Source organism: Tenrec ecaudatus, chromosome 5 (assembly GCF_050624435.1).
Source record: "Tenrec ecaudatus isolate mTenEca1 chromosome 5, mTenEca1.hap1, whole genome shotgun sequence".
Lineage (NCBI taxonomy): Eukaryota > Metazoa > Chordata > Mammalia > Afrosoricida > Tenrecidae > Tenrec > Tenrec ecaudatus.
The window spans coordinates 64,208,606-64,280,694 of NC_134534.1; positions in this window are offsets into that span (position 1 = coordinate 64,208,606).

A 72,089-nucleotide genomic window follows, 5' to 3' on the forward strand; every position below is an offset into this window, starting at 1 on the left:
CAGAATTAGACGTAATAGACAAACAGTATGTAGACTATATTTTAACTCTGAATATGAAAGAATGAATGTCATAAAAAAAGTAAACTGTATATGACTACAGTTGTCAAGTGCCTATGATTACTATGGAAATAAATCACTTATGAGATTGGAGATTTATTTAAATAACTGCATCTATAAGTTTCTATGATACCTACATAGTCTAGAAAAATACAGAAATAATAAATTTCTACTTGAGTAATGAGATAATTAAGATTTATTGTGCCAACCTGGCCGATAAACACATGTGGGGTTAATTGAAGGGTGGAGGGATAAATGGCTCAGTGACCCTCGCCTTTAGAATTCTCTGGTCTCTTGCTCTCTGATGGTTGGACCAGGGTGCAGCTGCCTTAGCCAGTTCCCTGCTTCAGCTGGCAAGGCTCACTTCCTGCAAGACATCCCTGAGGAGAAGCCTCATGGACTTACTCTGATGCAGCCCTGGGTGCTGGAGCAGCCGTGTGGAGACCCCTGCCAGTGCTGAGATGCTTACTCACTCACTGATTTGACTTTCCTCCTGGCGTCAGCATCATTGTGTATGTTTTGTGAGATGGAGGAGGACTTTGTGGATCGATGTTGGACATATGAGTTAATGTTGGACTTATGGGCTTGACAGCACTGGTTTGGGATGCTTTCTTAGTGTATACTTACCCGTTATATAAAACTCTCTCTTAAAAAAAAAATAAAAACCTCTGTCTTATACATATCAGTTTCTGGGGATTTGTTTCCCTAGTTTTCCCAGACTAACACAAGAAGCAATGCATAATTAGTAAATTGGAGTGAGGCATTAATTATTTTAGAGTCTGACATCTTGTTTTTGCCTTTTATAAGTTGTATCAGTATCAGTTAACCACACCTCAGGTTCCTCAGGTAAAAATGACAATTATGATAATATCCATCAAACTTCATCTTTATGAAAGGATTAAGCAAGACAATATATGTGAACTGTCATTAGTTTTTAAATATATATAACCCACTGTAAAAATAATTCCTCACAACTGAGGAACGTATGATAAATGGAGACTAGATGAAGTTTTGAGCATTTCGTTTTACTTGGCTTTACCATCAGCACCCACAGAAGCAGCAGGCATGGGATCAAGATCTCACGTGAAGTATGTGCACTGGACAAAACTGTTTCAAAGAAGCAAAGCTGTCCCTTAGAGGACTGAGCGATTTGTCTAAGCCATGACATTTTCATTCACCTCGTGTGCATGCGAAAGCCAGGAAATGAATGAGAATTCATGTATTTGAACTACGGTGTTGGTGAAGAATATAGAATACTCCATGGGCTACCAGAAGAATGAACAAATCTGTCTCTAAAGAAATACCATCAGAAAGATCCTTAGCAGTGGAGGTGATGAGACTTCACGTCACATGCTTTTGACATGTTATCAGGAGGAACCAGTCCCTGGAGAACAAACGATATCGTGTTTGGTTAAGATAGAGGGCTCACAAAAAAAGGACTCTAACCTGCTCTGCATTGTAGAGTAGCTAAAGCAAATGGGAGAAATGATAAAGTCAAACAGCTGAACAGAAAATTTTAAAGGGCAAATTGAGAAGACAAGTAAAATACTGTAATGAAATGTGAAAATACCTAGCATCAAAAAGCCAAAATGGAAGAACACACTCAGTATATCTTAAACCAGGGCGCTCACACTTTTCCAGCCTGCGAGCTACTTATAAAATGACCAAGTCAAAATGATCGACCCACTACAAAAATTCAAAACATGTATTTATTTATTTGTTACATTTATTCTTTATATGTACAATGTATGTTTATGTACCTTGCATAACCATATTGCACAACACAACACCATTAGCTCTGTACATTTTTTGTCATTACCTGAGTTTACTTTGATGATTTGCACTGAATGGACTGAGCCAGGGATGCATAGTCCGGACAGTAGCTGCTGACAGGCAGCCTCAAGCCCACTTCCAAATGATCATCAGGCCTGGTGGAACGGTACTTGGATTTCATGATCTTTATGTGGGAAAAGCTTGACTCAAATAAGTAAAGCTGAGTAATGCAGTCAAGAAGATAGTGTATTTTCTCATGTGTGGGTAATAATTCCCCTCTGCGAGTAAGTTCCAGAACTGTTCCTGCGCGCTGGACTTCAGCTGAATGTCCGCTGGTAGTGTCAGAATCTCCCATTCCGTATGAAAGTGACACGTTTTTGTCTTCTTACTTGGTCCAGCTCCCTACTCACTTTAATACCCGTTTATACGTTTAAGAAGAAAAAAAAACAAGGTCTAAAAATTGGCAATAAGCTTGTCAGTTTTGCTGCACTTAGCGCAGTTGTTTGCGCATGCGTTTGACACCTAAGATTGCATCTGATTGGCTGTGCTGTATATCAATTAAGTGACGGGATTGATGATAGGCTTACGTCTATTTCTTTTAATGCCATGCGATCTATCTACACTACATTTGCGATCCACTAGTAGATTGCGATCGACGTATTGAGCACCTTTGTCTTTTTTTTAAATTAATAAATATTTTTACTGGGGCTCATACAACTCTTATCACAATCCATACATACATCAATTGAGCAAAGCACCCTTATACATTTGTTGCCCTCGTCATTCTTTTTTTTTCTATTTTTGCATTTTATTAGGGACTCACACAACTCTTATCACAAGCCATACATATACATACATCAATTGTATAAAGCACATCCATACATTCCCCGCCCCAATCATTCTCAAAGCATTCGCTCTCCACTTAAGCCCCTTGCATCAGGTCCTCTTTTTTTTTCCCCCCTCCCTCTGAGCACCTTTGTCTTAAACTGAAAGAACTCAAGAAAAAATTCATGCGTCCAGTTGAAACAGTAATGGGAATGTTGATTCCAGGAGGGAAGGTGCAACGGATAGCAATGATGGCAGAATAACCCCCCTCGAGGGGGAAGGATAGTAGGCGAAGGGATAGAATGGTCAATGTAAGCTATGCATAAATAATAATAATACATAATATATTAAGGGTTCACCGGAGTGGCAGAGTGAGGGAGAGAAGGGGGATAAAAAGAAGAGCTGATATCAAAGGGCTCAAGAAGAAAGAGAACGTTTAGAAATTGTTGATGCCAACAATGGTACGTGTATGCATGATATAATGGATGTAGAGATTGTTATATGTAAGAGCCCCCAATATGATGATTTATTAAATTAAAATATAGTCTCTCAAAACTTGTTTTTAATTTTATAGTGCCACATAATTAAAGAAAGCTTATAATGAAATTGCAACACCATACTGCTTCACCATTATTTTAAGAGAAATATTAAGTTAAAAAAATCCAAGCATTATTGGCTCTTCTGATTAAGGTTTATTTTCAGTTAGAGATATACTATATATTTAAGGGAAGGTTTAAATCATCTGAAAGTTTTAATTTTTTAAAGTATATGAAGTCATTGGAAATTAGACACTTTGAGAAGTACAAAAATAGAATTCAAAGTTAATCGCCTGTTTTCTTCAAATATCAGGTGTTATCCTTAGATTAATAGTTTATTAGTTTTATGGAACATACAAAACTGTTCAAAGAAATCTTGTGCTCTTCTCCTTTGGGAAAAACATTTCTTTTTCTTTACTTTGCAGTATTTTTTTTCCAAATACTTTTATTGGGGGCTCTTACATCTCTTATCACAATCCATACATTCCTCCAGTGTGTCAAGCACATTTTCACATATATTGTCATCATCATTTTCAAAACATTCCCTTCCCACTTGAACCCCTGATATCAGCTCCCCATTTCTTCCCCTCCAAGCCCCCACCCTTCTTGAGTAATCTTAGTAACTATCTTAGGTCCCTGAGGTTCCCACATCCTTGACTGTTTATCCTTGAGTGCTTATTTCAAGATCAGTGGTTCAGACCCACTCAGTGGCACCATGGAAGAAATGTCTGATCATCCACTTCAATGATGGAGCAGTTCTACTTTGTAACACATGGTCATCAAGAGTCAGGAACAAATAGAGAGCAATGGGTTTAATCTTTTTAGTTTGGGCATTGACCTAGTCCCTAAATGTACATAAAAGGTCTCTATGCTCTTTCATGCCAATGAGAGAAGGCACACAATTAGTAACAAAATATCTAAACAAAATAAAAAGAAAGCAATACGTAGGGTAAATGTTCAATAAATGTTTGAAAATAGAATTTTAAATCAAAATCCAGTTGTCCTATTTTGAGAGCAGAGGCTATAGGATCCTCAATGTAAGCCTCCGCTGGCACACTCACCTGCTGCTTATTGACTTGCAGTATGTAACTTCTCCCTGGAATAACTGAAACTGAGTGGCCAGGAGAGAGAAGGCATGTGTGGCTTTAACAGAGAAATGATGACAAAAGCATGATATATATGTTTCATCCCAGTGACTGCTACTGGAAGATAGGGCGTGATATGTTCTTACTCAGCTGAATCATCTTTTGTCAAGCCAGTAAATAAAGCAGTGGTGCAGCCAGAGTTCCTCTGAGCAGACATCATTTGAGTTCCTTTATTTAATAAACTGAAAACAGCTCCTAAAATTAAAAACCTAGTTCTCTGTTTATTTCTTCTGTTCAGGAAGCAGTCAAAAAACTCCACAAAACATGAGCTCTCTGCCACAGTTCCAAGGTCAGCTGCCCCTGTGGCCAACTTTTGCTCATTGTGAAAGGATTCCATTGAACTTCACCAACCAAAACACACAGGAGACTGATACCCAGGAACCCCACTTTACTTTCTGTAGGCTTCTTTCTGTTTCCATATTTTAAAACAAAAATTATTTCTTGTCCCTGATTTTCCAACTTAATCAGGCCCTCAATTTTACTAACAACACTGTATTTATGTAATATTTCATTCCCAAAAAAGCCCTGATTTCATACAAATTTATGCCTATTGTCTTTCCCTCTTCCCACTTTCTTCTCCCCTGACCTTGACACGCAAAATCAAATCATTCCTGAAATATGACTTCCCTAGGGTGAAATATGCTCAAAGCTGAAACAGCATACCATATTCAGTGGTATGCCTTACTTTGTGTAGATTGCTAAAAGATCAGAGGACTGGAGGAAAACTAGGTTATTTTTGTTCAACATTCATAAATTAACCAATATCATTTACAACATAAATAAAATAAAGGAAAAGAATCACATAATCATCTCAATGGATATAGAAAAGGTATTTGATAAATCCAATACACTTTCCTAATAAAAACTCTTAGCGGAGTAGGGACAAAAGGGAAATACTTCAACCCAATTTAATGTCTTAAATGCAAAACCAACATCAAGCACTTAGCAGAGTGGCAAGGTACAAGATCGACACACAAAAAGCAGTTGTCTTCGAGAACTCTAAATAATAAATCAAAAAACAATACTCTTTACAATAACCCCAAGTGGATAAAATGACTAAGAATTAACCTAACCAGAGACATGAAAGATTTATACAGGGAAAATTATACAATACTAATGCAAGGAACCAAAGAGACCTACATAGCTGGGAAAACATTCCATGTTCATGGATTGGAGCACTTAACATTGTGAAATTACTACCCAAGTCACTGTATAGACATGGGCAGATCCAATCCAAATCCCAATAACATTCTTTAGTGATATGGAAAATCTAACGTCCAATTTGAGCCATTGGGATGCAATTGCTAAAAGTTCAACTGCTAACTGGAAAGTTGGCAGTTCCAACCCCCAGGGACACTGCTGGAGAAAGATGTCAGTTGAATTCCATAAAGATTTATAGCCTTGGAAACCCTGTGGAGCAGTCCTACTCTGTCCTATACAGTTGCTATGGGTCAAGTCAGTGGTAGATGGTTTGTCTGTTTGTGTTCAGTATACAACCTTATATTGGAAAAGATTCCAAATAGCCAAAAAATAGAGAAGAACAAAGTAGGAGACCTCAATCTTCCAAATCTCAAAACTTAGTATGCAGCCACAATAATCAAATGGTCTGGTGCTGGTCCAAGGACAGATACATATTCCAATGGAATATAATTGAATCCATCCATCTAATCATCCTCAAATGGTTGAAATCCACCCAATAGGAAAGAAACATTGTTGTGTTCAGTGCCAGAGAGTCAGTTCTGACTCACAGCAACCTCGAGCACAATGGAGTACAGCACTGCCCAGTCCTGAGACATCGTCACAATTGTGGCTCTGTTTGAGCCCATCGTGGCAGCCGCTGTGTCAGTCTATCTTGCTGAGGGACTTCCTCTTTTCCCTGCCCCTCAAATTTACCAAAATAAATTTATTTGTTCTTTTGGCAGCTCGTGGTATTTTTTAATACATAATTTTATCGGGAGTGCATATATCAAGCACATTTGTACATATCTTGCCGTCAACAGTTTCAAAATATTTTCTTTCTGTTCTAGCCCTTGCTAGCAATACTTTTTCCCCCTACTCTTCTACCCTCCCACTCTCGTGTACCCCTGATAAATTATAAATTATTATTATTTTCATATCTTACACTGCCTGTTGTCTCCCTTCATCCATGCTACTGTTTGTTGTTCGTCCCCCTGAAGAGGGGTGGGAGGAATTATACATCAGTTGGTTCCTCATTTCTCCCCCTTCTCCCCCAATCTTCCCCCTACCTTCATAGTATTACTACTCCCATGTCTGTTTCTGTGGGGTTTATGTGTCTTGAATTCTGTGTATAGAGAGCTCTAATCTGTACCAACTTACATGCTCTGGTCTAGACAGATTTCTAAGGTAGAACTGGGGTAATGATGGGGTGGAGGTAGGGGAGAGGAAGCATTAAAGAACTAGATGAATGTTGTATGTTTTATCAGTGCTATGCTGCACCCTGTCTGTCTCATTATTTCCTTGTGATCCTCTGTGAGAGAATGTCCAATTGTCTACAGATGGGTTTTGGGTCTTCCCTCCGACTCCCATAATTTGCATCAATATATTTGTTTGTTTAGGGTCTTCGGATGCCTGATACCTGATCCCATCGATACCTCTTGATCACACTGGCAGGTGTACTTCTTCTATGTGGGCTTTGTTGCTTCCCTGCTAGATGGCCACTTGTTTAACTTCAAGCCTTTAAGGCCCCAAATGCTATATCTTTTAATAACCGGGCACCATTAGCTTTCTTCGCCACATTTGCTTATGCACCCATTTTGACTCCAGCGATTGTATCAGGAAGGTGAGCATCACAGAATGCCAGGTTGTGAGAACAAAGTGTTCTTGTGTTGAGGGAGTACTGGAGTAGAGATCCAATCCCATCTGCTACCTTAACACTCCTTTAGTCTTCCTTATTCAATGCCCAATTTTCACATATATGTGAGGCAATTTCAAATACTATAGCTTGAGTGAGGTGCACCTTAGTCCTCAAAGTAGCATCCTTGCTTTGCCACACTCTGAAGTGGTCTTGTGCAGCAGATTTACCCAATGCAATGTGTCATTTGATCTCTTGGCTGCTGCTTCCATGAGCATGGATTGATCTTGTCCAAGCAATACAAAATCTTTGAAAACTTCAAACTTTTTCCATGTTGTTGCCAACTGTCCCAATTGTGAGGTTGTTACTTTTTTAAAATCAAGAAAAGTTTTCATATAAAAAACAATGGACTTTGATGATTCATGGGTGAGGGAGTCAGTGAGGGAGGAGAAACAGTGTGTTAGAGGGTAGACAAGTGTAAACTTGGGCGGGCAAAGGGAATGATAAATTCCTACAAGAGGAAGATGGACCCCAAAAGATAAAGGCACAGGTTTGCTTAGTTGTTGAATGCAAAGAATGATCACCATATCGATATATTCCCACCTAATTCACAATTTTTAAAAAATTAAATAAAATTATGTTTAATTACACAAGTAGACATGTGAGTATATATAAGCAAATGTATAAACATGTATAGTTTTATCTGTTTCCTGTGAATATATGTTAACAAGTGGTTAAGTGCATGTAGTTGTATCATGTTATGTATTATCCAGTGGTTCCCACCCACAGTAACCTTATGCACAAGAGAAGGAAACACTATGACATCCTCACAATTCTTCCCATGCTTCAGCCCATTGGTGTAGCCACGGTGTCAATTAGCTTGTTGAGGATTTTTCCTAGCCCTCTACCAAAGATGATGTCTTTCTCCAGGGATTGGTCTCTCCTGACAATATATCGCAAATATATAAGATGAAGTCTCACCATCCTTGACTCTAAGGATCCCTCTCATGATACTTCTTTCTTCTAAGACAGATCTGTTTGTTTTTTGGCGGTCCATATACTTTAAATATTCTTCTCTAGCACTGTAATTCAAATACGTCCACTCTTTGGTCTTCCTCACTCAATGTCCATTTTCACAGGCATATGAGGCTATTGAAAACCCCATGGTTGGATCACATGCACCTTATTCCTCAAAGTAACCTCCTTGCTTTTCAACACTCTAAGAGGTCTTACGCAGCAGATTTTCCCAATTCAGCACATTGATTGATCTCTTGACTGCTGCTTCCATGAACCAATTATGAATTCAAGCAGGATGAAATCCTTGACAACTTAAGTATTTTCTCTATTTATCATGACATTACCTATTGGTACAGCCGTGAGGGACTAGACCCCATACCAGCACACCAAGCCCTAAGGATGACGTCCCTGCACAGAACTGCCAAGACACAGAGAAACTGTAGGGCCAACAACAGCTTGAGACAGGATGTCCACTTACTGGAGCATACTGCAACAGAGGACAATACAGGGGACACACAACGGGTTGTGATCCCGATTTGACCCTGCCCCACAGTGGAGAGAACCAAGAAGGGAACATAACAGATCAGCAAGAGGAGCAAAGCAAAGTCACAAAGCCCCTGATGAGTCCCCCTAAAATAGACGTCTGGCTTGGAGGGACAGTTCCTAGAACATCCCCCCCCGCCCCCAGGACCAGTAGAGAGATAGTCATAAAGGTCAGTGGACAGACCTGGAATTATGTATGCTTTTTCAGGTATTTTTCTAGGTTTGTTGTTGTTGTTGTTGTTGTGTCTCCGCTACTGTTGTTTTGCCTACCTATTTAAGATAGGCATGGGAAGCAAGCCGTAGGAGAAAGCAACCAGACCTACAGTTCCAGAGGAACTTGGGGGAGGAGGTGAGAGAAGGGACTATGATCAAACAACGCCATAGACAGAGGAACAAGTAGGGAAGTAAAATCAACAATGAGGAGGACATAGAGATCCTGGGGGTGTTGGCGCAATAGCAATCTAGCTGAGAGGAATTACTAAGAGGCAGAAGAAGGACAAGCATGATGGTGGGGCAGCTGGAAGGTAAAAGAAAACAGAAGAAATATTTAGGAAGCAAAGCTATGGATAGAGGTATAAACGTAAGTGTGTAACTATGTATGTATATTAATTCATAAAAATAGTACATAAAACATGTACATATATTTATATGGCAATGCACTCAAGAAGTTGATGGGCTTTGGGCCTCTGCTCAAGCCCTCCCTCAATGCAAGAACACTTTGTTCTATCAACTTGGCATTCTGCAATGCTCACCCTCCCAACACGGTCACTGAAACAAAATGGGTGCATAAGCAAATGTGGTGAAGAAAGCTGATGGTGCCCAGTATTCAAAAGATATAGTTTCTGGGCTCTTACAGCTTGAAGTTAAACAAGCAGCCATCTAGCAAAGAATCAAGCAGCCCATATGGAAGAAGCACAGGCATCAGAAGACAGCCACCTCCTCCCAAAAAAAAACCATATTGTTGAGAACGAAGTGGGTTGGAGCAGACCCCAAACCCATCTGTAGACAATAGGACATCCCCTGACAGAAGGATCACAAGGAAGGGATGAGTCCACCAGGATGCAGAATAGCACCAATGAAACACACAATATTCCCCTAGTTCTTTAAGGGTTCCTCACCACCACCGCCACCACTATCATGGCCCCAGTGGTGCCTTTCAGTTCTGGCTAGACTGGAGCACATACACTAGTACAGATAAGAGTTCACAACACACGTAATCTAGGTCAGATAAACCTCTGATGGACAGAAATGGAAGTAGCGATTATGGGAAGAGTAGAGGGAAGGTAGGGAAGGAGGGGAGGAAGGGGGAAACTAATGAAAATGATTGATACATAACAACCACCACCTTTCCAGGAGGATGAACAACAGAAACATGGGTGAAAGGAGACAGTAGTTGATGTAAGATATGAAAATAATAATTTCTAATTTAGCAAGGGGTCACAGGGTGGAGGGTGGAGGAAGGGGGAAACGGAGCTGATACCAAGGGGTCAAATAGAAAGCAAATGTATAGAAAATGATGATGGCAACATATATACAAATCTGCTCAATACAATTGATGTATGGAGTGTTATAAGAGCTGTAAGAACCCCCCAATACAATGATCTTTAATATACATAATAAAATTAAAATTTTAAAAAACATTTGGAAGCCTCAAGATTTCTCACACTGAATTTTTTTAATACTCTTACTTTAAGATGATAAAATAAATATGTCCCATGGAACAAAATTCAAAATCATATAAAAGCTACTGGCCCAATAGAAACTAGTAGAACACCCAAGGCCACAACCTTTTAACCTGAAATTGAACTCATTAGCGTGGCCCCATTTTCTGTGCTCTGTAAGGTGAACAATGACCCAGAGAGGCACACCCATTTAGAGCTCTCAGCCATTTGAGATCAGAGCCCCAGTTACCCAGCGCTGCGGTTCAGAAGGCAGAAAAGGTTAGGAAATAAAGAGGAAAGAGGAAAGAGCAAGATGAGTGATCGCACATTGCGGACGCTGCAAGCAATGACATGAAATGAAATACATGTGAGTTGTTGAATAGAAAACTGATTTGCTCCTTAAACTTGACTCAATTCACAATTTAAAAATATAGTTAAGAACACAGGAAAATATGTGTATTATTTCTCATAAGAATATTAACCATACTCTACTTCTTTCATAATTATCAAACATAAGTATTGATAAGTATTATTGATTGGTTAATACATATTAATACAATACATGATGTTCTAGATAACACTAAAGTGTATGTTTTACCTGTTCCCTGGAAATTTGAAGATAAATTTCATTAGCATTGTGTTTTAAAATAGGTAAGTGCAAAAATAAGTACACAACACATGCAGATCCTAGGAAGTCCTGGGTAGTCTTGACCCTGAGATATTTATTTACTCTTAGTTATGGAAACTATGCACTTTCCAGAAGACATGTGAGACTGGGCACCATTCCCATTTACATCCCTCCCACGCACCCAGCCCTGGCCGCCCCTAGAATTCCTTTGCATCTCGTGTGATGAAGGAAAGGTACTTTAATATAAGGTGAGCTCTTTACCGAGGACGGGTTTACAGCTTGGAGGGAAGTAAGAAAATCCTTTCACTTGACTCTTTCCCTCCACAAAATGAGCAACCCTTTCCTGCTTCCTATACCTTGATCTGCTGGCTTTGGGGGTAACTACCATTTACTGGCCATTGCCTGTTGCAGTAAGTCCCTGTCTTGACTTTCCCTTTACTTGAGTGAAGCCACTTTGGATCCATGTGTGAGTTGTGCTGTTTGACTGAAAACTTACCTAAAGAAATGGCAGGGTTGTCTTAAAGACGTGGGTGTTTTACAATGGGAACGCGATAGGCGACAGAGGCAAACTCTGGAGACCACATGGTAACAGATGGGTCGATCATAGGACTAGCAAAGGAGGTACAACTAGGTTTTCAAGTGGGAGAGTCATATACAATATTGAAAATTACTTAATAAAGAATACAAAGATCATGTTTTACCCATATTTCTTTTGTTCAAAAGTGTGTGTCCTGATCCCTTCTCCATGATATATAGATAAAACACATTTTAGAGAGCATTTTTGGTTCACTGAGACAGCAACTTAATGTCTGTAAGCCTTGGTTTTGTTATCTTATCTAGAAAGGATGATGATATCTACTGTAAATATTTCACAAGAGCACTGTGAGAAATAAATGAGATCACACATATGAAAGTTCTTTGAGAAAGTCAAGCATGCCAACTATAAATTTATCATTATCCATTACCTATGTAAGATATTCTTCAAAGGTTATGGCAGTGCAAAAGGGAAGCCATGATTTTCCCATATTTCTAAACCCAGAAAAAGTTTGTGCTATGGATGGACATTGGGCTTCCATTCAAGTACTCCCTCGATGCAAGAACATTTTTTTCTATTAAACTGGCATTCCATGATGCTCACCTTCCCAACACAATCATTGCAGACAAAGCAGGTGCATAAGAAAATGTGGCAAAGAAAGCTGATGGTGTCCAGCTAACAAATGATATAACGTCTGGGGTCTTAAAGGCTTGAAGGTAAACAAGTGGCCATCTAGCTCAGAAGTAACAAAGCCCACCTGGAAGAAGCACACCAGCCTGGGTGATCATGAGGTGCTGAAGGAATGAGGTATCAGACATCAAAGAACAAAAAATCATATCATTGTAAATTAGGGAGAGTGCGGAGTGGGGACCCAAAGCCCATTTGTAGGTAACTGGACATCCCCTTACAGAAGGGGTGCAGGGAGGAGACAAGCCACTCAGGGTGCAGTGTAGCAACAATAAATCATACAACTTTCCTCTAGTTCCTAAATGCTTCCTCCTCCTCTCCCCACCACTATCAAAATCCCAATTCTACCTTATAAATCTGGTTAGACCAGAGAATGTACACTGTTACAAATAGGAACTAGAAACACAGGGAATCCAGGACAGATGATCCCTTCAGGACCAGTGGTGAGAGTGGCGATACCAAGAGGATGGAGGGAGGGTGGGGTAGAAAGGGAGAACTGAATACAGGGATCTACATATAACCTCCTCTCTGGGGGACAGAAAACAGAAAAGTGGGTGAAGGAGACGTTGGACAGTGTATGATATGACAAAATAATAATAATTTATAAATTATCAAGCGTTCATGAGGGAGGGGTGAGGAGGGACAGAGGGGGGAAATAAGGAGCTGATTCCAGCGGCTTACATGGAGAGCAAATGTTTTGAGCATGATGAGGATAATGAATGTACAAATGTGCTTTATACAATTGATGTATGTATGGATTGTGATAAGAGTTGTATGAGCCCCCAATAAAATGATTTTTTTTAAGTTTGTGCTATGCTGAGCTGGTAATGAAAAGTTGGCAGTTATAAGCCATCCAACAGCACAACAGCAGAAAATGTCTACTGATCAGCTTCTATAAAGATTATAGCCAAGAAAACCCTATGGCCCAGTCTTACTCTGTAATATATGGTGTCTCCATGAGTCAGAACAAACTCAATAGCACAGAACCATTGATTGCTTAAGAAATTGTTCCCACAAGGATTGGGGAGGGGAAGACAAATAACAAGGGTGGGAGGCGGGAGAGGTGTTTATTTAGTTTTGATTTTGAAGTGAGTTTTGATTTATTAAAGAGCAAACACTACAAGTTTATGCAACTTGCTCTATTAGCCATCTGTCTAGTTTGAAATGACATTTGCTAATCGGTGAATCATGGTCCAACTGCTGGGGAATGATGTCTCTTCAATAGCTCTTGACTCTGAATCAGCTTCTTCCTGTGAAAGCCCCTCAAACACCATCTGCTCCAGAGTCTAGCCAGAGCTGAGAAACACTGGCTTCCAGTGACCGCGGCTGATGTAGCTCCTGCAAGTGGATGAATAAGGAGCAGTGGGTGTGAGAACAGGCAAGAGGCTCAAAAGATGTTTCCTATAAATGAATCAGAATCCCAGTCTAGTAATGTTCACACACACACACACACACACACACACACACACACCACAGTAGCTTTAATATTTGTAGGAAATACAATGGAATTTTTCCATGAACTTTTTTAAGCTCTCTGGTGTATGTGCTTGTGCAAATCATTGGCTACTTAGAAACAATCATTTGGCCAAAATGACTCACTTACTCACATCGAGTCCATGCTAACTCAGACACACACACAGACCCTATGAGTTCTGAGACTGTAACTGTTTACAGGAGGATTAGAAAGCCCAGTCTTTCAATTCTAGAGCTGCTGGTGGTTTTGAACTAGGGACCATGTGCATTCAGCCCCAGGACAGATGTAACCACTATACCACCAGGACTCCTGTTAAAGTGACAGTGTATAATAATAAAAATGTGACTAAACTAAGAAATAAAAGCACATGAGAAAAATGACTATTTGTGCAGATTTTACTGAGCCCCAATGTCATCTGCCCTATGCAACATTTTGGTCATGTGAACAGCTCATAAAGAAGGAATTGAGTGAACCATAAAAACTTTTCAGATGTCTGGACTAATCAAACAGCTTCCATACATTCTGTCTTAATTATCTAAAAGAGATGCAATTCATCGCCATGCCAGTTACTGCTCAGTTACTCAAAATACCAATTTGTTGCCATCCACAAAGTGCCTTTGTGCATCAAAGATCCGCAAGCATATCTGAGGAGGAGTAGACATGGCAAGTAAGAGTTTAATTGCTAGGGATGTCTATGTGGCACAATTGGTTTGTGCTGAGCTAGTAACAAAGAGGTTGGTGGCTCAAACCCACCCAATGGTACCGCGGAGGAAACGGTCTGGCAGTCTGTTTCCTATAGATGACGGCCAAGCAGACCCACCCGAGCAGTTCTACTCTGTAACACAGGAAGTCCCTATGAGTTAGAGTCAACTCTGTAGCACCTGGTTTGGTTTTTTCATTTAAAGTTGATCACTACTGATCATTATTTAAATGAGAGCCTGCTGTTGCCAGTTTTAAAAAGGAGCTCTGTTGATGCTTCCGTTTGGTATTTTCACTCAAGCATCTGCTCTCAGCATTCTACCAACGGCTAACAACCACCGAAGCAAATGGTGAGAGTTGGGAATGGTCAAAGACGCCCAAGGAATTGCCTGGAGGAAATGTCCTGTCTCGAACAGCTGTGGTTGTCCTACATCTGAAAGGTCAGTATTACTGGGGCTACTGGATCCCATTAAGGTGGTAGTTCACAAACTTGGCTGCATCCTAGAAGCACCTAGAAGCTTTTTTTAAAATGGGTGTACACTGACTCTGTACAACTCTCCTTTGACTGCTCTGAGGTCTGAATAGGGCCTGGTGATTTTAAACCCCTCTCATTCGCCACCTCTTCGCCCACCATGACCACTCACCAGGCGATTTCAATGTTCTTCCTAGGTCAATCAAGCCTGTTCTAAACTGATAGGACCCAACAGCTAGTAGGTTTGAGCACAGAGCCTCCTGACAAGAGTTTAATTGGCAGAGCAAATGGTCTTATTGTTTCTGGAACATTCAGATAGTTCTCTTGGCAATGGAAAATTTCCCACCAGTTCATTGCACTTTTTTCCTCAAGCCTCCAGTTACTTTTCAAATGTCTTGTTCTATTTTGTTTGTTATTTCCAGTCCCTCTGTGCCGAGGCAATGGTTTTTAAATGTCTTCTTTGGTCATCTCGTCAATTTTTTTCAGATTTCTTTCCCATTTGAGTTTGCCCCCATTTATATTGACTCTGTGTTCATTCCTTGCAAGGGCATTTCTTAGACGCTTTTTGTTCTTCTGCTCGATTCATGTCATTCACTAACACTAGAACTCGGTGCGACTTTTGGTCATAAGAGAAGGCAGGGGGCCTGGGTCTTTTCTTCGCCCTACAGTCCCTCCTCTCCACCTCACAGGGTCACTGACCTCCAAATGTGCAAAGTATTAACCAGACCAGCCTGCTCTGCTAACTACATTATGCAACAAGAGCTATCTGACATCCCTGGCTGTTTCCTCCGTCTCTTTGTTGGTCATGACATTGTGTGCGGCGTACCTTATAACTTAGACCTTGATATGGTACTTGGCAATGAAGGGGAAAACATCTAAAACTGGCTAGATAAAAATCTGGGACAAAAGTACATACAAAGTCAATTAGGAAATTAAAAACGCAGATTCTAGTGCCAGTTATAAGTACAGGCTGTCCCCAGGTTATAACAACCTGTAGTTGTGCCATTGCTGTAGAGCATCCCTCTAAAGACTATGAGGTTAAAATTCCCAGGTATAGACCGTGGGTCATAATAACAAACTATTTCGAGAAAGCAGTATTATTTCTAAGTTAAAGAAATTGAGCTTATCTGTGAGTGTTCCCTTGGCATTTTATACATTGAAAGACAAAATATAAGCTGCATACTAAGACAAACATTTGACTAACATTAGATACAAACTGAACCAATTGTTCCAACATATGTACCAATTCAACTTGAGGACAGATTTAAGAACAAAACTGTCACAATGCATGAACTGTGTATATACCCAATGTACGAGTATCCACTTTAGCAAGGGCAGATGTGAATTCCCTATTCCTAGTGTTTTATTGTCCTTTTTATAAGGAGCGGGAGTGCAATGGTTGACATCTGACCAATAATTGCATGTGAGACCCAGCAAGCCCAGCATCAGAGGCCAGGCACGGAAATAGCAGAGCGATATTAGGCATTGGAAGCAGGAAAGGGCCTTTTCTGTTGTTTTTACATTCACTTGCACTTGGACAAAAGTTGTTTATTGTTTTAGTAAAACACGACCCACAAATGATGCCGTGGCGTGGACTCTGTCAGCATTTCCATTGTAACCTTTGCTTTCAAGGGGGGTTTTAGCTCAGCCATAAAACTTCCTCTGGGTTAGAAAATCTGGCACCCAAAATAACTTGGAATCTCTATGGCTCAGCCATGAAGGAAATAGTTGTGTGTGAGTGTGTGCTTATGTTGCCTTTTTTTGAAAAGTTCATTTGACATTTCTTAAAGAGACACTAAAATAGTTTCCCTCTGATGTGTTTCAAGTTTTCACTCAGAATTTCATCTGTACCCAAGGTGACTTCTTTTTAAACACGATCTATCTAATGTGATATAAAAATCCCTTTCTCTTGATTCACTTTCCTTTTGACAATCTCTTAGAAAATATCATTTTAAAAGACTCAATGTCTGTGTTAGTAAAGAACTCCAATTTCATTATTCTGTTACCACCATTTTTCCACCACTATGGAGCCTTTCACTGGTGGTGTCGGTGAAGAATATTGAACATAACTTGGCCTACTAAGGAGACAAACAAATTTGTCTTAGAAGAAATACGGCCAGAGTGCTCCTTAGAAGCAAGAATGGCAAGACTTCGTCTTACGTATTTTGGACATATTGTCAACAGAGACCAGTTGCAGAAGAAGGACCTTGTGCTTGGGAAAATGTGCTTGGCAGTCGAAAAGAATGTCGTCAATGAGAAGAAGCAGCACAGTGGTTGCAACAAGGGACTGGAGTGTAGGGACAATGGTGAGGCTGGCGCAGGACCAGGAAGGGTTTTGTTCCTGTTGTACAGAGGGTCCCTGTGGATCCACACCAACTCAATGGCTTTTAACAGCAATAAGACAAAAGTGGAGCCCTCGTGGCGCAGTGGGGTACCAAGTGGGCTGCAAACTCCAAAGAAAGAAATTCTAACCCATTCAGTTCTCTGAGGGAGAAAGATGAGCTTTTCTGTTCCCAGAAAGATTTAAAAGTTTGGAAATCCACAGAGGCAGTTCTGTACAATCTTATAGGATCAGTATGAGTTGGAATTGACTCAATGGCAGTGAAATTGATGGGATTTGAGGAGAAGGGTCCATCTATAATACAAGCTATGAAAATACACCAACTTCTGAAACCTCCTGGGTTTTTTAATATATAAAAAATAGGAAATAATTCAAGGAGAGAAAAATTCTCAAGGGATTAGTAGTTAGGATGGTATAATGTGTTACTCCGGGTGGACTAGAAAACAAATGCAGGGAGACTCATGTGTATAAGAAAGAGTTTTATGTGCAAGAGAAATTGAATATTGGGAAAACGTTCCAGCCAAGTCCAAATCAACTCCTTAAGTCTGATATTAGCCCATGTGTCCAGTACCAATCTATAAGGTCCTCTTCAGACTCATGGAATACAAGCAGTGACACTGAGTACAGGAAGATCACAGGCCAGTGAATGGGAAGTCTTGTGGATCCAATGGCGTTGTAAGCATCTCTGTACTGGCAAGAGTCTCCATGTAGCTTCTCCAGCTCCCAGGGCTGCATCAGGGTAGGTCCAAGTGGCTTCTCCTCAGGGATGTCTCATAGGGCATGAACAAGGAGGAAATACCGAAGTTCCCAGAATCCTCAAGAGAAAGCCATGCCCACACAGAGGCCTCATTGGCTATATTCTGATTGACAGGTTAGACTCCACCCCTACACTCTTAATCCTCAACTTGACACATGATTGTGTAAATATCCCACATAACAACAGGAATACTTTAAAAATTCTAGTCTTATTTTGCCCCACTAAATTTATGTTAACACGTTAGCAAGTCCTGAGCAGCTTTGAAAACTGCATACCTCATTTATCAAAAAAAGGCTGTTTGGCCTAAATCAGCCCTCACAGCTCCACCTCCCTCGGATGTCAGAGTACATTGACTATGCTGTTGGAGCACTCCCGTACCCACATCCGGTTGCCCTTTCTACTTGTGGGGGGTATATTTTAAAGGAGGGTAGTTCCTCCAGGTGGTGTAGGGCTGTCATCCTAGGACTTTGAACAAATCTCTTTAGAGAGTGATGCAAAGATAAAGGTCAGCTGAAATTTATTAGCAGTATCTCTAGCAGCCAGGAGTCCATTGTGACTTTAGGAACAGAGAGCAGAGCTAGTACGAGTGGTGCAGCCCTGAGCAGAATGTACTTGAGATGGCCTCTTGGGCGTGTCTTTCCTCTTTTATTTTGCTCACCTCCCTGAATATGGTTCCATAGCAATCCCGTCAAGTTTGTGAGCTATCAGAAATCCTTCTCATGATTTCCCTTTCACTTGGCATTACCAGAATGTGACAGACATCCCATGTGATGACACACACTTCCAAAACCTTATCACAACAAATTATTTTCTTGAGCAGTTATCTAGAATTATGGCCCCTGGGTCAGCAGCATCAGCCTCCCCTGGGGGCTGGACAGAAATACTAAGTCTCAGACATGACCCCAGAACTTCCCTGGAACCAGAGCCTGTGTTTTAACAGGCTCCCCAGAAGATTTTTAAACACATTGATAATGAGAAGCACTACTTTGTACAGCCTACTATTTAAAGTGTACGCATTGAATTAGATTATCACTCTGTCATGGAACCGCATCATAATAATGTCCTTACACGGAGGGCTCACAGGAGGTGACATGCCAATTCCAAATTAAAAGCAAAGAGTTAGCTTCAGTTTTCCCCAGAGTCATTAACCTTGCAAGTATAATCTCCAATGAAGGGAAAATTTCCAATACTATGACAACAGCAGTTCGTTTTCCCAGGAAAATCAATTCTGTCCCTTAGTATTTTGTTGGTCATGTTGAAACAGAGTCTGCCTATCTTTTCCTCTAGTGGCATCCTTCTGTTTCTGGATCTGGAGAAACAGACTGAGTAAACTGATTCAGTTAAGAAAGCACAAAATTCTTTTAAAGAGATTATATTTTATTTACTACATCCTTTCTATGTATCAAAATGAGGCAACTCCAATACAGGCCAACAAGCTGTCTAGTATTCCCCAATCTTCATTAATTTTACATTTCAATTACAGTAAAAATGAACTTTATTTAGTATATCTTCTCAGTTATCCCAGATATCTGCTTTTTTAAATGAATGACTGAAGACTTACTTGATTAGTTTTTCTCACTACTTTTTATTTTCTCTGATTATTTCATGTTTCAATTTCATGACAGCCTTTAAAAAGTCAGTTATTAAAAATCTACTTGTGAAACTACATGGTGTTTACTGAATCCTTTCTAATTAGGTGATAATAGTTAGAAATAAAGCCTTACAAATAAATTGGCCTTACTCTTATCTATGCATGCAGAAGGACCTATTATGATAAGGCTGAAGCACTTTTTTTAAAAAACATTTATTGGGGGCTAGTACAACTCTTATCAAAATCCATACATACATTCAGCGTGTCAAGCACATTTGTACAATTTTTGCCATCATTATTCTCAAAACATTTGCTTTCAGCTTGAGCCCTTGGTATCATCAACTCCTCATTTTTTCCACTCCCTCTCTGCTCCCCCCTCCCTCATGAACCCTTAATAATTTATAAATTATTATTATTTTGTCATATCTTACACTGTCTGATGTCTCCCTTCACCCACTTTTGTGTTGTCCATCCCCCAGGAAAGAGGTTACATGTAGATCCTTGTGATCGGTTCCCCCTTTCCACCCCACCCTCCCTCCACCCTCCCGGTATCACCACTCTCACACTGGTGCTGAAGGGATCGTCCATCCTGGATTCCCTGTGTTTCCAGTTACTATCTGTATCAGTGCACATCCTCTGGTCTAGCCAGATTTGTAAGGTAGAACTGGGATTATGACAGGGGTAGGGGGGAAGCATTTAGGAACTAGAGGAAAGTTGTGTGCTTCATCGTTGTTATCCTGCACCCTGACTGGCTCATCTCCTCCTCATGACCCTTCTGTAAGGGGATGTCCAGTTGCCTACAGATGGGTCTTGGGTCCCCAATATGCACTCCCCCTTATTAACAATGATTTCATTTTTTGTTCTTTGATACCTGAGTCCTTTGACACCTCATGATCACACAGGCTGGTGTGCTTCTTCGATGTGGGCTTTGTTGCTTCTGAGCTAGATGGCTGCTTGTTTACCTTCAAGTCTTTAAGGGTCCAGACACTATATCTTTTGAAAGCTGGACACCATCAGCTTTCTTCACTACATTTGCTTATGCACCTGTTTTGTCTTCAGCAATCGTGTCAAGAAGGTGAGCATCATGGAATACCAGTTTAATAGAACAAAATATTCTTTCATTGAGGGAGTACTTGAATGGAGGCACAAGGTCAATCTGCTACCTTAATACTAAACCTATAAATATATGCACATAGATCTATTTACCCATCCTCAAATATAAATATATTTACATATATATGCCTTTATTTAGACCTCTATAAGTGCCCCTTGCCTCCTAGTTATTTTCTTCTACTTTCCTCTTGTTCAGCCTACATTTGGGCTTCAGTAATTACTCTCAGTTACTTACCCTTGATCACACCCAACCAGGCCTTCTACACCCTCCTCACCAATGATTTGGATCACTTATTGTTCACTTGTCCCTGGGTTTTTTAACACCACTTCCTCACCACCCCCCCACCTACCCCTCTCCCATGTTCCCCTGGAACTGTCAGTCCCGTTGCTTTCTCCTCCAGATTGTTCATCCAGCCTATCTTATTTAGACAGATCTGTAGAGATAATAACATGCACAAAAACACGACAAAGCAAATTAAAGCAATAAAAGAAAACAAAACAACAACAAAAAGCCAATGACCGAAACAAAAACACAACAACAGCAATAAAAAGAAAAGCCTGTAGTTAGTTCAAGGACTGTTTGTTGGCCTTTAGGAATGTTTTCCGGTTGTGTCTGATGGGGTGCCAAGCTCCGGTCCCAGTTTATTTTTGGTCTTCCCTGGGGACCTCTTTGCTCTCCTTCCCTTGCTGTTCTGTTCCATGCCCTTAGTGTTTTGCCTTGGAGTGGTGGGATCAGATTGGGCACAGTTCCTACACTGTGTCTCCAGTGTTGTCCCCTGTAGGGCTGTGGATCAGTGAGGGATGTCATGTCTCATAGTAGGACCGGCCATATGATCTTCTCTATGGATAGGCTGCTCTGAGCGGGAATATTGTCCTCTAGGCTTTGTGGGCCAGGATGGGCTGAAGCACATTTTAAAAGAAGTGAAAAATCTTTAACAGACACTGTCAACTCTATTCCAACACATGGCAATCCCATGAGTTTCAGAATAGACCTAAGCACCATAAGTTTTTCAATAACAGCAGTCTTTATGTAGTAGATTGCCAGGCTCAGTCGATTCAAATCGCTTATTCCGTTTCTCAAGATAAATAAACAAAAGAATGCCTTTCTTTCAGCCGGATTCTTGAGAGAAGTCGACTGTCAACATTTTGGCTAACAGTCAAGTGTGTGCTTATGCATGCCACCTGGGAATTTCTCATTTTAAACACCCTCCCCTTTAATTTGCTAAAGCCTACCTCTCACCAGTGTTCAATTAAAGAAGCAGAAACCCCACATGCTCACACGTGGGCAAACAAGTGTCTGCTTAGTCAGCCACAATGGCTTTTGTGCAGCTCATATCATTGACAATGTACGTGCCTGAATTATGCTATCACCTATCCCTAGATTATTCCTTTTCCTCATCCTTTCATTCCCCAGAGTCAATTCATAAACAAATATTCTCACAGCTACCACTAAAGCAGGTCAGTAAATTTGAAAGGGTGAAAACTTACATCTTTATGTTCATCAGCCTCTGATGAAATCGAACATTTTCTTCCCTTTGACTTGTCACCAATACAAATCACATTTATTTTCATATCACATTGCTAATATTTCCAGCTATGTTGGAATAATGTTTATATTACATCATGTTGAAACTATAATTGTTATTTGACACATTTTTATTCTGAGTTTTTAATGTGTGGCTAAAGGAACATGCATATTACTATTTCACAAATTGATTTTTTAATATCTTATTGATTTAATTTCAGTAGAGTTGGTTTCCTTTGTAGTTCTATGCATTTTATGCTCTCCCTTTTAAAAAGTTTATTCTAAAAGTTCTTTTATAAGCATTATCAGACTACCAAAAATATAAGCTATCCTGAATCACAACCTCTCTGACTCCACCCAGCACATTATCAGCTCCAGTCTGGATTGCTACAATCCCAGAACTCTCTCCTTCCACGCTTGCTGCCATATAATCTACTTGTCAAAGTCACCTTTTTAAAATACAAATGAACAAGCATCATTAATCCCCTGCTTCAAATCTCAAATTAGTCCCCTGCTTCTCAAGTGCTTTCTCCATGCACTTGGGAAAAAAATAAAGAATACAAACAAAACCTTTTCAATGGTCTATCATCCTTACAATGGTCTATAATAACTTGATCCTTGCTCACCTCTTCCACTTAATTTCAATCTCTTCTCCCTCATCCAGTCTAGTCCAATCCCTCTGGCATTTTTCCCCCTCTGCATTAACCATACCAAGCTCTATACTGCGAAAAGCTTATTTCCTTGCAATTCTCCAAGCCTGTAGAGAGGTCTTATCTGACTAATCTATCATAACAAATATTGGCAGCCACTTACAGAGCTTCTTCTTCGGCACAATGTTCTCTTCTGCATAATGCTTGACTCGATCTGAAATTATGCTAGGGTAAGTAAAAAAATGCTGCTAGGGTCCCAGTCATGGATGCATAAGGCTATCGTTCCAAATTAAACATGTTTAAACATGTCTGCAATCAGTAGGTGGATATAGACAAGTTCTTTCAGTAATTCAGCTGTCTTTGTTATAGTTAGGTTTTATGTCAACTTGGCTGGGCCTTGGTTCTCAGTACTTGGACAATAATATCCCATGATGGGATCTAACATAGTGTAATTAACTCTGGAAGTAGCCATCAGGAGCCCGGTGGAGCCTCTCTATTAGGTGACATCCCTGTTGCCATTGGAAGAAAGATCCCTCAGGGCTGCAGCCTGTCCGTTGAAAGCAGATTTTGTGGGAAAGTTTTGCTTCTGATGGGTCTGGATCCTGCATCTGGTTCATCAACTTCCTGCCATATTGCCTGCCAATTTCAGGAGCCATCAGTATATGGCTAATCTTGGGTTTAACTTTGTACCCACCAGCCCAAGGTCCTCCTGCTTCTGAGTTTGTCAACCTACATAATTATACAAGTCAGGAGAAGCCTTCTATTTACCATCTATCTGACCCATGGATTTGAACCAGAGAAGACTTGCTCACTTCTACAATTGTATGAGCCCTTTTCAAAATATGTATATATACATTTCTCTATATACAAACACACATAAGCATCACTGATTTTGCTTCACTAGAGAACCCAGTCTAACACAGTGTTGTTAGGCTGCCTTCAAAAATTGGTCCAATCAATCCAGTGGCTCCCAATGGGATTTTCTTGACCATTCAAGGCAAAGAGATCATCTCAAAACATGATGGTTTTGGCAGGATATCAAAAGGGGTACTCTTGAAAGATATTCTCCACTGACACAGGATAATCACAGGGCCTTATGATGAAGGTGGTTAAAGAATACTGAAAACTGTCCAAGCCAAACTATAAGCATTTCACTGAGAAACTTTATCCCATCCATATGACAGTCCTGGTCTTGTCCTTTTTTTCATAGAACTTTGAAAAGAAACAAAATTTGAGTCCCTTGAGGATGCTGAAGTGGTCATTTTGAAGTGGTATAAATAAAAAAAACACAGAATTTTTCAGAGAAGAGTTTAACCCATAAAACCAAGTCTATTGCCATTGAGTCAATTCTGGCTCATAATGACTCTCTATAGGGTTTCAGAGGCTTTATAAATCTTTAGGGGAACAGATACCCTCATCTTCTGCCAAGTGGCTGGTGAATTCAAACAGCTGAACTTGGAGTGAGCAGGTGAATGTGTACCTCACTGCATCCCTGGGGCTCCTTCCAGGGAAAGGTTAACTCAACCTCACTGGCATTAAGTCAATTCCAATTCATAGCCATCATAGGACAGAGTAAATCTGCCTCTTTAGGTTTCTGAGACTTTAAATCTTTCCAGAAGCAGGCTGCCTCGTGTTTTCCTCATGGGCCCAGCTGGTGAGTTTGAATAACTTCGTTGTACCTCACTATGCCTCTAGGGCTCCAGTGGGTAGAAGGAAGAATTCTGGAGATGGAAATTCTGACTTTAGAAGTATGGATCTATATGGAGAATATGTCATTAAACAGTAGCATCACAAGAATATTCTTGTTTAATAAAGATTTTTATGGTTATATAGTGATATTTTTATTTATCCTTGGACTCTCTTGCTTTTTTGTCCAACTCCCTAAGCAAAACATAATCTCCATGAGGTCAGAGATTTTACTATCTTCTTCCTGTTCTTAAGCTGTGCCTTAACATGGTATGCAATTCACATGTGTGTGCTGATTTTGTGAATGATATGAGAAGCTCCTGACCACAATATACAAGAAGTGTACAAAATCCTGCCCTAGAAGATTTGCATCTGACAGATTATGAGTTTTATTTGCATATTTTTCTTCTAATGACACTATTAACAGAAGATCCTTATGCACCAGGGAGACGATTGATCAGATTTTCTACCATGCATTAACAAGGAGGTCTCTAAGAGAATCCAGAGGCAGATAAAAGACATAGATCCAGGAATGGATTTTGGGCCCACACTTACCTAGCTCCAATCCAAGAACAGCTAGTTCATATGACATGGCCCTGTTCAGTACTCACCCTCATGAAGGAAACAGAGAAGATATAAAAAAGTGTAGTGAAGAAATTAGATGGTGCCAAGCTATCAGATAGACTAGCGTCTGGGGTCTTAAGTGCTTATTTCCAAACAAACTGCCATCTAAGTGAGATGTCAATTTAGTCCCTATGGAAGAAGAATACCAACATTCATGACCCAAGAACGGTAAATTACATAATCCAAAACCAAAGATGGGAACCTGTGAGATTCTGGTTTTCAGAAGGCTTTGCAGGACAGTGGAAGCCCCCATAACATTTGCAAAATCTACACAGGAAATAAGCCTCCAGTGGTTTCCATTTAACCATAATTGGGGATGGGAATAAACTGAACCAAAAAGAGTGCATGGGAGCGATGATTATAGTAGATCAACATGGTAAACCTGACTTGAACAGTTAAAACCTGGTCACTTGATCACCCCTCTGATACACATTAGGCTCAATCTGGTTTTCAATATTTTCTGTGATTTTGTTTGTCATATTGGGGGTTATCTCTGATGTATTTTTTTCATTATGGGTAGCCTTCTTGAATCTTTGTTAGGGGGTTTTTCTATTTTTCGGTAACTGAAGCCCAGGATTGATGAACCTATAGAGACAACAAGCAAAGTAAGGGTTCCTTGGGGTGTGGTGAGGTAGAGGGGGGAAGGTGCAAAGGGAAGCTGATAGTAAGGAACTCAAGAAAAAATGTCTTCAAGCCGATTGTGGTATCAATTGTACAATACTGCTCAATGTGATTGAACTAGGGAATAATACTATGTCTGGATTAGCTCCTAATAAAACAGTTGAGAGGGGTGAGGCAGAAATTACAGTCTCAGACATTAACAGGGGAAGTTTATATTGTGCTATAGAGTCACTATGAATGGCAGTTGACTTAATGGCAGTGAGTTTGGGTTTTGAGTTTGTTCATTAAGTATTAGGTCAGGTGTAGGCAACCGTGCCTTTCCTCAAAGATGCTCCCTTTGTTGAAAATTTATAAATGAAAGCTGGATTTTCTTAAAATACTTTCAGATTCTAAAAATATATAAATTAATTAATTAAAATACCTATATCCCACTTAAAAACAACAACAAACAGCTGAAAACATACTTTTGTGCATCCTGTTCTGTTTGTTCTCCCCTTGGGATCTTACTGTTGGTGTACTAAGGACATAAACCAGTAGAGGGAGTGCTAGTACACGCTGCGATTCTGAAAATAACTGGAACTATCTCACTGGGATGCGCAGAAAAAGAACTGTGCACGAATCAGAGCCCCCTTGTGCATAGGCATGCCCACAGTCCATAAGAAGTGGGACTACAGAGGACAACCTGTCGATCTGCTGGCCTCCCTACACTCCCTTTCTCTAGGTAGCCTGGGTCTGTGTACTGTCACCTCTTCAAGTATTTGGGGGTGTCTAAGTGAACATATGAAATAGTGTTACACATCAGTTTTATAAACCCATAGAGGTGCTTCACACACATAAAACAAACATCTCTCACTTGTGATTAATGTAGGTGAGAAGTAAGGTTGATATTTAAACCTCATCTATATTATTCTTTAGAATTTATGCAGTATTTGTGTAGTAGGTTTATTTTCTAATGAAATTCCACTTTAAAACAATATTAAAAATTTCATTATATTCCCTAAGCATACACTGGAATTGGCTGGAGATAGAGGTAGCTAAATAGCATCAGGTACAGCATTACATGTTTATTTATGATTTTCTATATAATTTTCACAAATGTATAAAACATGAGTATTATAACACACTATTAGTGCCAAAGATGTATAAATTGAAAATATTTTACCAACTTCTGTTAAATTGATCAAAATGAAACCAGGATGAATTAATAATTACAGGAGATTGGAATGTAAAACTTGGGAGGAAAGAAAGAAAGAGATCAGTAGTTAGAAAATATGGCTTGGAAACAGAAAGGACACTAGATATCACATGACAGAATTTTGCAAGAGCAACAACTTATCCATTACAAATACTTTTGTCAACAACATAAATAATAACAATACACATGGACTTCACTGGATGGACTAGACAAAAATCAATCAAATCTGTAGAAAGAGATTATGGAAAGTTCGGTATCAGCTTTCAGAACAAAACCGAGTATAGAACACACTATACGAAAGCTGAAGCTGAAGAACATTGAAACAAGTCCATGAAAGCAAAAATACAGTCTTGAGTATATCTGACCTGAACTTAGAGACAATCTCTAGAAAAGATTTTATGTTTTAGACTTGGGACAAAAATAGCAAATAGTAACTTCAAATAATACTAATTGGCTATCTCATCAAAATAAGAAGAAGAATATAAAGATTTAGTAAACACAAAAAAACTAGCTGTAAGGAATTGAAAAGAAAATCCATAAACAAAATTAATTCATCACAGAAAATTACATAAAATGAAGAAACAATTAGCATACATACAAAATGACAGCAATAAATCCCTATCTATCAGTAATGATAATGAATGTAAGTGGATTAAATATACCAGTCAAGAGACAGAGGGTAACAAAATAGATATGAAAACATGACCCATCAATAGGGTGACTAAAAGACATACAGTTTAGATGCAAATTAAAAAATAGGCTAAAAGGAAAAGATGAAAAATTATATCAAGCTATTGACAATCAAAAACAAGACAAGGACTGTCAATATTAACTTCTAATAAAAGAGACTTTTTTTCTTTTTTTTTTAAACATTTTATTAGGGGCTCATACAACTCTTATCACAATCCATACATATACATACATCAATTGTATAAAGCATATCTGTACATTCTTTGCCCTAATCATTTTTTTAGGTTTTTCTTTTTTTTTTTTGTTAAAATATCATTTTATTGGAGGCTCTTACAGCTCTTATAACAATTCATACATCAACTCTATCAAGCATATTTGTACATGTTGCCATCATTACTTTCTAAACATTTACTTTCTTTTTTTAAAATATGCATTTTTCTTTATTTATTTTTTAATCTTTTTATTGGGGCTCATAAGGCTCTTATCACAGTCTGTACATACATCAATTGAGCAAAGCACCCTTATATATTCGTTGCACTCGTCATTCTCATAATTCACCTTCCACTTGAGTTCCTGGAATCAGCTCGGTTTCCCTTTTTTTCCCCGTCCCCCTCCCTCCCCAATCCCACCCCTGGTCCCTTGATATTTTATAAATAATTATTTTATCTTACACTCCCTGGCGTCTCCCCTCACCCGCCTCCCCATTGCCCATCTCCCAGAGAGGAGGTTACACATAGATCTCCGAGTTCGGTTCTCCCTTTCTACACCCCCTTCCCTCCTGGTGTCGCCACTCCCACCGCTGGTGTTGAGGGGTTCGTCTGTCCTAGATTCCCTGTGCCTCCGGATCCCCACTGCACCGCTGTACATCCTCTGGTATAACCAGGTCCGTAAGGCAAGGTAGAATTGGGGTCATGATGATTGGGAGGGGAGGAAGCGTTCAGGAATCTTTTTTTTTACATTTTATTAGGGGCTCATACAACTCTTACCACAATCCATACCTATACATACATCAATTGTATAAAACATATCCGCACATTCCCTGCCCCAATCATTCTCATAGCATTTGCTCTCCACTTAAGCCCTTTGCATCAGGTCCTCTTTTTTTCCCCCTCCCTACCCACTCCCTCATGTGCCCTTGGTAATTTATACATTGTTATTTTGTCATATCTTGCCATATCCGGAGTCTCCCTTCCCCCCCTTCTCTGCCGTCCGTCTCCCAGGAAGGAGGTCACCTGTGGATCCTTGTAATCAGTTCCCCCGTTCCAACCCACTCACCCTCCACTCTCCCACCATCGCCTCTCACACCCTTGGTCCTGAAGGTATCATCCACCCTGGATTCCCTGTGCCTCCAGCCCCCATATGCACCAGTGTACAACCTCTGCCCTATCCAGCCCTGCAAGGTAGAATTCGGATCATGGTAGTTGGGGGGAGGAAGCATCCAGGATCTGGGGGAAAGCTGTGTTCTTCATCGGTACTACCTCGCACCCTGACTGACCCATCTCCTCTCCTAAACCCCTCTATGAGGGGATCTCCATTGGCCGACACATGGGCCTTGGGTCTCCACTCTGCACTTCCCCCTTCATTCAATATAGTATATATATACACATATATACATACACACATATATATACATATTTTTTTTTGCATGATGCCTTATACCTGGTCCCTTTGGCACCTCGTGATCGCACTGGCCGGTGTGCTTCTTCCATGTGGGCTCTTTTGTTTCTGAGCTAGATGGCCGCTTGTTCACCTTCAAGATAAAAGAGACTTTAAGGCAAAAATTATTCTAGAAAATAAGACAGACTATTATACAATGATTAAAACATCAATTTAATAGTAGGATAGAGCCATAATAGATATTTTGTACCCTGTGAAAAAGTCCCAGAGGTGTAAAACAAACATTAACAGAATTGAAAAGACAAGTCCACAATAATACTAATAATACTAAGACATGGGGGAGGGAATAATTTCAAGGGGCATGGGGGAGGGCAGGGAGGAAGTAGGAGGAAAAAATAAGGAGCTGATGCCAGGGGCTTAAGTAGAAAGAAAATGCTTTGGAAAAGATTATGAAAACATATCTACAAATATGTGTGTCAAAATAGATACATGTATGGATTGTGATAAGGGTTGTAAGAGTCCCCAATAAAATAAATTTTAAATTTTTTAAAATATTAGGAATAAAGATGGCACTTGGAAGACTTAAAAACAAATAAATAAATGAATAAATAAATAGATTTAATACTAAAGGATTTTAATACATCATTTTTTATGAAGGACAGAACAATTAGAAATAAATTCCACAAGGCATTGTTGTTGTTACGTGCCATTGATTTGGTTAGAAGAACAAAACAATACAAAAACCAACTTGATTTTTTTAATCATTTTATTGGGGCTCGTACAATTCTTATCACAATCCATACATATATACACTGTGTCAAGCACATATGTACATTTGTTGCCATCATCATTCTCAAAACATTTGCCTTCTATTTTAGCCCTTAATATTGGTTGCTCATATTTCCCCCTCCCTCCCCACTTCCCCTACCTTCATGAACCCTTCATAGTTCATTAATTACTAATACTTTTTCATATGTAACCCTGTCTGATGTCTCCCCCCAACCCTATTCTCTGCTATCCATCCCCCAGGGAGGAGGCTATATGTAAATTCTTGTAGTCAGTTCCCCCTTTCTACCCCACATTCCATCCACCCTTCAGGCATCGCCGCTCAAACCACTGTTCCTGAAAGAGTCATCTATCCTGGATATCTAACTGGAAACTGTGTTTCCAGTTGCTATCTGTACCAATGTACATCCTCTGCTCTAGCCAGATTTGTAAGGCAGAATTGGGATCATGATAATGGTGGGGAGGAAGCATTTAACAACTAGAGGAAAGTTATATGTTTCATTGTTGCCACCCTGCACCCTGACTGGCTAATCTCCTCCCCACAACCCTTCAGTAAAGGGATGTCCAGTTAGTTGCCTACCGATGGGCTTTGTGTCTCCATTCTGCACTCACCGACATGTACAATCATGTGATTATTTGTTTTTTGATGCCTGATACCTGATCCCTTCAACAGCTTGTGGTCACACAGGCTGGTGTGCTTCTTCCATGTGGGCTTTGATGCTTCTGAGCCACATGGCTACTTGTTTATCGTCAAGCCTTTAAGTCCCCAGATGCTATATCTTTTGATAGCCAGGCACCATCAGCTTCCCTCTTCACATTTGCTTATGCACATGTTTGTCTACAGTGGTCATATCAGGAAGGTGGGCACCCACTGATATGATTTTTAGTTCTTTGATGTCTGATAACTTGTCCCTTCTACACCTTGTGGTCAGACAGACTGGTGTGCTTCTTCCATGTGGTCTTTGATACTTCTTAGATAGATGGCCGCTTGTTTATCTTCAAGCTTTTAAGACCGCAGATGCTATATCTTTTGATAGCCGGGAACCTTCATCATTCTTCACATTTGTGCACACATTTTTCTTCAGTCATCGTGTCAGGAAGGTGTGCATCCTGGAATTCCAATTTAATAGAACAATGTGTTCTTGCATTGAGTAAGTGCTTGAGTGGAGGCCCAATGTCCATCTGCTCCCTTAATACTAAACCTGTAAATATATGCACGTAGATCTGTTTCCCCATACTCTTATATAAATATATTTACGTATGTACATTTCAGTCTTTAGACCTCTATAAATACTCTTTGTCACCTACTTCTTTCCTCTATTTCCATTTACTTTCCTTTTGTCCCACTATCATGCTCAGCCTTCATTTGAGTTTCAGTAATTGCCCTTGCTGAATCCTTACCAGGCCTCTCACACTCTCCTTGCCACTGATTTTGGATCATTTATTGCTCCCCTGTCCCTGGGTTGGTCAGCACCACCTCCTTACCCCCTACTCCCCCTCTCCCATGTCCCCCCGGAACCATTGGTCCCGTAGCTTTCTTTTCCAAACTATTTATCCAGTCTATCTTATCTAGATAGATCTGTAGAGATAGTAATATGCACCAAAAATCAAGCCACAGCAAGATAGGCAATGAATGAGAACACAGCGATGACAACAAAAAAGGAAACCAATTACCCGTAGAAGAATAAATTAATTTAAAGAAAAAATTTTAAAAGGAGAAAACAACCTGTAAATAGATCAAGGTTTGATTTTTGATCTCTAGGCGTGTCCTTCAGTCAAGTCCAATGGGGTACCATGCTCTGGCCCCAGAGTCTGTCCTTTGTACTCCCTCGGGGGTTCCCTGTTCTGCTGCCACGGTTGTCTGCAGCATACTTTTAGAGGTTTGATTCGGTGTCACAGGGTCAGTCTGGACCAGTCCTGACACTGAGTCTCCAGTGTTGTCCCCCTTAGGGCCCTGGGCCATCAAGGGATGGTGTGTCTCATAACGGGATCAGCCATATTGTCCACTCAGTGAATTGGCTGTTCAGAGCAGGGATATCATCCTCCAGGCCTGGTGGGCCAGGATGTGCTCCACTCTCTCTTCCCTTAATTTTCTCCCATTTTCTCTGATCAGACATGCCCTCTCCCCTAGCTGCAGCTTCAGTGCTGTCCTCCAGGTAAATTCTTCTGCGGGGAGAGGCAGTTGTCCACATAGCTGGTGTGGGGGCCAAGCCCTCAGGCCCCTTCTCTGGCTCCCCACTCCTTGCCAGCACACTACATTCGTCTGGCACTGGCTTTATATCTGGTCTCTCTTTCCCTGTGGAGACACACACACTAACCTCCCCTTGGGTGGGACAGTGCCCTTTTCCCCCACCATAGATCTTTTTTTTAAATTTCCCTTATCTTCACTCCCCACGCCCTTTTTAGATGGCCACCATATGTACCCCTGGATTTGGTCAGGCCCCTACCTGGGCCTCACACCTGGAGTTTGTATGCAGTAGCTTTTTCCCTGTGCCCCTTTTGCATTTACCTTTCTGTTCTTTCATATATATATATATATATATATATATATATATATATATATATATGTTTCTTGCCTCTTCTGGATATATGCCCAGTAGGGGGATTGCTGGGTCCTATGATAGCTCTATTTCCATCTCTTTTTTTTTTTTTGATGGCTCATAGGGACCAAAAGGTGGTTCTCTTTATTTTATTTTTTTTAATTTTAACAATTTATTAGGGGCTCATACATTTCTTATCACAGTTCATACATATACATACATCAATTGTATAAAGCACATCTGTACAGTCTTTGCCCTAATCATTTTTTTCTCCTCTTTTCTTTTTTTATATTTTATTAGGGACTCATACAACTCTTATCACCATCCATACATATACATACATCAATTGTATAAAGCACATCCATACATTCCCTGCCCCAATCATTCTCAAGGCATTTGCTCTCCACTTAAGCCCCTTGCATCAGGTCCTCTTTTTTTTTCCCCTCCCTCCCCTTTCCCCCCTCCCTCATGTGCCCTTGGTAATTTATACCTCGTTATTTTGTCATATCTTGCCCTATCCGGAGTCTCCCTTCCCCCCTTCTCTGCTGTCCCTCTCCCAGGGAAGAGGTCACATGTGGATCCTTGTAATCAGTTCCCCCTTTCCAACCCACTCACCCTCCACTCTCCCAGAATTGTCCCTCACACCCTTGGTTTCCATCTCTTTAAGAAATCGCCGAATTGATTTCCATAGTGGCTGTACATACCTACAGGTCCACCAGCAGTGGATGAAAGTTCCTATCTCACCACAGCCCCTCCAACACTTGGTGCTTTCCAATTTTTGAATTGGGCTATCTTTGAGGGTGTTAGGTGGTATCTCATAATTGTTTTGATTTGCATTTCTCTTGTGGCTAATGATTGGGATTATTTTCTCATATGCTTGTTGGCCATTCGGATTTAAGACTCTGTGAAACTTCTGTTCAGGTCCTTTGCCCACCTCCTCAGTGGGCAATTAGTTTTTCTCTTGTTGTAATCTTGCAAAATATTGTACATTTTAGTTATAAGCCTTTTTGTCTGATGTGTCACTTCTAAAGATGTTTTCCCAGTCGGTGGGCTCTCTTATTACTCCCTTCGTGAATTCTTTCTATGTAAACAGGAGTCTTATCTTCTGTATATCCCACTTGTCTATTTATGACTCCTCTGTATTTGTATTCTTCCCTGTTTCTGATAGCCTATGTATTCCGTATGCCAAGGTTCTCGGGTTTTTCCCAATTCCTTCATTAATGGTCCTAATTGTTTGGAGTTTTATCTCAAGGTCTGTGATCCACCTTGAGTTTATGCTTATGTATGGAGTGAGGTAAGGGTCTTGCTTCATTTTTCTGCAGGTAGATATCCATTTTCTCCAGCACCATTTATTGAAAACGGCATCTGCTTCCCATTTAATATTTTTAAGCCCTTATGAAAGACCACTTGCCTGTATGCTGATGTTTTTATTTCTGGGTCTTCAGCTCTTTTCCATTGGTCTGAATATCTGTCATTATACCAGTACCACACTGTTTTGACTACTGTGGTGGTATAGTATGTGCTAAAGTCAAGTAGAGCAAGCCCTCCCCCTTTGTCCTTGTTCTTGAGGAGTTCTCTGCTAATTCTGGACTTCTTCCCCCTCCATATGAACTTGGTAATCTGTTTTTCCAATTCTTTGAAGAAGGATAGTGGTAATCGTATGGGATAGCATTGAAATTATCTAGTGTGTTGGGTAGAACTGAGTCTGCCAATCCATGAGCATAGGACATTCTTCCATTTGTTGAGGTCACTCTTGATTTCTTTTAGAAGTATTTTATAATTTTCCTCATACAAATACTTTGTTTTTTTAGTCAGGTATATCCCTAGGTATTTCAATTTGTGCTCAGCTATTGCAAAGGGCACTTTCCTTTTTAATCATCTCTTCTGTGATCTTGTCTGATGTGTAGAGCAGTCCAATACACTTCTGTTTGTTGATTTTGTATCCTGCCACTCTGCCATATTCCTCTATTGCTTCCAACACTCCACTTGTGCAGTTTAAGGGATCTTCAATATATAGAACTATATTGTCTGCGAATAATAATTTCGCCTCTTCCCTCACCAGCTAAATACAGTTAATATCTTTCTTCTGTCTTATGTTGTTAGCTAGGACCTCCAGGACGATGTTAAATAGGAGTGGGGATAAGGGGTATCCTGTCGGTTCCCCTTTTTCAGTGGAATTGTTTTCATCTTTTCTCCGTTAACTACCATGTTGGCTATTGGTTTTTCACATATGGCTTGTATATTATTGAGGAGTTTTTCCTTCTATTCCTATCTTCCTGAGTGTCTTAAACAGGAATGCATGTAGAATATTGTTGAATGCTTTTTCCGCATCTATCAATATTATCATGTGGTTTATATCAGTTTTCCTGCCAATGTGGCGATTAATGCTGATGGTCTTTCATATGTTGAACCATCCCTGCATCCCTGGTATGAATCCCACTTGGTCATGGTGAATTATTTTTTAATATGCTTTTGCATTCTATTGACCAGTATTTTGTTAAGGATTTTTGCATCGATGTTCATCAAGGATATTGATCTATAGTTCTTCATTCTTGTGGCATCTTTGCCTGCTTTAGGTATAAGAGTTATACTAGCTTCATAGAAAGAGTTTGGGAGTTTTCCGTCTTTTTCTATGTTCTGGAAGAGTTTGTATAGGATTGGTGTCAATTCTTCCCTGAATGCTTGGAAGAATTCTCCTGTGAAGCCATCTGGCCGAGAAGATTTTTGTTGGTATTCCCTTGATTATCTTGTCTATTTCTTCCATTGCTATGGATCTGTTGAGGTTATTGACATCCATCTGGGATAGTGTAAGGAGGGATTGTGTTTCCAAATATTTGTCCATTTCTTACAAATTGTTGAATTCATTAGAGTATAGACCTTCATAGTACTGTGTAATTATCCTTTTGATTTCATTAGGGTCCATTGTAATATCCCCTGTGTCATCCCACATCCTTGAAAATGTAGTTTGTTCCTCCCTTTTTTTATTAGGTTTGGCGGAAGTCTATCAATTCTGTTAATTCCTTCAAAGAACCAACTTTTAGTGGCATTAATTTTTCCATAGTTCTCTTGTTTTCCCTCTCCTGTATCTCTGATCTGATTTTTATTATATCTATCCTCTTGCTATAAGTAGGGTTGTTCTGTTGACTCTGTTCTAATTGGTGTAAGTTTTGTGTCAGTATATCATGCATGAGTGTTCTTTTTTAATGTGTGCCTTTATTGCTGTCAGCCTTCCTCTGATGAATACCTTTGATGGATCCCACATGTCTTTGTGTGCCATATATTCATTCTCATTGGTTTCTGGAAAATTCCTGATTTCATCTCTTATGTGGGTCAATACCCACTCCTTTTGCAATAGGAAATTGTTCATCCAATTGTTTGCCCTTGTTTTCTTCACAGTCCTGTTAACTTCCAGCCTTGTAGCACAGTGATCGGAGAGAGGTGTCTGTATAACCTCTATGTGCTTGAATTTACTCATTTTACTTGTGTCCCAGCATGTGGTCTATTTTTGGATATGTGCCATGTCGGTTTAAAACAATGTGAATTTTTTTGCATGTGGGTGGAAAGCTCTGAAAATATCTATCAAGTCAAGTCGTCCAATTGTGCTGTTTAGATCTGCAGCCTCCTGTTGAGTTTCTTTCCCAATGATCTGTCTTTTTTCAGAGAGTGGTGTATTAAAGTCACCAACTATAATTGTTGAGCCTGTGATGTCTTTTTTCATCTTTTGGAGTGTTTGATTTACGAATTTGAAAGGTCTCTCATTAGGTGACTTTATGTTTATTTTGCTCACTGGTTCTTGGTCTATTGTTCCCTTGAACATTATATAGTGCCCCTCCTTGTCTCTTGTTATGGTCTGTAATTCTCAACCTATTTATGTCTGCAAGCTTGAGATGAGTCTCCTGGAGTCAACAGATGGATGGGTTATATTTCCTGAGCCAGTGTGTTAGCCTATGCCTTTTAATACCTGAGTTCAGGCCATTGATATTCATTGTTATTATAGCTATCAGTGGACTCTGTGATGTCACCTTGTACCTTTTGTGTTGGATATTTTCCTATCTACCTATCTTATCTGCTTGTGTTGTATATGTGGTTTATGTTCGCCTTCTTTCCACTATTGAGCTCATGCTATCCTGGGGGCTGTTTCCACTTTGTCACCCTATGGGTGGAGTTGTTCTATGTGATGGTCTCTTATTTGAACTAAGGTAGTGTTTAACTTCTGCCCATATTGGATTGGCAAGGATCGTTTGAAGGGTTGGGTTTCTTTTTCTGTATTCTTTGAGGTTGTCTTTGTTTAGGAAGACTCTTACTTTTCCATCTAGCTTAATACATAATTTGGCTGGGCAAAGTATTCTTGGGTGTGTGTTGTTTCCCTTCAATTTTTAGAATATAATGCTCCATTCCCTCTTCTTCTTCGTCATTTCTGCTGATAGGTCTGAACATATTCTTATAGGGGTACCTTTATATGTGACTGTTTGTTTTTCCCTAGCTGCTTTTATGATCTTCTCCTTTTCCTCATAGTTGGATAATTTGACCATTATATGTTTTGGTGACTTCTTGGGATTCAGTCTGGCTGGTGTTCTTTAAGCCTCTTGAATGATTGCCTGATTTTCATTTATTAAGCTGGAGAAGTTTTCCAATAAGAATTCCCTTGCTATTTTCACTATTGACTTCTTTGTTGTGTCTTGTTCCGGTATCGAATGATTCTAATATTGTTTGTTTTCATGCATCAGAAATGGCTCTCAGGTTTTCTTCAGTTAATTTGATTGTCTTATTTGACTGCTTTTCCCATTTGCTGAGGTCTGCTTGGTTATCCTCTAGGTCACTGGTACGATTCTCTGCCTCCTCAAGACTAATGGCAAAGTCTGTCAATTTGTCAGTAGATTTTGTTACTTAATCTCTTAAATCTTGTATTTCCCTTTGGTGCATTGCTTTTATCTCCTCTACCATTTCATCATTTTTCTGAATTGCTTCCCTCATATTCTTTATGACTTCAAGCAGCATTGTGATCATTTCTTTTTGTGGCAGGTCAATATCTGCTTCTTCTATGCTCATCGTTAGGTTCATGACTTCTTCCGGCATTCTCTTATGTTTCTCCTGTTATTTTGTCGTTGAAGCTGTTAGAACTTGTTGCTACTTATGTGTTGTTTTAGAGGAGCCTAGAGCCATCTTCCTTTATCAAATAGCCCTGGGCTCTCCCTTGTGGATTTGTATGAGTACTTCTATGAACTATCTGCCGGTATCTGTACTAAGGAGTTTGGTTATTGTGATATCTTCCTGTGGTTTCACTCTTACCCTAGTGTATTGGACAGGGTTCTCTAGAGAGACAAACCAGATTGCTAGTAATTATATATAAATGTATTTATAAAGATAGATATATAATTCAAGAAATAAACCGTTAAATAATATACAGATAGATAATACAAGGAATTAACAGTTAAGTTATAAAGCAGTGAGATACTAGCAGTCCTTCAAGTTTTTGAGAGCTGCCAGTTACTAGTTTCCTTCTGTACAGAGAGCTGGGCTATATATCCCCAGGCAGCAAATTGCAGGGCAGGTCCCCAACTGTCATCAACTGTCAGTCCCCAGCTCCAGAGATGCACATTCCGATCGTGTGGGCTTAAAGGGACCTCAACTTACAGCGACACAGTCCACATGCTAGGCATCCCACAGGTAGTGTACCCCTTTAAACTGAGACACAGAACAAGCAAGCCATTTATCCCTCTGCCCTTCAGTTAATCCTACTTGTGTTTATCGGCCAGGCTGGCACAATAAACTATAGCACCTAGCCATCCAGTATTCCGTTATTTGGAATGTGTGTTTGATATTCCTCTCATGTGAAACTGGTTGGGTTGTTGTGGGCCCACGAGGGCGTTGCTTCCCTGACTGATCTCTAAGTAGGCTTCATGGTTCTTGGAACACCTCCACTGGCCTGTGGTGTTTTCTTCTGCAACTGGAGTGCTAAGGAGAGTGTGTGGGTATACTCTCCTTGGTGTAGTGCTCTGTAGCTGACAGGGGAATTACTGTAGACAGAGAGATAGCTTTGGAGATTGGTTGGATATTCCTGCAGCAGAATGGAGCCCCACTAGTGGTGGTCAGGCGTTTCCCCAAGTCACTTGTAGGGCCTTGGGATTTAGGCTGGGGTTGCCCCCACTTTTTGTAGGGAAGAACCCCTTGTTGCTTGGTGTTTGGATCAGGACTGGCTTGAGTTTCCCAGCTGCTTGCCAAGTCAATAAATGCGGGTGGGAGCACCCCCAGTTGTTCCTTCATAGTTGCTAGTGGCTTGTGACAGGAAAGAGAGTGAAAGGAGAGGAAAAAGAAAAACAAGAAGACACAGACTGGATCAACAGTGTCACGCAAACTGACACCCACACACACAACTAAAATGCACAGACTAAACAAAAGTGTAAATAGTAAAACAAAACAAAAAATGAAAAGAAAGCAACCAAAATGGAGAACTGAATCTGCTGAGGCTGTGGTGGGAAAGAGAGACGAGTTAGAAGAAGAGGAGAAAAGGAGAAAAAAGAACACAAAGAAACAAAGAAAAAGAAGAAAAAAAAAGAAGGAGGCAGAATTCTTAAAATAGATAAAGAAATAGCGGACCCGGTGCTGTGCTGTGTGTAGCACTGACTCGTCCTGTGTGCAGCACTGTCTTTGGGATCAGGCTGCCCTCTGGGAGGTCAGGGTTGCCCACCACCAGGGGCATGTGAAAGGAATGAGAGGGAGAAGAGGGAATCATACAGAGAGAGAAGCGAAGAGAACAAAGACAGAAAGGAAATAAAGAAAAAGAGAATAAAGCAAAAGATGGAGGGAAAAACCAACTGTGTTCACTAAGATTGGCTCTGATGGTAAAGAGGGAGGAGAGAACGAAAGAGGAACTAAAAAATAAAGAGATAGCTAATGACTGATTGCTTGAATGTGGGGCCAGAGGGGTTTAGAACCTGCCCCACAATGGCAGGTTGGTGTACCCTTTTAATTCAGGGACCCAGTGGTGCTGGGCAGAATTTCCCTAGTTTAGGAGATCACCTTAGAGGTCCGACGGAGGTTTCCTTAGCAGGGCAGTGCGGTATAGATGTTTGTCTCAGCTGCCTTATGTGGTGCACAGTACTCCCATGGAGGGCAGGCTGGAGTTCCTTCTAGATTTTGGGTTGATTACCCTAAGCAGAGGGTAGTGACCTGGAAGCCAGTAGTGGTGTATGATAGGAGAGAGTGGGAGAGAAGAAGAGAATGGGGGGGGGGGGGGAGAAGAAGAAAGAGAGGAAATAAAAAACCAACACAAACCAGAGCTCGTTGAGACTGACTGCGGTGGGAAAGATAGAAGACTAGTGAATAAAGTGGGGAGAAATAGAGCAGTAGATAAGTAGATAACTGAGACTTGATCACCTGTCCCTCAGGTTTGTGGAGTTCACTGCAGCAGGGGTGGGGGCTAGGGTCTTCCTACCACCCCACCTAGGGCCCCAGAACAGGCAGGGCCTCCCCAGCTATGTGCAGAATCACTGAGAGGGAAGCTGGGCTTATTGTCCTATCTAGTCTGCTGGTGCCCGACTAGGTCAGGATTGTTTTTTATTTTTTGTCCCCCTGGTCAGCTAGAATAAAATCAAATTAAATTGTCTCCCATAGTCTCTGGGCTGCAGCTCCGTGCTGTTTGAAGCTGAGACTTGCTACAGCAGATCTTTGTTATGCAAAAAGCCTCCAGGTCCTGTGGCTGAGTTCTGGCATTCCTTCACTAGATTTCTTCTTATGTTGATTTATGTTAAGCGCCCCCCCTCCCCATGTGCTCCTTGGAGCTGAGGGACAAGATGGGTTTGAATTTTTAACCAGTAATATATATTTCACTCTTTAAAAAATCATTATGCTTGTGATGTGCTCTGATTTGGGAGCTGTCAGGCTGACCTCCACAGAGAGAGATCAGCTTATCAGGGGGCAGGAGGTGGGGTGTTTCTTTCTCAGCCAATTGGAACTAAATTCGCTCCCTGGACTTCGACTATCTGCCTGTTTTCTCTCATACCGCGATCTTCCTGAGGTAAGAATCTGCTTTTTCTTCTACTCTAAATTATGGCTACCCGCCACCGCCTGTCCCCAGGCTGTGAGTTCAAGGCAGCCAACAGCGCGGAGAACTCCAGCGTGGGGTTCTCTTCCTGTCTGGGATCTGTCCGCTTTAGGGCATCAGCCTGGAGAAGTAGTTCCCCCGCAAAGGGTGCAGCTGGCGCCTGCTGGCTCGCCAAAGTTAGAGCGCTTTAAAGCATTCTTGGTTTGCTTTGTGGGTGGAAATCACACCAAAAAGGGGATTCAGGAGAGACCCTAGTACCCTAGTTCTAATTTCAGGACTGCACCTCCCCGTTTTCTTCACCTTACCTCCCAATTTTCTGGTCTGGCAGCAGGAGCTCCGGATGGGTGAGTCCTATCGGGTCGCCATTTTCCCCATCCTCGCTCAACCAACTTGATTTTATAAACATATATCACCCAAGATTTCATAGAACTTTCCACCCAAGAACAGTGCTATGTACATTCTTTCTTGTCTGCATGAAACATACTTCAGGATAGACTATATATTAGTCCACAAAGCAAGTGTCAAACCAAACAAACAACCTCACGTCAATTGTGTCAGTTCCTTAATGAAGTCTCCTAGATTGTAAATCTTTACAGCAGCAAATATCTTCATCTTTATCCAATAAAGTGTCTGATGAGTTTGAAACCCAAACCTTTCAGTCATTAGAAATTAGAGATTACATAGCAGAAACAACTGAAATTAAAAGAACAAAATGCTACAAAGAATTATACTCCAAAATATTAGAAAATCTAAAAGAAAGCTGCACAAGGGAACAAAAATTATCTGCATAAATGAAAAAATATACCCTGCTTATAAATAGGGCAGTGAAACAGAAGAAGATCCTCAATGAGATGAATTCACACATTGGCCACAGTGGGCTCAAACACAACACACAGGTTGTTACAAAGCACCATGAGGTTAGTGTTTCCTTCTAATGACACTAAGAAATGGAACCATCTCCCTGGTGCCTAATAACAGCAACATGGATAATTAAAAAAACTTAATATTGTGAAAATGTCAATGTTATTAAAAGCAATCTAGTGACACAATGGAATCCCGATTCAGATTCCATCATCTTTCTTTAAAAGGTGCAAAAATTATTCATTTACTTTATATGGTAAGACAGAAGACCCTGAATAAGCAAAGAACTACTACAGAAAACAAAGTAATAGACCTTAATTATCTCTGCTCTCAAACCCTACTAGAAAGCATCAATAGATGAGATATCCTGGTATTGATTGGTTCATAGACTCATGAAATCAAATTGAAAAACCAGACAAAGAGCCAAAAGCCAGGAAATGGGAAACAAATGGTGCCCTTAACAAATGATGTTGGTAGAAAATGACATTCATTTTAAAAAAAATTAAACAGTATCTGTATCTCTCACCACTTATAAAATCTAAGATAGAACAAATGTAAATGTAAGATCAAAAAACATAAAGATCATCAAAGAAAAAATATGGGCAGATTTAGGAGTCCTAATACAAATATAGGGCATAAACACTCTATAAAAGGAGGCAAACAAAAAAACAATCTAGATAAATGGGACCTCCTAACAATTAAACATTTATGTATCTCAAAAGACTTCATAAAAAGAGTAGGAATAAAACCTACAGGCTTGGGGAGAGAGGATTGGCAGTGACATATAACACAAAGGACAAATCTATAAAATTTAAAATGCATTTTGTTACCTCAGCAGCAAAAAATTATAATTATCCAACTGCAGAATAGACAGAGTACATGAATAGACACTTCACCAGAAAAGACTTTCAGACAGCTGATAAACACATGAATAAATTTTCATTCCTTTAGAAATAAGAAAAATAAAGCAGCAATAAGATATCATCTCACCCCAATATTAATGGTAAAGTTCAAAGAACAGAAAGAAAATAACAAATTCTGGTGCTGTTCTGGCGAGTCTAGAAACTACTGGTCAGACTGTAAGTGGGGGAAAATATTGGAAAATAATATGACCCTCCTTTAAAAGTTGGCAATACTATATGATCCAGCAATTCTACTACTTTTCCTAGAAAAATTAAAAATGGCACATGAGCAAAGACATGTGCACACAAAAGTTTATCACAGCATTATTCCTAATAATAAAAGGTGGAAGCATCCTAAGTGCCCAACCGCAGATGAAATAACAAAAATCATTTTCAATTAAGGAGTATTGTTCTTTCAAATTTCTATCATGCAATCTCCAGTTTGTTGGGTTTTTTTCCTTTCAAACCATTTTATTAGGACCTAATCTAGACATTATTCTATTACATAGTTCAATCATGTCACTCAATATTATACAATGCTACCACAATGAGTTTCAAAACATTTTCTTCCTTCTTATACTTCTTGATCAGTTCTCCATTACCTCCCACCTCCTCTGCCATACCAACCAAGAACCATAACTCTAGTTATTGTCTCTATAGATTCATCCATTCTGGTTTCATATACCAGAACACATAGGAAAGCACATAATTAAGGATCAAGAAAGCTACCAACAATCCAAAATGCAACATATAAACCCCAATAAGAAAAAAATAGCAAATATTAAAAACCAGATCAAGCGCAAGTGTACTCAGTAGGGAGATCAAATGGCATAGTTTTAACCAGTCGAGTCAGATTTCTCATTTTAGTCTATCACAGTCGTCTCTACAGTGCTCTCTGTCTGACAACCATGTTATTCCCATCCATCATTTATGGTTAGAGGGAGATCAGCAGACACTTATTCTCTCTATAGATCCTGTGAATGTATTTTGGGCTTCCACTGTCATCCATTGCCTTCTACCAAAGGCCATCTCCAGTTGTGTTTCTATCACGAAGGCCATATTTACCAACTCCTCTACCTTCCTCTTTGTTTCCAGCTTTTGCATTCCAATCCCCAATAATTATCAATGCATCTTGATTGAGCATTGATCAATTTAACACTGGAGAGATTGGTAAAATTAGTCAATTTCTTGCTCACGAGCTTTAGGATTGGTACATAAACTTGAATAATAGTTGTATTGAATGGCTTTCCTTGTCTGTGGACAAAGAGCATCCTATCACAGGCAGCTGTACTTGAAGTTGTACTTCAAGATAAACCTTGAAATGTCCTTTTTGATGATTAGTGCAAGGCCACTCATGTTGAATCTGTCATTCCCAACATAGTGAATCAAATGATTTTCTGATTCCAAATTGCCAAACCAGTTTTTTTGGCTCAATAACACCTATGACATCAATCTTTATGTGTTCCATTTCATTTTTGAGGACTTCCAATTTTCCTATATCATACTTTGTACATTCCAAGTTTCAGTGATTAATAGATGTTTGTAACCGTTTCTACTCATTTGAGTCAGCATGCCCCATAAGCAAATGAAGGCCTCAGAGGTCTTACTCCCACAGACTTTATTCCAGCCACATGATTATGATTGACTCTGCTTTGAGAAGGCAATTCTTCCTCAGTTGTACTTTGAATGTCTTGTGACCTGAAGGGCCCATCTGTGGCACGACCTTTAATAGGGTTCTGTTTTCTTCCTGAGGTTTACAGTATCTAATAATGTTCAATAGCATCAATAATAGTTTCAGGGACTAATTCCTCTAAAACAGACAGCCTATTCCTTCTTAGTAATCTGAAAGCTCTGCTGAAACCTGTTTACTTTGGTGACCCTGCTGGTGTCTGAAAAGACCAGTGGCATAGTTTCCAGCAAAAAAACAACACACAAGCCACCACAGAACAACAAACTGGCAGACAAGTGGTAGAATGATGGGGTTGGGCTATAAAATTTGGTGGGGGTAGCAGGGGGTAGGGGAGTGGACCCACCAAGATGATTGTGTATGAGTTTTACTTGACCATGGCAACAAATTATCAAACTAATGCAGAGAAGTAGAGAGTGCCATGGGAGAGATCATTGGTGTCAGAATTGGAAAAGCAAGTTGGAGCTTAGGAGTGTGTCTGATCTCATAGAAATCAGCCTTGGGTGGATGTTGAGGTTGACTTTGCTCCATCCTTTTAAAACTAAAGGAGTCAAATGTTGTCCCATACCATTTTCACAATATTAATTATATTATATTACAGAAACCAAATCTGCTAGTGATGCACAGACACATAAGGTAAATAAAGATAGGAAAGCAAATGAGACTTCCTCCATGAAATACAAAGGTGCTTCAATGGTTTATGGGAAAATAGAATTAAAAGATAATAAAAAATGTTCATGTACTTCTACAAGGACTGTAATATATTTGTTTGATAGAGGCTTTTTCTTACATATAAATATCCATATGTTGCACATATAGCCAAGACTATGGAAGAGCATACAGTGGGCAAAGTGATAAAAAATCATCTTCACCTCACACCAAACATCATGAGGGGATGAGTCACTGGGCCCGAAGACTCAGGACTACAACCGCCAGTATATTAAGGCCAATGGGCATAGCATAGGATACAAACACAATGTTCTACATCTTACTTTGGTGAGTGGCAACTGGAATCTTAAAGGCTTGTGAGCTGTCATCCAACACACAACATGAATTGACCAAACCAAAGAAGAGTGAAGAAAATCAAAGATGTATGGAAACAATTGGTTTAAAGACTCATGAACTGTGTGATAAATTACCCACCTCAACATCCCTGAGACCAGTAAAACCTAGATGATGCCTGCCTACCACTGCAGACCTCTCTGAAAGGGATCACAATAAAAGGCCCTGGATCGAGTAGGAAGAAAATGTGAAACAAACCTCAAAATAATAAAAAATTCCAGGTGTTCTTGTCTAATAAAGACTAATGGAACTTCAAAGACCACAGCACTTTGACAAACTTCAAATCTGAACTCACTCCCATGACTCAATGTCAGCCAAACAGTAGAGAAATCTATGCGTGAACAATAATACCAGGGAGGTATGACCTCTCTAGAACAACCAACCATAGCATTCAAAATGGCAGCACCTAGCAATGGATAAAGTTCAGGAGGTAGGAAAGGCTCATAAAGAAGGGTAAATGGAAAAGGGCACTCTAGGGAGGAAGTGGGAAGAGTGCTATTACAGTGTAGGGATTGCAATCAATGATGCAAAATGTGTATATCAGCCGAGACACCTAATTTTACCACAAAAACTGCATTAGAAATGTGCTGAAAAATCCAGTTTATACATAAGTATATACAATAATTTGCTCTGTAAATCTTCACCTCAGCTACAAGTAATAATATATTAGTGATCTGCAAATGTTAAAGCCCTGTAGAGCACCACAGTCAGATCCCTAACCAGTCCTAAGGAGGACACTAAAAAGAGAAACATTATTTTTAAAAAGTCTATAAAGGACACCTCAGGACCTGATAGGGGACTGCTGCCCAGTCCTGAAAACATTCTAGTCTCTGACCAATTGAAGGTTGTTATTACTGAATTTAAAAACCTTATTTTTTGTTAGCTATTTTCTGACTCTTTGATCTGAAAGTTACTAATCTTCCACTGAATTTGTCAGTGTAGGAAACCATTGTGTCTATCCCAATATTAATGTAAATATTCTAATGAATTGAAATGTGTTATTTGATCACAACACAACACAAGATCGCTTTAAGAGCCAACAGCAATCACAAGTTCATAGGACAAAGGGTTAAATAAATAAGGAAAGCAGCAGGTTAGAAAACTGAAGAATAAGAATCCTATATAAACAGGATAGCAGTTACAGCACTCCCAGCTAACTATTACCACTCAATTACTATGCCTTATGATTCTTTTTAAAAGAAGTCAGACTGCAGAGGAGGGAACAGTGGCTTACTTGATATTGTTAGGTCCTAAAATGGTCAGATATTGCACACACACAAAATTTTTGAGACTGCTGGTTGTGGAGAATTTGTTCTAAGATCTCTGCTGTAGAGAGAAGTAATGAGAACCAAAGTTTCCCATGCCTTTCACCCTGCTGTTTACTACAGAGAAGACACAACACCTGACTAGAATGTGTAGTTAATTAAAACACCCCCATATCATCTTAAAGGCGTATCTCCAAACAAACAGCTATCTAAGTGAAGGGTCAGCTAGGTCCATGCTGGAGGAGCATACCAGCTCATGTGATACACAATTATAAATTTAAAAATTCAAGATCAGAAGAGGGAATTGTATTAGAGTTTAAATCCTGAGCATTAGCTTGAAGCTGTGGATGCCAATGAAAGCCCCAGATCCATTTGCAGAGTTCTCATCTGGATTAAGCCTCCCCTGAGCTCCCTCAGACTGCTAACTATGGCTGTGAGTGAGTAGTCTTACCCTCAACCAGAGTGATTTGGAACGTGGATTACTGCAGATCCAGTTAGGGCAAAAGTAACATATTATCATTTGTTTGCCCCTCTGACCCATTTTAATTTGTTCTGACTTCTATTATCTTCTGTCTTCATTTGAATTGAAGTTTATGTTTTATTTTGTTGTCATTGTTGGGTTTTTGTATGATTTTTATTTATATGAAACTCACGATAGGTAATCTACAGAAACAGTAGCCAGATTAATAGTTCAGAAGAGTGGGGAGAAATCAGGAGGTAATCATAATAGAAGACTGAAGAAAATGTTCTGAAATTGATTATGGTGATGACTGCACAACTCTTTTAAATATTTTTAAACCATTGAATTCTATAGTCATTAATTACCGTCTTATACTTGTATATATGATGCGTTTTTCTGCACATTTTTAATGCAGTTTTTGTGGTAAAATTAGATGCCTGAACTGATCCAGGTCAGCTTATACTCGAGTATACATGTATATACCAATAAAAGGTTTGTAAAAATAAAACATCCCATATCTTTTTCATCTTTCAAAAAATTAATTCAAGTAAAGAGAATGTTGAAAAAGAACCCAAACCCGGGGGTGGGGTGGGGGTGGGGGCGCCAGGAAAAGGCTTCATTCCATGCCTTTAAAGAGGGAAGAGCTCTAAGATGTAATACTTCCTGGATTCTTTTGCTAGCGATGCCAGAGAGTAAAGGAGTTCCCAGGGGATTTAGAATACAACTGTCTCAGAGGAAGGCCTTAGCTGTTTTTCTCCACGCAAAAAAACAAAAAACAACAACAAAAAAAACTTTAAGTTGGTCTAATGATTTTCATTAAACTCAATATTCTAAATTTTTTCGTTAAAAAAACAAACTAATATTGTTTGAATGTTAGTTATTTAAGTAAGTTACTTGGCCCTAGCCTTCTCCTCTTAGGTATTTAATCAATGAAATAGCTTCCTTCCTTCCTTCCTTCCCATTCCTAATATCCTGTATTCTGAATCTCTTTATCTGCATATGAAAGCTGGGTAATGAGTTATCCAGACTGGAGAAAAATTAGTGCATTTGAATGACCGTGTTGGTGGAGAACACACAAAGTACCATGGATTAGAAAAAGAATAACACAGCTGTCTTGAAATAATAAGCAGAGCTAAAATGTTCCTTACATAGACACCGAGATGACGAGGCTTGGGCTCGTGTACTTTGGACATGTTATTAGCAGAGACTAGACCCTGGAAAAGCACAGCGCACAAGGCAGTGGAGAGGTTCAGAAAGGAAACAAGAAGACATCCCCCGAGAAGACGATTGGCATGCTGGCTGCAACAGTGGGCTCAAGCACGACAACTGAAAATCTTGTGCAAGAGCACTTGATGTCTCCTTCGGTTATCCTGAGGGTCACTGAGTCAGAACCAAGTGGAGGCACCTCACAACAACAAAGACATATCGCATCCATTTCTAATTATGTCACTTTGCAGTACTTTGTGTGCCACTTTAGGCCACCTTAAACCCTTTTCTGGAACAAATAGAGATAACGAGATTGTCCAAATGAGCAAGTGAAAGGAGAGGGGAGTGGAACGAAAAAGAAAGGATGGGAAAAATAAAATGTCTCTTTTGTATTGAGTGTTCTTTCCGAACACAAAAGAGGTTTCATAAAAGCTATCTATCTCTCAGCTTTCATTATATTTAATTTCCTAAATTCTTGAGGAAATGTTAGAGTATTGTTCTTACAGGGAAATATTTGTTCTCCTTTGAAGAAGAACAAATAAATAAGTGAACTCCATGACATTGCTGCAGAAGCTGATGAAAGAGTCCAGATTAGGTGGAAAGGACTTCAGAAAACATTGCTATGTAAATCAAGTGAGCAATTATCCTAGGACATTTATCTAAAATACGCTGGCTTGAAATATTTTGAGGGGAAACAGGTTTTGAGGAGTATTGATGGTTTCATGAATTCAGAAGTAAGGATGACTGAAATAATATCAGACAGTTTGGATGAAACTCTGTCTTGTTTGCCAGGTTCTTCGTGTTCTCCTAGGAGATCAGAGGATACTTCTAACTGGCTAGAGATTTGCACAGGGGGAAAATTAGCATGACTGATTCAAAGCATGTGCCTATATGTCAACAATGATGTCGTTTTTCACAAAGTTCTATAAAGCTGTCAGTTGAGAGGGTTAATGGCAATTAGAAAGCAAGCCAGGGCTGTATAGAGAAAACAACATACTACTTGAAAAATAAGACTTGGGCTCAACTTGGCACTGCGCTGAGCACTAGCTGAATGATCTTGGACAGGTCCTTCAATTGTTCTAAGCCTCATTTCTCAGTCTTATAGATCGAGGCTAATAGCAATACACAGAGTTGCTAGTAATAACTCAATGATCAATTTAGGTAAAGAGTACAAGATAATTGTCGTTAACATAATTTCCACCATCAAATCAATCAACAAGACATGGTGTTAGTGTCTCAGCATTTCTTTCCTAGAGAAGGCAAGTAAGCCTGAGTGTTACACTGCCTGATTCTCCCTGTGTGCAACCTGAATCAGTAAAACCTGGATTCAGAAATGCTGGTCTCTTTCAGGACGGTGAAACTACTCTTTTCTAATGTGCTGAATATAGTAGCAGCTACATAGTAACATCTGAAATGTCTAGAGCTGAGAGGGGTTTCTGTCAGTTAGCTGCATTTATAAATACATTGGGGTATTTTCCTTTTATAAAGGAGGTATGTGAGACACTCCGTGCACCTCAGACTAAAAGCATCTTTTTGTTTTCAAACAAGGTGCCTGCCACAGTAGAACTTCATGAAAACTCAAGCCCACTATGACCTCCCATGCCCTCCTTGTTGCTTGCCTGTGCCAGGATAAGAATCATGAAGTACACGTAGATCTCTATCCAAAAGCAGCCACCTTGTTAGATCCTTCAAGTTACATGTATACCGCCATTCCTCCAGGGTCATGTTGCTTCAGTTTGAATTCATCACATATTAGTTAAGTACTCATTGTCAAGGTTTTTATGTTTGAGCCCATTGGCTTCCTCTAAAAAGGAATCCAAAACCCTCTGTGTTTGGCCTGTCATCCGAGTACAGTTTGAGTCCTTTGTGAAGATTTATTGACTGTTTTACTATGAAAATACTAATGTGGGACTAGAAAGACAAGAAAATTTCCACTCAAAGCTGATTACATAAAATAAGATAGCAAGAAGAGGAAGGCTCCAAGCCTATTTATTCATCGTTGGCTAATAAAATTTTAATAATGGGTTTGCTGAAATAAGACCAATTGTTAGGTGCCAGATCAGCTCTGCTGTTGACACACTGTTGAAGCAGCCAATTCTGCTGAATTCTGTTATCTTTGGCATTTGGTAAGGTGTTCTTACACTGGTATACCATATGTAAGAGTCTAGAAATAGAAAGCAAGTGAGTCAATTAAGTAATTGCTTCAAAATAAATCATTGTCTTCCAAATTGTAATTAGATTAATAGTTTATAAAGACATGTTAACCAAGATAAGTCTCAAGTGCATCTAAAGAGTATACTTGGGTAAGTGGCATGTGATTGATTCTATTTTTAATGGTTGCCATAGAGACCACAGCCATCATTACTTTCTTGGAGTCCAAAAAATGTTTCTTCTTGTGCCCAAGCATGATTATTAACTTACACTAAAAAGTGGTGAGAATAGGGCATTTATCATATTCTAGGGATGGAAGAGAAGAATCTCCTAGGAATTGTATACCTCAAGAGCATGATAAAATCTAACAAACAGATACATTCCTTTATATATATATATCCGCTACAGATGTTTAAAGCATTAATAGCGTTTATTCTTTTGCCATAACCACCATAGAACAAGGGTTTTTTGTGGATTTGTTTGTTTGTTTTTTGTTTGCTTGCTTGCTTACTTATTGGCTGCTCCAAATGCTTGTGGGGGAAAAAAGACAAATCAATAGATGAAAAAGATAATGAATTATTTTTACATTAGCAATTAGATTTTAATCTTGTTCTTCTAGCATTCTATCAATAAAATTACTAGGATGAACAAGAAATGGCAGTATATAGAGAATAAAAATTTCAACAAAAGTAACATATCAGCAGAGGAGTATTCTGTCTATAGCAGTGTTTATAAGAGAATGACCTAAGTGTAAAATGACCGATCTACAAATTCATCGAGTTCGGATGTGGTTCTTGGAAACAAACATGCATTCTTATCCAAGATCCCAATGCTTGGGATGTAACTTCTTAAAAATAGCCTAGGTTAGCACGTCTTTCAACATGCCTCCCAATTTATAGTCTATCTCTTTCAATTGATAATGTGATGATTTTCCTCTCAGTGACTCAAAACTCAGACCAGAACTATTTCTTAGATCCTCTGGTTTTGGAAGATTAAGCTTGGATGCAAACATATCAATAATCATGATGATGTTATAGATCCAGGGAACATATCACTTTGTTGTACACATGGTCCCAAGGAGTCAGACAAAATGACAGCAACTTACAGTAGTTGTGCAGCAATTAAGGTATATAGAAAAATCTAAAGCAGCTCCTGTGATCGAAGTGACTTAGTTTACCTATCTCCGACTTGAATTCCCTAGAAAATCTTCATACTTATTAGACTCCCTCAATCCTGCACACACACACACACAAACATCAATTCCAACTTATTGTCACCCTATAGGACAGGGTAGAACTTCCCCGTAGGTTTCAGAAACTATAACTCTTCATTGAAGTCAAAAGCTTCCTCTTTCTCCCACGGAGCAGCTGGTGGTTTTGAACTGCTGACTATGTTGTTAGCAGGCCAACACATAAGCAACATGCCCATCAAGCAAAAAGAAGTAACTGAACGCATGGACTCAACATTTAGCTTTGACAATGCAGGCTCACCTCAGTTAAGGCTATCGTTTTAGTGAGTACTGACTCTTCAGATTGTCCCCCTTTTGCCGTTGATATTGAGGTGCGCAGCTGTCTAGTTCTAATCTTTATTAGACAATGGAAGGCTTGGCCACATCTGCTAACCTAGAAAGAGATGTCTTAGTTCCCTTTAAGGAAGTAGCTTCATGGAATACTGGAAACTAGGATTGGAGAATTAAAAGAGACAGAGGATTAATGTTTTTGAAAAAATAAGAACAAATAAAGCTTTCCTGTCTCCCCTCACTTTTAAGCTTGCATTCTTTACAGAGTGTTTCATTTTGTTTCCTTTGATTCTATTGCCATGTAAACCACTACTCCTATGACAAATGAGAGAGATTTTATTTTCGGGAAATGGCCTGCCTTTATCACATTAGCATTAACTGAGAACTTTCCATGGCCCAAGCACTGTGCCATGTTCTCTAACTAAATATATATCTCATTTAATAATCAAAACTCTGTGCGCTACGTGTGCTATGATCAACTCCAGTTTCTAAAACAGAAATGGAGGTTTGAAGAAAAGAAGAAACTTTGGAATAGCCACATAACTAGCTAGTGATATTAAATAATTTAAGCCAGTTCTGACTACAAAACCCATTCCTTTTTTTATCATACCTCTACACCAGAAACAGACTCAATCATTTCCCCTTGTTTTGGGTCTTTGTGGGGTTTTTTTATGGCTTACTGCTACAGTTAACCATGAAAAGCACTAAGGGAGAAAGACATCATGTTTCATAAATTACACAGTCAGCGAAAAAGAGGAAGACTGATAATTAGATGAACTGACATCTGGCTGCTCAAACAAAGCAATGATCATGAAGCGCAGGGCACGCTCAGTAATGTCTCCTTCTGATGTGCGTAAGGTCAACTGCGTGCATAAGGTCACTGCGTGCGTAAGGTCCCTATGTGCGTTAAGTCACTATGCGGTAAAATCAAATCAATAGCACCTAATAGCAATAATGAAACCCAGACTCTGTACTGAAACTTAAAAGGCTCCCGACAGTGCTTTTTAGTAGAACTGGAAATTTCAAGGAGAGAAAGAGCGGGGGGCACTACTAGCCACACCTGCCAAGGACAAGGAACACCATCAGGTAATATTTTTATCTGCAGGCAGATGACAGTCACAGCACCCTGCACGAAGCAATGAAGCCAACGTCTCTGCCTGGCTGCACTTCTATTCTCCAGAAGCATATCAAGTTTGTTTTTGTAAGTTTGGTTTTGAGCATTTTTGTACCTTTTGGGGTGAGAATTAAGTCATCGAGAGAATAAATTCCGACCTCATCTGACTTTCTATGAATTTATTCATACAGCATATAGTACAAAACAATGGAGGTGAATTATTAAAATTCTACTTAGGCCATACACACAAAAATTGCCTTTTTGGAGAAAATTCAAAAGAGTAAAGAAACATTTTTGTATATATGGCAAATCCAAGAGTACAGCAGGAGCAAGAACAAAGAAGGATGACCTGTTTCTGCATTGTAAACTCTGAAGTAAGTTGGATGTGAAAACTATATTCTCAATTCTATTCTTCCTCTCATTAAAAAATTAATTTATGGCTCTCTTGGCCCAGAGAAGCGACATTTCATCTTATAGTTTATATCATTCAGATAATTAGTCCTGCCTAATCAGTCCCATGACAAGTGTCATACCAGACTATGTCGCTTTTTTCCCATGTAACATTGTCCCTGGATGAGCCCGAGTCTTGCCACTGCGCCTCTCCCCTTCGATGAAAGTCTCTCAAGTGAGGCTGCCTGAAGGGAGAGCAGCTGTCCCTGAGCTCAGCACTTCCCCACTTCCTCCCCACATACGACAAGTGTCCATCTTCCCATTCACCACTCCTGAGCCTTGTTTTTTCTTTTTCCAATTGTCACAATTTATTTTTGAAGTTTGTTGTTAAACAAAATAATGGTGAAGAGTATAGATTTATTCAAACTTTTAATATCATTTCGAATTTCATTACTAAAAATATCAAGTGAGACTAAAAAGGATGATTTTCAATTATTCAGGGAAATAAGAGCAATAAAGGAATATACATAACTAAAATATTGATCCATGCAAAAGTCACTTTCTGAAACTCATCATTCGCCCATCGTGGATTCAAGAAAAACAGGGCATAGTTGCTTGCCTTCTGAACTCTGCATGATGTTTAATAACCTTATTTTTTGTCCCACCTGAAATTTAATTAATTTTAAGACAGTAACAGGCTCTAGTTCTGCTTGAAGTAGGCTAGGTACACAGGAGAATTATGTAGAGTATACTTGAACTTTAATGTTTATGATGCTTACAAATTCACACAGATTTTGATTCAATATTAACAAGTTCCTCAAGGCATTGTATTATAGTTGTTGCCTATTCTACTAGTCAATAAACGTTGCTTTTTCTAAATTATATCTTAAATGTACAGTAGTTAAAGATAATTGGAGGCAATTTGCTAGAAATTAATACAGGAAAACTTTGATTTAACTAAATGCATTATATGATGATTGGAGTCCCTGGGTAGCCCAAGTATGCCTGCTTAGCTGCTAATGTAAAGGCTAGAGAGTCATGTCCACTTGGAGGTGCCTTGGAAGAAGACATTGGTTATCAACTTCCAGCCACTGAGCATTCTGTAGAACACAGTTCTACTCTGATATACATGGGGTCATTAAAGTTAAAATCCACTTGATAACAAATGATTGGTTGGTTGATTGGTTTGGTTAGTTGGTCGGTTGGTTGGTTGTAGGTATGATGATTATAAATGTAGGAAGTAGAACGAAATCTTTCTAAAATAGTGACCTTGGATGCATTTCATAAGATTTCCAGTAGAAAGTCCCACAGGAGAATTCTACCCTATCTCTAAGGTTGATATGAGTTGAAATCAACTCATTCGGTTTGATTTTTAAAATTATTTTATTAGAGGCTCATATAACTCTTATCACAATTCATACATACATCCATTGTGTAAAGCACATTTGTACATTCATTTCCCTCATCATTCTCAAAACATTTGCTCTCCACTTAAGCCCCTAGCATCAGCTCCTCGTTTTGCCCCCCTCCCTCCCCGCTCCTCATGAACCCTTGCTAATATATTAATTATTGTTTTGTCATATCTTACACTGTCCAACATCTCCTTTGACTCACTTTTCTGTTGTACATCCCCCAGGGAGGAGGTCACATGTAGATCCTTGCAATCAGTTACCCCTTTCCACCCAACCCTCCCTCCACCCTCCCGTTATCGCCACTCTCACCACTGGTCATGAAGGGATCATCCACCCTGGATTCCCTGTGTTTCCAGTTCCTATCTGAACCAGTGTACATCCTCTGGTCTAGCCAGACTTGTAAGGTAGAATTGGGATCATGATAGTTGGGGTTGGGGGGAGGGAAGAATAGGGAAGCATTTAGGAACTAGAAGAAAGTTGTATGATTCATTGTTGCTACAGTGCACCCTGACTGGCTCTTCTCTTCCCTGAGACCCTTCTATAAGAGGATGTCTAGTTGCCCACAGATGGGCTTTGGGTCTCCACTCTGCACTCCCCTTCATTCACAATGACATGATTTTTTTTGTTCTGATGATGCCTGATACCTGATCCCTTCGACACCATGTGATCCCACAGGCTGGTGTGCTTCTTCCATGTGGGCTTTGTTGCTTCTGCACTGGATGGCTACTTGTTTACCTTCAAGCCTTTAATACCCCAGACACTATGTCTTTTGATAGCTGGGCACCATCAGCTTTCTTCACCACATTTGCTTTAGCTTCAGCGATTGTGTCTGGAAGGTGTGCATCATAAAATGCCAGTTTAATAGAACAAAGTATTCTTGCACTGATGAAGTACTTGAGTGGAGGCCCAATGTTCATCTGCTACCGCTACCTTAATACTAAACCTATACATATATGCCTATAGATCTATTTCCACATTCTCATATATAAATATGTTTACATATGCACATGCCTTTATTTAAACCTCTATAAATGCCCTTTGCCTCCCAGCTTTTCCCTCTATTTCCTTTTACTTTCCTCTTGTCCCACTATCATGTTCAGCTTTCATTTGGGTTTCAGACATTTCTCTCAGTTACATTATCCTTGGTCACACCCTACCAGGCCTCCTACACCCTCCTCACCACCGATTTGGATCACTTGTTGTTCCCTTGTCCCTGGGTTTGTTAACACTACTTCCTTTCCCCCACCTCTCCATCTCCTATGTCCCCCCAGAACTGTCAGTTCTGTTGTTTTCTCCTACGGATAGTTCATCCAGCCTCTTATTTAGACAGACTTGCGGAGATAATAAGATGCACAAAAACAAAACAGAGAATAACTAAGCGATAAAATAAAACAAAACAAGTTAATAATAAAACAAAACACAACAACAAGAAAGAAAAGCTTGTAGTTAGTTCAAGAACTGTTTGTTGGCCTTTAGGAGTGTTTTCTGGTCAAGTCTGATGGGGCACCAAGCCCTGGCCCCAAAGTCTATTTTTGGTATTCCCTGGGGACTTAATTGCTCTGTTCCCCTTGCTGTTCTGTTGCACGCCCTTAGTGTTTTGCCTTGGTGTGGTGGGATCAGATCGAGCAGAATTCCCACACTGTGTCTCCAGTGTTGTCTCCTGTAGGTCTATGGGTCAGTGAGGGATGTCGTGTCTCATAGTGGGGCCAGCCATATGGTGTTCTCTGTGGATTAGCTGCTCTGAGATGTGCTCCACTCTCTCTTCCTCCCCCTTCATTTGCTCCTGTGTCCTCTGATCAGACATGTCCCTCTCCCTGAGCTGCATATTCAGTGCTGTCCTCTGAAATAAATTCTTCTGGGAGGAAGAGCATGTGTCCACATAGTTGGGACTGGGGCTGGCCCCTCAGACCTCCCCACTGGTTCCCTACTCCACGCCAGCATGTTGCATTCACATCTTGGAGCACTGGGTAGAAATCTGGTCCCTCTTTCCCTGTGGAGATATAAACAATACCCTCCCTTTGGGTGGGTTAGTGCCCTGTTCCCCCATACCCGTTTCTCCCCCCACCCAGGGATACATATGGTAGTCAGTTTGACTTTTTTAAAAAGCACCTGTGAAACAAGTTTAAATATATATATTATTTTAATGTTTTCAGCAAGATTTTTCACTTAAAAAGTAAATCTCTATGGACTAGAGATGTTTCTTGCTATTCTATTAAACAAACCAAGAGTGAGTGTGTGTGTACCTTCTCCAAAGTGGATTTTTAAAATAACTTTCTTAGGACGTAATCCAGACATCCTGTCATTCAGTAGTTCAGTCACATCAAGCAGCACTGTGAAATCACTGTCAAGCTCATTTTCGGAGTATTTTCTTCTTTCCTGTACTCCTTGCTATCGACTCCCCACTGCTGTACCCTCCAGGCACCCTCATTCTAGTTATTGTCACTATAGATTCACTTAACCTGTGTTTTATACACCGGAAAACATAGAAAGATACACAACAGAGCATCAAGACCACTACCAACAATGGCAAGATACAACAGAGATAAGCCCCAAATTGAAATAGCCAAACAGACGATATGAAAAACCAGACCAAGGCTCAAAATGCATCAAAAGGGAGATCAAATGACAATGTTTTAACTATTGGAGTCACATCATCCTAATCTACTATCATCGTCCCTCCAATACTCTGTCTGGCAATCAGGTTATTCCCGTTCTTCACTTGTGGCCAGAGAGGAGTCACCAGAGGCTTATTTCACGTGCAGGTCATGTGAATGTATTTTGGGCTCCACTGTCATCCATAGCCTTCTGCAAACCAGAATCTCACAAGTTAACCTCCAGTACTATTTCCCACCTTCAGATTATATCATCAGAATCTTTGTAACACAGGTGTTGGTGTGCTTTTTCCATGTGAGCTTCATTGATGTCTCACTTGAATGCCTGCTTGCTTTAAAACAAGCCTGTAAGACCCCGGATGCTATTCTTTCTGGTCACCAGGAATCATCTAATTTCTTCACCACACTTCGCCATCACAACCATATTTTCCACATTTCCTTCATGTGGGTGAGTATTGAGCAGGACCATATCATAGGAACTAATTGTTCTTAGATCGAGGCTAGGATTAAATCTGTTGTTACTTGCCTCTGGTTCACTTTAGAGACATCTTTGTCATTTTATAGTAGATAACCTTATCAATCAGTTCCCTGGAGAACAAGGTCCTGCTATTTAGAGTATCATTGTTTTCGCCCACGCAAATGTCAAATAAGCCCATAATAATGTCAAATGAGCACAGTGGCCAATATGTATGCCACTGAGTTGATTCTGACGCTTAGTGACCTTACGTAACAGGGCAGCACTAGTACACAGCTTTGCAGGCTGGAATCTCCTTTGGAGCAAATCCCATGTGTTTTTGCCCACAGAGCTACCAATGGGTTCGAACCACTCCTGCATCATTTTCCCAATCATTGCCATTGCCATGTTTCCTCATTCCTGTGTGCTGGCCGCCACACTAGTTGCCACGTTCAAACAGATTCCATGTCTCTCCATCATCCTATGAAGAGTCCTTATTCCAAAGCCATTTCCCCCCTTTAGTGGGGCATAAAATCATCATGCATATTTGCACCTCTGTAGCTTTTTCCTACTCTTTACCCTCTCTGCATATCTATCTTGCTTTCAGGTACTGCCTATTTTAAAGCCTTCTATAATAATCCCTCCTGAATCATACAACATTAAACTTTACGCTCTATAAGAAAGTAGAGTGATTTGATTTGATGGGGGCTCCCTTAGTAGCATGAATTGTGCTTCCAATCAAGAAACCACCCACTTCATCATCCAATCTGAAAGGGAAAAGAGAGAATTATTAGTAATTCCTCTTAGTTTTCCCACATACACAGTGTCCCCAGCATCCGAACTAATTGTCACCCTGTATTAGTCATATGCAAGTCCCTAGTACCAGACTCATGAGACCAATCATTATTTGTTGATTTAATTAACTTCTGATCTCAAAGGAGATACCTTTACCTGTATTAATTTGGAGTTTTAAAGAAAAACACTGCTGTTTTACTTATTCCTTCCTATCACAATCTGGATTCTCATTATGATTAGTTTTAGACATACCTACAACTAATAAAATATCAGTACATTGCCATATTCTGTGAACTAGATTAGGGCCTAGGTCAACATGAATGAACTACACAGTCTCTGCCTTTGGGAATTTAAATTTTAGCAAGTAAAGACAAATGAAAGCAAATGATTAGCACAAATGAATTATTTGAATACTGAATTATGTGTGAGGTACAACGGAGACACCGAGAAAAATTGTGTCCAATGAGTCTGTGGACTTGTAGGAGACATATCACCTAAAGTTGGACTACACGGCCAATCCAGGAAGGTGTTTAAGCATTTCCAAGATGACTGGATTAAGAAAAAATTTCCAATGGAAAGAAAGCTTATAGGCAAAGATTCAAAGGCATGGGCCAGCAGGACAACCAACCACTCTATTTCGTATAACTGAAAAACAGTAAGAGGGATTGGAATAATACTTTATCAGATGGAAGTCAAAGGAACAGGATTCTAAAGAACATTTAACTTTATTTTACAGATAGTGGAGCACAACTAAGGACTTTTTAAGAGTAATACATTGAGGCAACTTGCATGGAAATGCATGTGCTTAAAATTGTAAATGATGAACTTAGAAATTTTGAGGATGCCTTCAGGAAAACATTAAACAACTGTTAATAATGGTCTTATAAATAAGGAGTGCTTAACTTGGTCAACAGGAATGGAAGATGGTTACAGATTCCAGAGGTTTTTGTAAGTAAAATCTATAGATTTATTGTATGAAGATTGAATGAAAAAAATCAAGGATACCTAGTTTTATAAACTTTCTGGAAAATGAATAGACATATCTAGAATGGTAGCATTCTTCCTTTCTGAAATAAAATAGAATTCAGAGGAACCAGACATACACTGATTCTCCTCTGTGTGTCTTCTATCTTCTTTGCAAGAGTACTTTGGACAATCCTCCACAGTTAAGAGCACAACAGGATTCCTGTACTTGGAGATAAGTATACACATCTGGCCTCAAGAAAAACTTGGAGCAGGATCATAGATCCAGGGTCTGGTGTCTCCCAAAGAGACTGTTAATCTGGGGTTGGAAAAGCATATTTACATTTCAGATTCTGTACCATTTCATGTATAACTAACTTTTCTTACCGATGTGAACTAGAAATCAGTTCCCTCACTCATAGCTCTAAATAATACTATTGCACTACCCAAAGCATCCTACAGATGTAAAGCAATCCAATTCAGATCCCATCACCATAGGAGGACTCAATCTCTAGACCTGTACTCATGTAAACAAGGTAAACAAAACAACCTAGCACTAGTATAACAACCCACATAGACAAATTAAACATAATTGCGAGAACCCAGAAGCAAATCCATCCACCAGTAGCTGATCTTTGATGAAAGGCCAAGGTCTATTACACAGAGAAGAGATAGTATCTTTAATAAATAGTGCTTGCAAGACTAAATATCCACTAGAGGAAAAATTAAATGGGCTATATATCTCACACCATATACAAAAACTAATGCAAGAATGGATCAAAGACCTAAATGTAAAACCTGAAACTACAAAAACTGTCAAAGGAAAAGTAGGGACAAATGTAGGAGATGCAATTAATATCATAAGGAGGCTATCAAATATAACAAAAACTGCACAAACAGCGAAAGATAGCCTAGACAAGTGAGACCTTGAAAAATTAGACATTTGTGTACATCAAAAGACTCCTCCCTGAAAGGGAAAGGGAAAACCTACACACACCAGCCTTGGCAACAATGTCATTCTCAAAATTTATAGAAAACATCAACAACGAAGACAAACAAATAATTAAATTTTTAAAATGGGTGAAAGGTATAAAGAGACAGTTCCCCAAAGAAGACATACAGGCAGCTAACAAGCCCACGAGTAAATCCTCATTGGTCATCGCTGTTAGAAAGATGCAAATCAAAACAATAATGAGATATCAGCTCGCCCTAGCAATAATAGTAAAATTCAACCAAAGCAGAACGGCAAATGCTGGTGAGGGTGTGAAGAGACTGGAACTCTTTACACTGCTGATCAGACCCTAGCATGGTACAGTTACTATGGGAAACAGAATGGCACTTCCCGAAAATGTTGAAAATGTTTACTCATCACACTTTTCTCAAGCACTTAGAATAAAAACTGCATCTGCACATCTTTGTCAGTTTGCCTTACTGTGACGAGTGTGAGTTGCTGTGATTCTGGAAGCTATGTCACTGGTATTTCAACTACAAGCTAAACCAAACTACATTTACTGCCAACCAGTCAATTATTCCCCATAGCAACCCTCCAAGGGCAGGGTAGAACTCCCACCTGTGAATTCCTAGACTGTCATTCTACTGGGAGCGGAAAACATCGTCTTTCTCCTGCAGAGCAGCTGATGGTTTTGAACTGCTGACCTTATAGTTAACAGCCCTATGTGTGACCACTTCACTGCCAGGGTCACTCAAAGTGAACAGGTGTCAGTAGAGCTAACAAAGAAAGAGTATGAAGAAGGAATTGGCTGTTTACTGGTAAGGAATTATCCACTGAAAACATTGTAAATAGTTGGGGAACATTGTCAGATACTGAAAGCTTCCTGTGGCAGCAGAACACTGTCACGTATAGTGCCAAAAGAGGAGCCACTCCGGTTGGAAGGCACTCAAAACGATGACTGAGGAAGAGCTGCCTTCTCAAAGTGGAATTGACTGTAATGATGTGGGTGGAGTGAAATCGTCAAGACCATCATTTGCTGACGAGGCACTACTCAAAATGAGAAGAAACAGCTCTAACACATATCAAAAATTGGGATGTAGAATGTATGACATATAAATCTAGGAAAATTGGAAATTGTCACAAAAGAAATGAAAGGCAAAAAGATCCTAGGCATTACTTACCTGAAGCCAATTGATATTTTAAATCAGAGAGTCATGTTAGTTACTTTGCCAGAAATGACCATTTCAAGAGGAATAGAATTTTATTCACTGTCAAAAAAGGACATTTCAAGATCTATCTTTAAGTACAATGCTGTTTGTGATAGGATATTATCTATTCACATACAATGAAATCCAGTCAACACAAGTAGTATTCAAATGTATGTACCAGTCAATAAAGATCAATCACTCACTACCATCAAGTCGATGCAGATTCCTAGTGGCCCTATAGGATAGGATAGAATGGCCCCTGTGAGTTTCTGAGATTGCAACTGTTTATGGAGTAGAAAATCCTGTCTCTCTCCCTCTAAACCACTGGGGGTCTCCAACTGCTAGCCTTGTATATCACAGTCCAATATGTAACCGCTACACCACCAGAGCTCACTCCTCAGCTGCTAAAGTTGGAGATTAAGAAATGAAAGTATCTCATCAATGTCGTTACTCTAAAATCGATCAAGTGTGCTATCAAAAATCCATTGATAATTAAAACAGCTGGGAACAAAGAAAGTGGTTGGAAAATGCGGCCTTGGTGAAAGATAGGAAGTTGGAGAAGGCATGATAGAATTTTGCAAGACCCAAGACTTCTTCATCATAAATGCCTATGTTCAAGAACACAAAAGACAACCATACACATGGACTTCTTCAGATGGAGTACTCAGAAATCAAATTGAGGAAGAGATGATGGGAAAACTCATTATCAGCAGCTAAATCCAAGCCAGCTGTAGGCCACGCCATCAATCGCATATATGTAAGTTTAGGCTGAAGCTGGAAACCATTAAAACAAGTTCTTGAGAGCCAAAACACAATCTTGAGGCTAACCCACCTGAATTTTGAGGATGTCTCAAGAAAAACTTGACACATTAAACACTAATAATAGAAGCCCTATGAACTGTGGGATGACATCAAAACATCATATATGAAGGAAGCAAAAGGTCATTAAAAATAGAGTAAAGAGAGAAAATATCAAAACGGATGTCAAAAGAGACTAAAACTTTCTCTTAATCATAGAATAGCTAAGACATATGGAAGAAATGATGAAGTCAAAGAGCTGAACAGAACATTTCAAAGGGCCGCTTGAGAAGACAGTAAGATATTATCAGGAAATGTGCAAAGACCTTCAGTTAGAAAACCAAATTGAAATTGAAACCAAATCTTAAATTGAAAGAACAAGGGGGGAAATCCAAGCTTCAACTTGCAATATTGAAAGATTCTATGGGCAAAACATTGAATAATGCAGGAAGCATCCAAAGAAAATGGAAAGAGTACAAAGGACACACAGAGTCACTGTGCTAAAAAGAAATAGCTGACATTCAACCATTCCAAAAGGTAGCATATGATCAAGAACCAATGGTGCTGAAAAAGCCCATGCTGTTCTGAAAGCATCCGCCAAAGAGCAAGACTCCAGAAACTTATGAAATATCAATTAAAATGTTTCAACAAACTGACAAAACATTAGAAGCAATCATTAGTCTGTGACCCAAAAAAATGGGAAGAGAGCAACTTGGTCAACTGACTAGAAGAGATCCCTATTTGTACTCATCCCAAAGAAGCAGGGAAGCAACAAAGCCCACGTGAAAGAAGCACACCAGCCTGTGTGATCATGAGGTGTCAGCAGGTATCAGACATCAGAAGACCCCTAACAATGATATCGATATGAATGAAAGGGGTGGGAATGGAGACCCCCAAATCCATCTGTAGACAATTGTACATAACCTCACAGAAGGGTCACGAGGAAGGGATGAGCCAGCCAGGGTGCAGTGTAGCACTGATGAAACACACACCATTCCTCTAGTTCTTTAATGCTTCCTCTCCCCCAATATCATGGACCTTGTTCTACCTTACAAATCCAGCTAGACCAGAGCATGTACACTGGAACAGATAAGAGCTCTTGACATGAAATCCAGGGCAGATAAAACCCTCAGGAACAGTAATGGGAGTAGTGATACCATGAGGGTAGGGGGAAGGTGGGGGGAGAAGAGGGAGAAAAGGGAAACTGACCACAATGATCAACATAAAACCCATCCCCCAAGGGGACAAACAACAGGAACGCAGGTGAAGGGTGACAGCGGTTGGTGTAAGAGATAAAAATAACAATACTTTATAATTTATCAAGGAGTGACAAGGGTGGGAGGAGAGTAAGAGGAGCCAGTACCAAGAGGTCAAGTAGAAAGAAAACATTTTTTAAAATTATAATGACAACATATATACAAATGTGCTAGACACAATTGATGTATAGATTGTTATAAGAGCCCCCAATAAAATGATTCATAAAAATAAGAAAGGTGACCCAACAGTCCTCAAATTATAGAACAATATCATTGGTTATCACATACAAGTAAAGTTTTACTGAAGATCATCCAACAGCCATTATGGAAGCACATTGATTGACAGGGGCTGTCAGAGTTTTCAGCTGCGTGGAGAAGAGGTTAAGATTAGAGGATCAGAAGAATAAATAGTTGATATTCTGTTTAGCCACAGACAGACTAAGGAATGTGATATAAAAATTAATAAAATGAGTCCATGGCGAAACATGAAAAATTGAAGAAGAGGGAAATGTTTCTGGAGAGTCTTATTGGATTACTACGTGTAGATAAGTTACTAAAACTTCATGGAGGCCATATATCGAGGAGCCATTCTGTATCGTGTGGGTCCCATCACTTTCAACTAAAGGAATCCTGAACTCCAGAGATTTCATGCTACTATAAACTAGATCATGTTCATTGACATGGTCTGGAAGAAATACCGCGTCCAGAGAACATGAGTTTGGTTTAGCCTGGGAAGCCTGATGAGAACTCTTTCCACTTTCACGCCTGCCTATTCTATTCCAACTTCTCTTCCTAAGAAATGGAGGATAACCTCCTTTACTTTACACCCTACTTTGTACTCTCTCCTGTGTTTAAACCATCATCGTCTTTGTTTTTCAAATTGTTGGAAACAGATGGTGATAAGTTATGCTATAGTTCCATCACCAAACATAACAAACAAGAGAATGGCATTTACCAGCAATTCTCTAACTTTTTTCTTCCCATTTTCACTATGGTGTTTTGTATTATAAACAGAAAAATTATTCAAAAGAAGAAAAGCTCTTTTAATTTAATATAACACTCAGGCAATGCCTCATTATAGACTATAGAGTGTTTATCAAACCTAACTGTGTGAGTCTGGGTACTTTAGAGAAACAAACTCACATATAAGAGAGAGTTTTATATAAAGAGTAAGTATACATTAAGAAAGCATCCCAACCCAGTGCTGCCCAAGCCCACAAGTCCAACATTAACCCAGTCCACAAAGTCCTCCTCCATCTCACAAAGCAGACTCAGTGATGCTGACTGCAGGAGAAAAGAGGAGTCAGTGAACGTGTAAGAATCTCAGCGCTGGCAGGGGTCTCCACATGGGTGCTCTAGCACCCAGGGCTGCATCGGGATAGGTCCACGCGGCTTCTCCTTTGGAATGTCTTACAGGAAGTGAGCGTTGCCAGCTGAAGCAGGGAACTGCTAAGGCAGCTGCACCCTGGTGCGACCATCACAAAGCAAGAGGCCATGAACTCGAAAGGTGAGGCTCACTGAACCATTTTATCCCTCCGCCCTTCAATTAACCCCACATGTGTTTATCAGCCAGGTTGGCACCATAAACTATCTCACTGCCCCTTGGCATAAATCCAATCAGATCACAGTAAAGGTACAGGAGTGAGCACTGTGCTTTAGGAAAGGAGGAGGAGGGCCTAAAACAAATGTTTGTTTGGAGAGTAGTAATACAAAATATATGCACATATGTATTAAACTATGCAAGTGGATAATTTATTTTTGTTTTCCATTTAAAGAAAAAAATAATAATAGTGTGGAAATATAAATATAAGATATGAACTTCAATAAATAAGGTGGACATAGTCAACAAGTAGAATTTAGTAATATAAGATTAGAATATCAGAAATGGCTTATCAGACTTGATTAATATTTTTGACAACTCTATCTTAAAATTATACAATATGTATTGTTGAAGTGTAATAAAATAGAAATTAAATACACTCACAAAGGTCCTTTGACTTAGAAGCTTAAAAATGCTTAATCTGAATTTTTATAAAGCAATAATAATGGAATCACTCCACCTCAGGTCTGGAAAGTGCAGCAAAGAATGTGGTTTCAAAGAAACCTTAGGTATTAAAATTTCTGTCAATAAAAAATAAATTAAATTCATACTCAAAAAAATTTTAAAGGACACTAACAAAATAGAAGAACAGAAAGCAGAAGGAATTAACAAAGATAAAAGCAGGATTATTCTGAGTTAGAAAGCATAATAATGGTTAAAATAATAAGTAAGTATTTTAAATGTCAATAAAGTTAGACTACCAGCAATGTGAATGAGGAACAAATGATAAAGTGAAAATATTTTCATGTGGCCTTGGACACAGAAACTAAAAGAATTAGAAACCACTTTGCTCAGCTCTAGATAATCTATCTGGAAACTCGCATGAAACTAAATATTGTTTGGGAAATATATAATTTACATTCATGAAGAAAAAGACCTACGTAGTTTCTGTAGAAGAATTATAGTTAACGATTAATTCCACCTTACCCCCTACCCCCAAAATAATGAGTCCTGGTGGTGTAGTGGTTACACACTGAACTGCTACCACAAGGTCATCAGTTCCAATCACATGTTCACCTGCTGATTACTAATGCCCTTGACTTTGAGTCTTGCCACTGAAGCAAACGAAAGCCTTGCTCCGTTCATGTCATTAAGGTCAACTCTACTTTGAAGAGGCAGCTCTTCTCCAACCGAATTTTAAATTTATTTCAACCAAAAAGACTTCCAGCACGCTATCAAACAATATTACATAACTATTTGCCAAGTTTTCAGTACCAAATTTTTTTTCAGAAGTGAACCACCAAGTCATACTTCCTAGACACTCTTCATCTAATAGCTCCATTGAAAATTTTCCCCTGTGGGTGTGCTTGCTGGCATTTGAAATACTGGTGGCATCACTTAAAGAACAGCAACACACAAGTCATCAGAATAAAACAACTGACAGATTATTTAGTAGGCATGTCAAGTTTAATGTTTACAAACTAAAGTCCTAATCTTCCCTGTAACCATTAAGACTGCTAGTCTATTCTCCAGTGATTTCAGCCCCAAAAGGTGGTCCTTGAGTCTTTCCTCCAGAGCTAGAACCCAATTTATCAGCTCATCTGATCAGTTTCTCTTTATTTTAGCTATAAACCATTCTTTCCTCCTAATCTAATCTGTTACCAGTCCTACATGTCACCATTAGTTCTTACTACTAGTTCTCAATTTTATAGCCGCCTATTAACTAATCTTCATACTTCTACCTTTGGCCCATTCCATGTTTCCCTAAATCTATTCAGCTCATTCCTCCATTCAGACCCCTCCAAAGCCATCATTTCCAAACCACCTTTCAGTACATACGGGGTAATAAAGGGTACATTGGGATATCTTAAAATTTTGAGAGGAAAACACAGACACTCAACATCTATTGGACACCAGATAAAATCTAAGAATTTCAGTTTCAGTGTTTAGTCTCATGACAGTCCTTCCAATGACGTCATATATTTTCGAAGCTGGATTTTCAGCAGTTGCTATGACAAAAAGAAAGTCAGACATAAAAACCAGTGTGGGGCACGAAACGAGTGGGACTGCATCCAATCTGACTTGAAAAGTATTTCATGGGCGTGGTGTACACATCACATTAGTAAGCTCATTGTGCTTAGTTAAAAATGAAATAGAAACATTATCTTCAAATGTATGTATAGTATTTTAAACAGCTAGTACATCATCATGATATACTTATTAAAGGAAACTATTTCATATTTCTTTTGGCCCAGAGGCACCATGAAAAATTACAGCAGAACTAAGCTGAGAAGTAGCTTGGTATAATAAAAAAATTTTAAAACCTGGAAAAAAAATAATGTACCTGAGGCATGGTGAATATAAGAAAAAATGAATGAAAATCAGGCTGGAGAGGCAGACAGGGTCAGAACATTACAATCCATGAACCCACCGTCACGTCCCTCCTCTCAAAAAGAGAGAAAATACACGTTGTCATACAACCACTCTCATGGCAACCCTGGGACAGAATAGAACTGTTCCTTCGGGTTTTTGAGTCTCTCTATCTTTATGGGAGCAATTAGACTCATCGTTCTCCCATGGAGTAGCTGGCAGCTTTGAACCACATACCATGTGGTTAACAGTACCAATACTTAACCCCCTTCACCACAGGGATTCCTATCATAGGCCATAGTGAGAAAGCTTTTGCTAAGAACAAAGAAAACTCTGTAACACCATTTCAAGCAGATGCGTCCTTTTATCTGATTAACTGTTTTAAATGACCATGCTGACCCATGAAACACTAGTTGGAAAAGGATGAAAAGAAGTTGGGGCTCGTGGCCAGGGAACATAGTGGACCAGAGAGTGACAATGAAGACAAAATTGTATGGAGATTAGGACCACTTTTTAGGAAAAATTCAAAGATTTGGTGACATTGAATAAAGGAGGTAAGATGGAGGCATCAAGTATGACTCCTAAATTTCTAACTTGAGCAATTGATATAATGACAGGAAGAAAAAAGATAGGGTGAAAAGAATTTACAGATGAGAGTAGGCAGATATTCAGATTTGATAGCACTTTCTCTACACAAGGCATGAGTCTCCCTTGCTCCTTTAGTGCTTGCTTTATTGAGTTGTTCTTCGCATAGGAATTAACTACCCTTAGCATCCACAAGCTTATCCAAATTGAATTTAAAGCGCATCCCAACAAGGCGACTATCACTCAGGGGCTCCATTCCCATCTGGGCATGCGTTTCATAGAACCATACGTTCAGAGTGCTTAGAAGGAAGCAAGTACGGCCATATGTTTTTCCGTTTTTGAGCCGTTCCATGAAAACAAACTTGCTTCACTTGGCTGTTGACAGCCTTTCTAGCCCCATCCAATTTCTCATCCCTTAGGGTTGCACATTGACCTTATTACTATAGCTATTGCTCTTGGTCCTACTACAAACCAAGCAAACGATCAGAATACGAAGTGGTGACTCCCATGACTTTGCTTTTCCTACTGCCTCAAACCCTCTGGTAAACTACGACCATAGCCAAATCGCATTACCATGTGCCTTAGCTAGCCAGAGCTGCTATAACATATATTTCAAGTGGATAACTTGAACAACTAGAAAAATATTGTCTCAGAGTACAGGAGGACAAAAGTTCAAATTCGGAGTGCCTGCTCTAGAGAAAAGCTGTCTCCTCTGGGGAGCAGCCGTCTCAACATCTCTAGCATTCTCCTGAATTCTTTGCAGATCTCCAGAGGGCATCGACCCCCTCTGCTGGTGCTTGCTTCTTCCATCCTCAGTGTGCATAGGGTTAGCTGAGTGGCAGCTAGTCACTGTGGCACAGCGCCAGCCACTTCACCTGGCCGTCACACCTGCCGATCCAAGTGAGTGCTGTGAGGCTGCTCCTGGATGGTGTCAGATGCTCACCCACACTCCTGCCGGAGGATCCATTTGAGCTCCTGCCTCTCTTCTCGTGCCCGATAAGAGGGCCAAGCAGGGTAGTGATGCATGCACCCACCCAACATTTGCCTCCCCCTACCGCTAATGAGGGGTAACATCGGTAAACACGCATGCACAACTACCTTGGCCCATGTCCCATGAAGCCTGGCAGGAGAAGGCAGCAAGCTGCCACTCCCTCCATCATTCCCTGCCTGGTGAGAAACAGTGGCAGCAGCAGTTTGGCACTTCTTTTATTTCCCCCACCACTGACCACTCACCCCTCACCCTTCCTTTCAAACGAGGGGTGACAAACACACCCTGACCCACCAGTCACATCCCCCAACATGCAAGAGGCAGCAGCAGGGCCATGCATGCCACTTGTCATAGTTACATAATTTCATGTCAACTTCATGAATAAGTGTAGGGTGGAGTTTAGCCTGTCAATTAGATCACAGCCTGATGGCGGCTCTTTGTGGGCATGGGCTTCTTCTTTTGTTTGTTGTTTTTAATCGTTTTATTAGGGGCTCATACAACTCATCAAAATCCATACATACAACAATTGTGTAAAGCACATCTGTACATTCATTGTCCTCATCATTTTCAAAACATTTGCTCTCCACTTAAGTCCTTGGCATGAGGTCCTCTTTTTTTCCCCCAACCTCCCGGCTCCCGCCTCCCTCATGAACCCTTGATAATTTATAAATTATTATTTTATCATATCTTGCCCTGTCTGATGTCTCCCTTCACCCACTTTTCTTTTGTCCGTCCCCCATGGAGGAGGTCACATGTAGATCCTTGTAATCGGTTCCCTCTTTTCAACCCACTCTCCCTCTACCCTCCCAGTATCGCCAATCGCGCCATGGTCCTGAAGGTATCTTCCGCCCTGGATCCCCTGTGTTTCCAGTTCCTATCTGTACCAGTGTACATCCTCTGCTCTAGCCAGACTTGCAAGGTAGAATTCAGATCATGATAGTGCGGTGGGGAGAGGAAGCATTTAGGAACTAGAGGAAAGTTGTAGTTTTCATCGGTGCTACATCATACCTTGACTGGCTTGTCTCCTCCCCTAGACCCCTCTGCAAAGGGATCTCCAGTGGCCAACAAATAGACTTTGGGTCTCCACTCTGCACTCCCCCGCCTTCATTCACTATGGTAAGATTTTTTTGTTCTGATGATGCCTTATACCTGATCCCTTTGACACCTTATGATCTTACAGGCTGGTGGGCTTCTTCCATGTGGACTTTGTTGCTTCTCAGCTAGATGGCCACTTGTTTACTTCAAGCCTTTAAGACCCCAGACACTATACCTTTTGATAGCCAGGCACCATCAGCTTTCTTCACCACATTTGCTTATTCACCCGCTTTGTCTTTAGCAGTTGTGTCAGGAGGGTGAGCATCATAGAATGCCAATTTAATAGAAGAAAGTATTCTTGCACTGAGGGAGTACTTGAGTGGAAGCCCAATGTCCTTCTGCTACCTTAATACTAAACCTATAAATATAGGCATACAGATCTATTTCCCTGTCCTCATATATAAATATATTTGCATATGTACATGTCTTTATCTAGACATCTATAAATGCCCTTTGCCTCCCAGCTCTTTCTTCTATTTCCCTTGACTTTCCTCCTGTCCCACTATCATGCTCAGTCCCCACCTGGGTTTCTGAAATACCTCTTTGTTACATTACCCTTGATCATGCCCTACCAGGTCTCCCACAACCACCTCACCACCAATTTGGATCTCTTGTTGTTCACTTGTCCCTGGGTTTGTTAAAACCACTTCCTTTCCCCCTACCTCCCCCTATCACATTCCCCCGCTTCCCCGCCAGAACTGTCGGTCCAGTTGTTTTTCCTCCAGATTGTTCATCCAGCCTACCTTACTTAGACAGAGCTGCGGAGATAATAACATGCACAAAAATAAGAGCAAGAAAAACCAAGCAACAGTATACAACAAAGCAACAACAACAAACCACTGACAAAGAACAAAACACATCAAGAAATAAAAGCTTGTAGTTAGTTCAAGGATCGTTTGTTGGCCTTTAGGAGTGTTTTCCGGTCTAGTCTGTTGGGGCACCACGCCCTGGCCCCAAAGTTCACCTTCAGCATTCCCTGGGGACCTTGCCGCTCCATTCCCTTGCTGTTCTGCTGCACTCCCCCAGTGCTTTGCCTTGGTGTGGTGGGATCTGGTCGGACGCAATTCCCACACTGTGTCTACGGTGCTGTTCACCGCAGGGCCATGGGTAAGTGAGGGAATTCATGTTTCATAGTGGGACTGGCCATGTGGTTCTCTCTTTGGACTGGCTGCTCTAATTGGGGTCATCATCCTCAAGGCCTGGTGGTCCAGGATATGCTCCACTGTCTCCTACTCCCCCTTCATCTGCTCCCGTATGCTCCAATCCAGAGCTTCAGAATCAATGCCGTCCTTTGAAATAAATTCTTCTGGGGGAAGGGACAAGCATCCACTTAATATTTGGGACTGGGACCAGGCCCCCAGACCTTTCCACTGGTTCCCTACTCCACGCTAGAATGTTGCATTCACACCTTGGGGCACTGGGTTGAAATCTGGTCCCTCTTTCCCTGTGGAGATATAAACAATGGGTTAGCGCCCCGTGCCCCTGCTACCTATTTCTTCCTTATTTTCATCATATTTTTTCCTTTCCCCCCCTCCTCCCCAGTTGTCTACCATGTGCATCCCTGCATTTGATCTGGTCCCTGCCATACTACACGGTCATCGCCCCAAGAATGTTTGTATATAGTAGCTTTTTCCCTATGCCCCTTTTGCATTTTTTTTTAAAGTTTACCTCAGCAGACTCATGTTGTACTTATCCTTTTGTGCCTGACTTATTTCACTTAGCATGATTTCCTCAAGTTCTTCCCATGCCGCGATGTGCTTCATATGTTCATCACTGCTTTTGAGCGATGCATAGTACCCC